Genomic DNA, 72,089 nt, shown 5'->3' with positions numbered 1-72,089 from the left:
AGCCATATGACTCAATTGTTTGCCAGTTAAAGCCACACATCTTGAAATGAAAGTAAATTTATGTATAAATAAGAAACATATTTTATCTATGCCAGTTAGAATATATCTTATGGTTACAAGGTAGAAATCTGTCTTTGTTGCGCTTTAAAACTTAAAAATAATCGCGTTTGTTGAAATGGACGTATACGTCTGGAAATTCTACTTTCAGTTTTAAAAGCGGTACCATTTCAAAAAATAATAAAGTACTTGCTAACTAGGCTATAGATTTAATTTTAACTTATAATACCAATTAAAATATATCTGAAGGTTACAAGGTAGAAATCCATCTTTTTGCGCCTTAAAAATTAAAAATAATTGCGTTTGTCGGAATGAACGTATACATATAGAAATCCTACATTCGGTTTTAAAATTATTTTTTTTTTATAAATTACTTGCTTACTAGGCTAAAGATTAATGACAATTTTGCACACTTTCAAATTGCATCTTTATGTATTGATAAACATGTATTTCATTTCAAGGTGTGTGGCTTTAATTGGAGAAAAAGAATAAATTGAATTGTTCACTTGTCCAATTGACCGAACAGAATACTTTTTTTACTTGTGCAGACCAATAATTTGGTTGTCGAGGACCATTGGGCTAATATTATTGTCAAGACATGTACATATCATATAACAGCATGAATAAAATAAAAAAAATTGAAAACTAAAAATTGTGCTTATAAAAGAGCTTACATAAGAGACTAATTCTCAGATAATAATAAGCGTAAAAATGTAACCAATAATGAGATAAAGTATTAGACAAATTCTCATGGTAGAAATTGCCAAGGCGTAGAGTATATGTTGTCCAAAGATATTGTTTAGATCTTCCCAAATGACACCAAGTACTGGTTCTACCCAAAAAACCGACTCAAGAGCATTTCAATAAGCCTTAAGCTTTCAGCGCAATCAGGCTTAAATAAATAGGTTAAACTAAATGCTCATTACCTGGGGCCATCTCTTCAGAGAAAACCACACATTGCGCCTGGGCGGCCTGTACACAGTGCAGCAGGGATTTCTCCATCAGGTTGAAGTTGATCAATGCCCCTATGGCCCCTATCTTTGCCAGCTCCATTCAGTAGAACACCAGGTCAGGGAAGTTCTCCATCACCAGGGCGACCACATGACCTTGACTCGTTAAAAAGTTTGCAATGGCATTGGTGAGAAGATCGACTTCCTTAAAAAATTTATTTGATGAGGGTAAATTTGTTCATGTACAAAAACAAAAATGGGACCGATTGCTCAAAACGGTATCAGCAACATGATTTCTCAGGCCAATAGGTTTTAATTTTTTAGATCAAGTTATTTATATGACTTAATTGTTAATCCTTTTCATTTAATAATTATAAACACGTATATTTGCTTGAAAAGTTTGAAAATGTTGGATAATAACATTTCTTTAAATAATTGATTTTATTTAGGTCTGAAGTTAACAGACTTTTTTGTTTTGAGCAACCGGGGGCCCTGGTGTGAAAAACATATTGCTTTCATTTAGGCTTCAAGTTGTTTACTTAATTGTTTCATTTTCATGCCAATCTGAAGAATATATATTTTGTGGAAATCTTGTTCTCTTTTATTTATCACCTGCATGCAGCTCATGATTAATCGCTTAACCCTTTTCAACATAGATACATATTTTGTGTAGCCCTATAGAGACTTAAATTTCATAAAAGACCTTTCTTTTCTTGCTTAAGTTTTAAAGGCTTCATTTCCAAGCCTAAGGTACTGATGAGCAGCAAACAGCATCAAACCTGAACACACTGCGTGTTACTCCCAGAATGTTCTGGTTTAAAGCTGTTTGCATTATCCATTTAGACTTTGCTTCTGAGTGGACAGGTTTAAATACTATTACATTAAGGGCGGAGTTCAGTTAAGGCAACAACATATTTTTGACATACCATGATTGCACTTTCTTTTTGATAAATTAGATAAATAAGCCACAAATAATAAGAATACGGTAGTATAATCAAACTGTGTACTGTTTTAGTCGGTAAAATTTAAAGTAAATAACAAGTAAAAATGTCAACGACAGAAATCTTCACACATCAACGTTTATTTGAATGATTTTCAAACTCAATACATGGCATCTAGTGTTGTTGTTTTTTCACTATGTTGTGAATGGGATTTAAGACAAAAACTTTAAGTTGGGGAAAATTACAGCGTTTTGACTAAAATTGGGAAATAAGTGTTGTTGTTGTTTTCAAGATAAGAGTGTTTTCAATATTACAATTCTCCCTATTGGTGCAAAAAGGTACCATGTCCCATTAAATTTTAATTACGCATGGTGCCTTTTTGCACCAATTGGGCGATATTTGAAAACGTTAACTTATCTCTAGCAATAATTATTTTATTTTTTTCTCTTTTTAGAGAGATTTTACATAAAAAAATGAAACCTTCAATTGGGAATGTTTAGGCCCCATTATAAACTTTTTCCATTGGGAATAAGGCAGTTAAATAATTTCTCTTATTAACTTGCATTGCTTGTAACTGAAAAAGCATAACTGCTAGAGGGGTGAAATTTTACAAACAAATTGTGTGAATGCTGTTATCTCTTGAATTTTTGTCAGAAAATAATCATGTTATAGCCTGAATATTTGTTTTATAGTCTAAAATCAAATATAATATCTTTCAATAAATGTCTATGTTAAGCACAGAACATGGTGTACTGGTCGCGAACTCATATCTTTAAATTATATCTTTCATGCCCTTCAATAAAACACAAGATTCTTAACCCTTTCCTGCTCAGAATCAAAGTGAAAATGGCTATGTGCAAACAGCATAAAACCAGAACAGCCTGTGAGTAACTCGCAGTTTGTTCATGTTGTATGCTGTTTGCTGCTTATCAGTATCTAAGGGTTGGAAATGAAGCCTTTAACACTTGAATAAGAAAGGTCTTTGATTATATTTAACTTTCAAAGAGACTACACATGTGTAAAATATGTATCTTAGTGATAAAGGGTTAAAGAAAATATGCAGAAACAAACAATAAGCTGCATATTCAGTACCTCTTTAATGCATAATGCTACAAAATATTTTAAAAAGTACTGAAATTTCCCAGTATTCAAACACTCACAATAGCACAAGTGATAAAAGTTGAATAGCCGCACTTGACATCTCCATCAATTTTCTGAAGAACCATTTTATGTTTAATGACATTTGTAAACAAGAACTGCTAGTAAGTCATAAATATGCATACAAATCTCAGCTTTGAGAGAACTACCTGGTTGACATGTCACCTGCAAGAACGGTCTAGTATTGATTGTTTGAAACAGCGCCCAGCGTAACTTTAGTAGACTGTGTTGTTGGAGTAAGAAGGGTTTGGAAAATTAATTATCAATATTGTTATTTTATAGCCAATTACACTATGAACAAGACATAAATTTAAAGACCAAGTGGAATTTGTAAAGCCTTGGGTTCGGGCTAAGCCTTTATGTTTTTTGCTCAGATGTGTGAAAAAGTCCTCGCACAAAAACTGCTGGTACATTTTATTCTGATTAAGTTATGTACCGGTACCTTCAGGGTTAACAATTCAAAATTATCCTTCAAGATACACTTACCTGAAAAGTCCATTTCTTGTCTTCAAAAATGAATCAGATCTTTTTGGGGTATTTCTTCACCGTTTCTTGAAAGAGTTTGGGGATGCTGTGTCCAATGCGGTTGTATTTGTTCACACTCCATTTCAGGGTCAACAGTACTCGCAGTGCTCTGTTAAATAGAGGAATGAATGTTCTGTATTTCCATTAATGACCAAAAGAAATACATGAGCTGAGCTCTGGTCAAACAGGTCAGTTTAGCCAATCATGGCAGACAATTTCAGCTTAAACAGTATCCTTTTGTTTAAAGGAAGTCTCTTTAAGCCAAAATCCAGTTCAGGCAGAAAGTTTGGACTGCACAGGCAAATCTAGGAACACACTGTATGCAAATGCATTACGCCCTGTTTTACCAGAGCACAGTTTAAATGTCAATCTTAAAGATATCTGCAAACATTTGCATAGTTCATTGTAATCAACTTCACCTCAAGTCATACACAGTGTTCCCAAAACATTTATTTTCCCGAGTTGTATGCACTTCCTAGTGCAACTATCATTTTCACAATCATATCAAGATTTGTTTTTAGTTATAACTAAGTGGTGAAAACACACTGTAATATTAATTTTCACGATATCTGCAAACATTTGCATAGTTCCTTGTAATTACAAATGTAACTTAAATTGAGTCAAAAACAGTGTTCCCACAAAATGTATTTTCCTGCGTTGCATGCACTCCCTTGCAACTATCATTTTCAAAATCATAAATAGATTTGTTTTTGTTTTCATAAATAAGAGGGGCAAACTAAACTACTGTTTAAGTGAATATCATACCTTCTTGATAGATGAATTATGTAAAATATTATGTATACACTTCCAAAAAATCTAAAATCAACAATAAACCGTCTAGGCAGAAACTTAATGACAACCCTGATGCTTAAGTTACAATTATAGTTCCACAGTCAAGTGGTTCCAAAAAGCTCTCTAAGACACCTTTAAGGTGCCATTCAGAACCCTATACAGAGACTTACAAAAATCCCAATTGCCAAAAATAAATCGCATAACGAAGGAAAAGAATCAGCTTGTTTCCATATTTGTATTTCCGGCAAGTTAACAAATAAAAGTAATTAGTGGTGTTTAAAAACAAGCACCTTGAATGATGAATTCATGTTACATAAAACAGCCTTTTGAATCAATCAGACCATTTCCATATTTATTTTCTATCTATATTACCAGCAAAGTTTGTATTTATTAACTTAAAATAAGTGCGCGTTTCTGTTAATAAAATGAGTCACAATAATCAGAACTACAAATAATTAAACAATCAGCATCCGTTGCTGTAAGTTGTCAAAGTATGGCTTGTAGAAACACTTAAACTGTTGGTCATCGTCAACCTTTGTCAGTGTCAAACATAGTCTTGGCTAGATGTGCATCTGTCAGGATCTCTGTTTATTGACCTATTAAAAGTCTCTGATGAAAAGCATCTGTCCTTAATAAGATTTAGAACACAACACTTCATCAAAAAAGGCACGTGAAAGAATATTTTAATGTGTTTGTGCAATTAATTACAAAGCAATTATAATCAGTTGTTCACCTAGAATTTTACTTCACTGATTCCCAGGACTCGCATATTTGAAAACTACGAGTCCCTGGGAAAATCTACAAGTCCCAAACTAAATGAATGAGTCCTGTAAACAATGAAACTGAAGAAAATAGCACTAAGATAAGTCATTATTAACATTGAAATCATGAAGTAAATGAACAAGTGACTGAAATTTTGACAATGGTAGGTCCTCCTTAATCAGCCATACAAGAGTCTTAAACAGGACTTCTATGGATTTATCTTGTTCAGAAGAGCCCTTTTGCGATGCAGCAGCCAGGGTTTGTGTCATTTGGGGTAAAACACGTATAGCATTTACATGATCTGCATGGGTGACTGACATAGGGATATCAGACTTTTTTAAAACGTTCAAGCAAATATGTCATATTATATATCATTTTAAAGGTATTTTTATTTGCAGTATAATGCTTTTTATTTCAGTCAGATTGGACCATGTATAAGAGAGTTATAAGCTTTTGAAGAAAAAAATACGTCGCATATTTCTGACAAAGTCCGATAGCATTCCATACCTTACCATTTTAGGCAAAATATCACAAATTACAGATTAACTTGATAGCTTTTAAACAATTATGTATACATTTTAAATATAACTTCTTTAAAAAATCACTAAAAAGCTGCATTTAAGCTGGAAAGAATATGATTTGTGTCGTTTGACGTGTTAATAACGACGTCATGAGCACTTGAGCTTAAAATTTGTAAAACATGTTGTTTGCTGTTTGTATTGCATTTTGTGTTTAAAATATATTACATCTTAGTATCAGATTGTTTGTTTTGTTGAATCTGATTAAAATTTATTAAAAATGATTACTTTATAGTTGATTCCGAGTAGTATGACCTGTATCCTATCATCGACTGATATAAGAACTTCCTGTTGAACTGATATAAAAGAATATAATAGGCAGTGTTATATCAGGCAGATATATATGCAGCGGTATGATAAAATTTGATTGCGGTACACAATACTTATTATGGATTTTAGTCAGTCAAATTAAATGTATCGACGATTTCCTGGGCTGACATGAATCGATTTACTGAATGAGCAATGTCATGATATAAACGTAAACATGCAATGGTCCATCACATATATGACTTCAATCTAAATCCATGCTAATTTATATTAAAATGTGTATGCATTTATGTGATACATGCGAACAAAGGTACATGTATTCAATGAAGTGTCAGATGTGCAGTAAAATCAGTTAATGCAACAATAAGGTGTGTTTATTTCGACCGATTGTATACCTGATTGCAGATAATTTAGTTTCACTAAGCTTTCGTGTTTTTTATTAACGCCTTTAGCAGGGTCAATCCCTGTGTTTTATTGATTAAGTGTTGAATCATTTGATTCCATTGCTGTGAACAATTTCGTGATTTATGTTCAATAATTGTTTACTTGCCAATACGAATTGGCATAGCCGATTGTCCCGCGCAACTGCTGTTGTAAATATATTATACCAACATGTCCATTTAATAAATCGAAAAAGAGGCTCGGTAGTCAAAAATCTACGACATTGATAAATATAGTTCACTAATTGAAATGATTATATATATTCTTGGAATATGCTGATATAAAGAAATGTACAGTTTGTATTTGTATACGTATCGTTTATTTTAGAATTGTTGCTCATGTTTAGAGTTGATAAATATATTTTGTACTAACTATATATTTATAGATAAGTTTAATGGCTAGGGGATGTTTCCCATATGTAATGTAACAGTAAAAAACATACAATTATATGTGTTTTATTGAATTTTAAAGTCAACATTTTTTAAAAACAAGTTCATAATCTGCCTTTATGAATCATGTACTTGAAAAATATTCAACAAATAAACATGCCCTTTTTGAGTTAAACATGTTTTGTTTAATATTTCTTGCACTAATCTGTAAATGTACAGATTGATAATCTGTAAATTCACAGATAATCTGTCAAAAGGACACTTTCTTAGAGTTAGACATGTAATACAGGCTGTATATAGGTTTATCATAAAATAAAAATCTCGCTTCGTTAAATAAACACATAAATTTGCTAAAGAAATGAACTTTTGCAGGGTCGAACAAATATGCGACAACTTGCCGTACGGATAGGGTCACCATATTAAAAGCGGGTGAGCAAAAATGAGCGCGTCTTTTGATTACATTTTTAAACACATTTGGGTTGATAAAAGATCAAATTAATGTACTATATAACTTCTATGCACTTCTACAGACTTACAACAATTTGAGAAGCTTCCAAATATTATTTACTTTCGTCAAGTGACAAATTTTAGAATTTTTGCAAAAGTCAACAACATGTGGTATCAATGAAAAGAGCATGATCTCCCCTGCAAATATGCATATTCGGCTTGAAAATATATGTAGATCTTGGCCAATGACAAACACTTTTACACTCCCACTGATCACATGATTTTCAAAATGGCCGCTCCCATGGACATTTTTTTCCAAACGTCGGTCAACTTTACGAGCAGTTTGCAGAAAGTGTTCGCTGTATTAGAGCATTTAAATATGAAAAATAGGCATTTCAATCTTTCTTTTACATCAGTGTTGAATTTCAAGAAAATTCCTTTCATTTTAATTTATTTACGAACTGTTTTATAAACCTCATATTAACATTGTGTCAGAAGGTAAAGCCAGTATAGCGACAATCATCAACGTCGCTAACTGACATGTCGCAACAAAGTTGTGTTTTGGTAGTGTTTTAACCATACTGCCTATAATACTCGAAAGAGTGGTTTGCAGTATACAGAGATAGATAGATACTGTTTAACAACTGTTCTCTTCACACATAAAGCAGTACATAAAATTGTCTTGTTCGTCAGTTTTATCGACAAACCTTTATAGCCACGAGTCCATGGTGAGCCATTTAGGCAAAAACACGTGTTCTTTTGCTGACTTGAAGCCTGACTCCCGCTATTAGCGACCACCACATATTTTTAATCACCATAATCAATGGCAAAGTATACATTTTCTTAAATAATTAGTGAATACTCATCAGAAAATATACACTTTTTACACTATATGTAAACGAGTAAATGTTTAAATGTAGAATAAAAATGCAAAATTCAGGGGAGGTAATTAATGGATATACATTTTTGAAAGAAAATCTAACTCCACATTAAAAAGTACTATATATTTGTTTATATGACAGAATAATAGATTGCATTAATATATTTTACATATATTAAACATTTCACACAGAGAAGGAAACCCGATTGGCTGCAACAGTGATGTATACGAGTTTTTTAGAACTTCCCCCTCCTGGATTGCACGCTGTAACGAATTGAAATGCACATTTTTTATGATAATAATGCAAAATACTGTGTCTTTTTTGCAAAAAATACCTTATTAAGAAAATGTAATGTAATAATTTAATAATTTAAAGTGCATAATTGTTTTATGAGTATTTAATTTATTATACCTGCACAATGTAACGTCATGACACGAAAGTTCATTTATATGACATTTTATGACAAACCATTTTATCAAATGGTTATATATGTACAAAAAAAAGCACATGCTTATCAGGGAAGACGCTTTCCGCTTTTATTGTATTTTTCGTTTAAAGATCTCTCCTCTTAACAAAAATCCAGTTTTGGTAGAAATTGTCGTGCCTGATGAACCTTTGCGGACTCCACAGGCTAATCTGGGAGGACACTTTATGCACATGCATAAAGCTCATTTTCCCAGATTGAGGCTCATATAAAAAAAATAAACAATAACATTGTGTACATAATTCGAAAATAGAGACTGTGAAAATACTAATGTATATAATATACACTAAATATATCAATAATACCTCATTTGTCTACACTGTTTTGTAAGACACCGATCACCATAGGATGGAATATAAAAATAATAATCCTGAAATAGAGATTAAATTAAATAATACATGGTTTTACTTTATCCCACAGTACTGCTGCATTAATTATGGTGACAAATATTGAAAATGAAATTAACATTCAATACGTTTCGATTCATTAAAATACAATTTAAATGCAACTAGAAATGGCGCGGCAAAGGCCGACGCGTATCCCAACGCCGCATGTTTGACCCAGGGGCGCCCTAGGGTTGGTAATGGGGTCATGCGTAGTTGAGATTGACCGTATTGTCATAAGAGAAGTTCAGTATCAATTAGAAGTGAATCGGTGTAGAAATGAAGAAATTATAGTAAAAGGCAATTTTGGGTGGGCGTTGCCTATGTGGGCGGGGCGCCCCAGGGTTGGTAATGGGGCCATGCATAGTTGAGATTGACTGTATTGTAATAAGAGAGGTTCAGTATCAATTTGAAGTAAATCGGTATAGAAATAAGGAAATTATAGTAAAAGGCAATTTTGGGTGGGCGTGGCCTATGTGGGCGGGACGCCCCGGGGTTGGTTATGGGGCCATGCATAGTTGAGATTAACCATATTGTCATAAGAGAGGTTCAGTATCAATTTGAAGTGAATCGGTGTAGAAATGAAGAAGTTATAGTAAAAGGCAATTTTGGATGGGCGTGGCCTTTGTGGGCGGGGCGCCTCAGGGTAGGTAATGGGGCCATGCTTAGCTGAGATTGACCATATTTTCATAAGAGGGGTTCAGTATCAATTTGTAGTGAATCGGTGTAGAAATGAAGAAATTATAGTAAAAGGCAATATGGGTTGGGCGTGGCCTATGTCGGCGGGGCGCCCCAGGGTTGGTAATGTGGCCATGTATAGTTGAGATTGACCTTATTGTCATTAGAGAGGTCCAGTATCAATTTGAAGACAATCGGTGTAGAAATGAAGAAATTATGGTAAAATAACCTTAAAAAAATCAGTAAAAATCCCTGACCCGGCCCAAACCCAACCCCAATAACTTTTGACCTAGGGGTCAGATCAAAATTCCAAATAGTGCAGGGTCGCTCATATGCTCATAGCTACCATGTGTGCAAGTTTCAAGGTTCTAGTGCTAAAAGTTTAGGAGGAGATAGTGGCCAGGACGGACGGACAGACGGACGGACGGCGGAGATAATCACAATATCCATAAGCTTTTCAAAAAGCGTGGGGATAAAGACAATTGTGTTTGGGTGTGGCTTATTATGGGCGGGGCGCCCCAGGGTTGGTAATGGGGCCATACATAGTTTAGATTGACCGTATTGTCATAAGAGATGTTCAGTGTCAACTTAAAGTAATTTGGTGTAGAAATGAAGAAATTATAGAAATAGGCAATTTTGGGTGGGCGTGGCCTATGTGGCCGGGGTTCCCCAGGGTTGGTAATGGGGCCATTCACAGTTGAGATTGACCGTATTGTCATAAGATAGGCTCAGGATCAATTTGAAGTAAATCGGTGCAGAAATGAAGAAGTTAATGTAAAATAACATAAAAAATGAGTGAAAATCTCTGACCCGGCCCCGCCCCGCCCCAATCCCATAACTTTTGACTCAGGGGTCAGATCAAAATTCCATCAGTGTCACCGTCGCACATATGCTCATAGCTACCATGTATGTCAGTTTTAAGGTTCTAGTGCTAATAGTGAAGGAGGAGCAGGTGGCCAGGACGGACGAACGGACGGACGGTCAGACGCACATCATCACAATATCCCCACTTTTTCTCCGAAAATCGTGGGGATAATTAACATATCTTATATGCTATATTTAATCAAATTACGTTAGAAAAGAAATAAAACGCATCGCAAAAAGTATGCGTTGTCGGCAGGATTCGAACCCGCGCGGGAAAATCCCAAAAGATTTCAAGTCTAACGCCTTAACCACTCGGCCACGGCAACGTTACACTGGCTTTTCAATCTTCGAAGAAATCGCGGGAAATCATTATGGGTGCGCTACCTTAAAATTTGCAATTTAACAAGAATACATGTAACAATTCAGTTTTAACTGCAAATAATGCATTACTAAAAAGTTGCGGGTAGAAAACAACTTATATATGCTCAACAACTTTAAGTGTTCTAGTTTTTCATGTTTGTTTTTTTTTATCAAAATGTATTCATGTTTTCAAAACCTATTGCAATACCAGTTAACAGTAGAGCAGAAAATAGATATCATGGTTAGCATACGTACACAGACATTTGTAATTTTAAACTAAACAAAATGATATGTAACATTAAAGTTATTTCTATTTTAGTAACATTTCAATAGGTATAACATATCTTCTATTTAGCTTGCATGACGATTAAGCTGAACGGAATTCACTGAGGAGGGATATCATGTTTAGTCTATTTGAGGCGTGTCAACCCTAACCAAGTTCATCTCTTTGTTTTATCAATGACAGGAACAATGAAACACTGATTGTTTTTTATGCTAAACCAATTGTAGAACAATGTGCTTATACGCTTATGGCTGCCTTTTGTATGCTGACATTTCTTTTTAATTTGAATTTCAAACTACAAAGTCATTTAAAGTGACACACTGGTACCTTCAATGAATATGTAAAGCTATACTTGTTAAACAATAGATAATATTTTGAACCAATAATGCATTGACAATTTAGATAGACAATATAATTTCATGTGTTAAGCTATTGAGCGGAAACAATATTTTTACTGCAGTAATTTTGAATTGCAAAACAAACACCATGTGCAATGCAAAGTGCCAATGTAATAGCATAAATATATATCTCAATTTATTGGGCTAAAACCAGTTGTGTATTATTCATTACACTTATCATATAGACCTTGAATCCAGCCATCAAACCATTATCAAGTTATTATAATTTATTAACCATGATATTAAGTTTCACATTTTCAATGGTCACTTTTTAATAAATTAGCTCTTTTTGTTGCATTCAACTGAGTAATTGAGCTGAAACCGTTTTACAAGAAAGGATCTTAACAGATCCCAGAATTCATATCTAGATATATGTATGTGATATCGGGAAACTATCCTGATTACCGTAGAGATCAGCAATATCTCGTAGAGATCAGCAATATCTGCCTACATGTCGTATTTGTATATTCTTTTACCAAAGTTAATTTATAAATAATATGTTATGTGCAATAATATTGCTTTTAATGAATGTATAACAATTAAATTTCTAAAATCCGCAAAAAACAGATAAAAACATGTTTCCGCAATATAACACATTGAAACAGTTGGTGACGGTTTCTAAAAGCATATGCATATATTCAACATAATGAGTACCATAAGCGTTTTTAAATGTGTTGTAATACAAACACTTTGTGTAAATAAAATGTGTAATCTGATTAAGGTTATAATTGTGTTCGCGTACAATGTTATTATTGTTGTCAATTAAATTACTAGAACCCAAATTAATTTATTTTACAGGTGTCTGGTATACTGTATAGCAAATCTGCAAATTGCGTAATTTACCTAAAATGATTTACTCTATGTATTGGATCTCCAGAGGAAGGATATTATTAAAACTTCATACATTTACTCTTTTATTAAATATTTCGGCAAAGGCCTTCTTCAGTAAACGATTATAAAGACAACTTTACATAGCGTTTTCTTCTGTCGATCATAATGGAAGTAAATACAAAAATATAAATAAATGACGTAACATTATCCGACGTGAACTTGACGTTACGCGCCAATACTCGGAAGTCGCTACACATTATGAATTGTACGCTGTGTATATATTATTATATAGATAGTGTACACATATACCCATACATACACACATACATACATATATACATATATACACATACATATACATACATACACACATACATAGATATATACACATATACATATATACACATATATACATAAACACATATATACATATACACACATACATATACACATACATACATACACATATACATATACATATATACATATACACATATACATGTTCACAATATACATATACATAATACATATAATGTTTATAAAATAAACATAAATATTATTATTTATTATAAGCATTATATGCTGTCTATTAATGATGCCGACTGGAACACACTGTCTTTTACATTACATCCGAACGGTTTCATAGTTTTTAGTCTCTTTATCCACAATGCTTCTCTAATTACACGTTCTTGGCGTCAAGCGATATTTAGCGTCTCCAGGACCGAGAAGTACATATTGTCATCGCAGTGGCTCGAATCGAAGTGGGTAGTGATGGGCTTTTCTTTATGCAGGCGGACGTCTCGCAAGTGTTCACTCATGCGTTCTCGGATTTGCCTCACCGTCTCCCAAACATAAACAACACACTCGCACTTGTTGCATCCTATACCGTATATCACGTTTCTCGTGCGACAAGTAACATTTTTGCACGTGCTGTAAGTAATTTTGCCGTCTGTGTTTTGAATGTCACTTGTTGTCAGTTTGTTTCAGCACATGCAGTTTGCCTCACATATGTGTGTGATGAAGGTAGCCTTGCTTGTCTTGTTGTGTACCAGGGTATCTGAGAGGTTTCTGTCCCTACGGTATGCTACTAAAGGCGGTTTACTGAAAACCTCGCGCATCCTGTCCGATCAATATAGCACGTTTAAATGTGTGTGTACAATGCTGTGTACGTTGGGAACAAGACTGGAAAACGTGACTACAAGAGGAACTCTGTCGTTTTGCATTTGTTTTTTTTGACATGCATAATTGAGATTGACCGTATTGTCATAAGAGAGGTTCGGTATCAATTTGAAGACAATCGGTGCAGTAATGAAGAAATAATAGTATAATAACCTTAAAACATGAGTAAAAATCTCTGACCCGGCCCCACCCCAACCCCCATAACTTTTGACCAAGGGGTCAGATCAAAATTCCAAATAGTGCAGGGTCGCTCATATGCTCATAGCTACCATGTGTGTAAGTTTCAAGTTTCTAGTGCTAATAGTGTAGGAGGATATAGTGGCCAGGACGGACGGACAGACGGACGGCAGCGGAGATAACCACAATATCCCCACGCTTTTCAAAAAGCGTGGGGATAAAGACAATTTTGGGTGCGTGTGGCCTATTATGGGCGGGGCGCCCCAGGGTTGGTAATGGGGCCATACATAGTTTAGATTGACCGTATTGTCATAAGAGATGTTCCGTATCAATTTGAAGTGAATCGGCGTAGAAATGAAATATTATAGTAAAAGGCAATTTTGGGTGGGCGTGGCCTATGTGGGCGGAGTGCCTTAGGGTTGTTAATGGGGTCATGCATAGCTGAGATTGACCGTATTGTCATAAGAGTGGTTCAGTATCAATTTGAAGTGAATCCGTGTAGAAACGAAGAAATAATAGTAAAAGGCAATTTTGGTTGGGCGTGGCCTATGTGGGCGGGGCGCCCCAGGGTTGGTAATGGGGCCATGCATAGTTGAGATTGACCGTATTTTCATAAGAGCGGCTCAGTATCAATTTGAAGTTAATCGGTGCAGAAATGAAGAAGTTTATGTAAAATAACTTAAACAAGGGCTGTTTGTTAAACATGCATGCCCCCATATGGGCTCTCCGTTGTAGTGAGAGCCATTGTGTGAATATGTTTTTTGTCACTGTGACCTTGACCTTTGACCTAGTGACCTGAAAATCAATAGGGGTCATCTGCCAGTCATGATCAATGTACTTATGAAGTTTCATGATCCTAGCCATAAGCATTCTTGAGTTATCATCCGGACACCATTTTACTATTTCGGGTCACCGTTACCTTGACCTTTGACCTAGTGACCTGAAAATCAAAGGGGTCATCTGCGAGTCATGATCATTCTACCTATCAAGTTTCATGATCCTAGGAATAAGCGTTCTTCAGTTATCATCCGGAAACCATTTTACTATTTCGGGTCATCGTGACCTTGACCTTTGACCTAGTGACCTGAAAATCAATAGGGGTCATCTGCGAGTCATGATCAATCTACCTATCAAGTTTCATGATCCTAGGCCTAAGCGTTCTTGAGTTATCATCCGGAAACCATTTTACTATTTCGGATCACTGTGACCTTGACCTTTGACCTAGTGACCTCAAAATCAATAGGGGCCATCTGCGAGTCCTGATCAATCTACCTATCAAGTTTCATGATCCTAGGCCTAAGCGTTCTTGAGTTATCATCCGGAAACCATTTTAATATTTCGGGTCACTGTGACCTTGACCTTTGACCTAGTGACCTGAAAATCAACAGGGGTCATCTGCGAGTTATGATCAATCTACCTATTAAGTTTCATGATCCTAGGTCTAAGCGTTCTTGAGTTATCATCCGGAAACCATTTTACTATTTCGGGTCACCATGACCTTGTCCTTTGACCTAGTGACCTCAAAATCAATAGGGGTCATCTGCGAATCATGATCAATGTACCTATGAAGTTTCATGATCCTAGGCCCAAGCGTTCTTGAGTTATCGTCTGACAACCACCTGGTGGACGGACCGACAGACCGACAGACCGACATGAGCAAAGCAATATACCCCCTCTTCTTCGAAGGGGGGCATAAAAATGAGTGAAAATCTCTGAACCGGCCCCGCCAAACCCCCATAACGTTTAATCAAAATTCCATCACTGTCACCGTCGCACATATGCCCATAGCTACCATGTATGTGAGTTTCAAGGTTCTAGTGCTAATAGTGTAGGAGGAGCAGGTGGCCAGGACGGACGGACGGACAAACGCACATCTCCACAATATCCCCACTTTTTCTCCGAAAAACGTGGGGATAATGATAGAGATGAAATATGTATAAGCAATACTATATGATTACCAAATGCATGTATTTGCAAACAATGCCATTGAAAAACAACCATAACCTTATTTTGCATTTTTTTACAAATTGAACTGTTAGGCCAGCATTTTTTTTATTTGTTTTACGGGAAATTTTTCAAACAAAATTGAGTCGGGGGGGGGGGGATAAATAAAAATAAAAATAAAATCATGAAAAGTGAGCAGTCTAGCAAAAAAATAAAAATAAAACTGTCTAAACTGATTTTTTTTTTATTTTTGAAAATAAAAAAATGTATTATACTATATTGCTTCAATAGAGACCATTAACCACGCCAGGTGTGTAGTGTATTATAGTGATCGTTAAACTTTTGTTGAGTGTTAAACATATGTATGTTTATAACAAATATAGCATGCATTTGACTTAAATAAAAAAGAATTGAAAACTTTTTATATTGTTTAATAGCTTTAAATAGCAACCGACTTTGTAACTTTCATCCATGGGTGGAATATGCACACTAAAAATACTATTTCATATGCAACAGACTTGCTTTATTTCATGATAATGTGTATCAATCATGAGAAAAAAATGAGCCACATAACAGGAAATTAGACCTTAGGGCAATTGCGACCATTTTGGCTCCTAAAGAGCAGTCTAATCAGGATCCAAACTGTTCAACATAATTGTCATTCAGTCAGTACTTCTAAAGATGTTAAGCGAATACTTTGGATCCGGATCAGACTGTGCTTGGATTGATCTTGATTCAAACTTTGTGTAGTGAAAGTTCAAGTACATAAAATGTGAATATTTTATTTAAGAAACCGTGAGTTATAGACTTATAAAACGCGTGCTGCATTTCATTTTATATTCAAAGAGAGTTATAGTGTTTAAATATGTAAAGTAAACACAAGAGGCATGACTACAATATTTGGTGTGTAACATCGTTATGAGGTTCTCTTTGAAGTTTGTACAAATCATGCAGAAAATTTGCCCTCCCTAGGGGTTACTGTTTTGCTTATAAATATAAATAATAGAATCATTCTCTGAAACCGCAAGGCCCTTTGGTTTGTTGCGTTGCATGCCAACCAAATAGTGGTTCTTTGCTAAGTTTCCTCAAAGCATGTCTCTGTGGTCAAAACTGTTTGCGCTTCAAGGGTCAACTGATTTATATAGATTAATGTCTTTGATAATCCCTAACAACACAGACACCGCAAGGGTCAGGGGTTCAATATTTGGTGTGTAACATGCTAGTGTTTTCTTCTTCTAGGTGTGATAAAATCATAAATTTGGAGTAAAAAATAACCCGTCCTTGTTTCACATGCTTACTATTTACTTATTTAATAAAGAGTTAAACAATATTATTCTCTCAAAACGCATGGGTTAGGTGTTAATTATTTTGTATGTGACATTGTATGGCGGTAATCTTCGTAGGTTTTGTATCATGTCCATTGGCTTAACATTAGCCCCAACAAAATATTGAGGTAAAAGACATCATATACCTAGAAACCTAGATTTATTTGATTGAACATTTTCTTAAGTAAAAGCTGTATAAGGTATTAAATAGCAAATGTAGCAAGGATTTAAATTGTTCTAGTATAATTACTGTGCTGACTGTATATAGCTTAATCGCAAGATTAATTATATATAGAACACAACTTTTGTACTACGTAATTGTATATTTTAAAATAGTATTTTATTTTTAAAAAATCGTAAAAGACTCACAGTATTGTCAAAATAAAATGGTGTAAACTTTTGCACATATTATTTTGTTCCTCTCTTATTCACAGTTTAAGTTCAAATGAAAATTTCTATGGAATGTGTTGTCTGTATTATTTTAAGGAGAAACAGCAATAACATGTTTTGGATATATAATGAACAGAGCGAGCTATATAAACGTGAAGATAATAATAACCCTTGGAGCAAATACATAGAGCCGATTGAGCACCAGGGCCCTTGCTACACTTTGGGGGATTGGGGCCGGGGCCCTTAGAGGGGGGAAGTCACGTCGTTTTCGGCGAAAAGGGGAATTTTACAAGATCTTTTCACCAATCATTCAACACTTAATATTGCTCTATTTTAATGTAATTTACATAAATATACATTTAATCAAAGGTTTATAGCAAGATATCAGCTGGCAACATAGGTATAAAAGTAAAAAAAATAAAAAAAAATTTGTTTAGGAGATGGGAATTTTTAGGTGAAATAGGGGAAAACAGTATACTATTTTAAGATGGGAATGGGGCCGAATTTCAGCCCCAAACACGGCCAAACGAGGGCCCTGAGCACATTTATCAACAGAGCCTGGATGTGATAAATTTATTTGCGTTCCTTGCAGTACAAATCTTGCAGTATGAAAACATTATTTACAGTTGATAGAACAACATATTTCGGCTAAATAATAACTCATTTTTGAAAAATAATGTCAAGAAAAATAAATAAAACTTTCTTGTGACTTTGACGGACATACGAACATCTGAACCCAATGTTATTTTCTTCAGAAGCTGTGGTGCATACCTTTTTCTAAATAAAGAATATATATGGGTGGGTGGGGAATGGGATTATTGATGCAAGTACCTGTAGTTCAGTCCTCATGTTCATTATAAAGAAACGTAAAGTAGTACTTCTTGGACATTTTCGGGATGTTGATTTTTATCTATAAAAATATTACAGGATACGCATTTTAATAAATACGCATATTTATTAAACCTATCAAAAACTTTTTAACACAACAAAATTTATCGATGGTGACACCTCTGCATCTGCTGCAAAAACTCATTATTATTTTGAATTTCGTATCACATAATATGGGCATTATGTCAACAATGGTGTTCTGAAGATTATCTTTTCTAATTGAAATTGTTTCTGCTCCGTTTTTAATTAATTTGATTTTAAAATATGCTGCATTTGTCTCGTTGATGTTAATGTCCGCCATTTCGTAAATGCAATATGAAAATAATTTGTTAAATACTCACCGATTGGCTAATAGCGTGTGGTATTGGCTGCAATAGCCAATGAAAATCGCTGACGCATTACCAGTCGAATAGGCACAACGAAACAACCCGTATTATAAACAAATTTCGAACAACACTTTCGGCAATCTGCGCAATTTTTTTTTCTAGTTTTGGATAAAATACTAGGTCTGCGGGTGAAATGTAAATAAAAAAAACGAAAGTGACTTTTATTTTTATTTGTATTTGTCGAAAAATAGGGTCGGTCGCTCCCGTAAAACAGATAATAAAAAAATGCTGGCCTTAGTTTAACGTTTGTTGATGATAGATAGAAAGAATGAAAAAGGCATTTATATCATGTGAATGTGAAAAATGTTTATCCATTTCAGTGCTTAATTGCTCCAATGAGACCACAATATTGATGTTATTGCTGTGTGTTGATGAAAATGAAGTGAACATTGATGTAGTCTTATAACGTGGATGATGGCTTACAATCTGCAATCTGCTACTCCTTCCATTGACATTCTATGTAAAAAGTAAAATATAAACCTCAAAGCACAGACATTTGAAAACGTATGACAAACAGACAGACGTACAGACAGAAATGCAATCACTAGATGCCCACCTTCGGGTGCATAAAAATTTAGTCCTGTTAAAAATCACTTGACACTTTTTAACATGTTTACCTTCACCATGACTTACAAAATATGCTAATGGTGACTGGGACCATTCAACTTTCTTACCACATTCCTCCAGAGGTGGCTGTGTTTCTTTGTCAGATGGCGGAAAAAATTCGTCCGAATCTGAAATCTTTATTTAAAAAATGTATTATAACATTGTAATAAATGTATTAAAACACATGTATTGATTTATAGTTATTAGATATTTTATTTAATATACAAACAAGTTATTGTTTCATGTCAAACACAAACAAGTCAATGTGTTAAATAATTTCCTTTCATCTAAAATATGCCATATTTATGTATTAATGTTATCATTGTTATGATCAAATCAATATCTTATTTGCTCATTTAATTAAATTTAAATATCTTATATCTTTTAAAGAATATAAAATAAGTATACCTTCTAAAAATATATATTACATAAATTGTATAGCTTTTAAAAACATAGCACTTATACAAATTGTTAAACTATTTATAAAACGATTTTCTCAAATAATCCTTGCTTTCCCCTTGCTTGCCAGTGTATGTACCTCTATCACTGCATCACTGCCATCAGTTCCTTCAGAATCATACTCATACAGGTCTTCACTCATAGTTCATGATACTTGCCAAAATAACGAAAGCACCCCATTAGAATCACTCTTTTCGTGAATGTCGAGCCTTTTTGTCATTAAGAACACAAACGCGTCGCTAGTTCTTAAGAGTGCTCTCCCTTTGTTGTTTTTTCGAAAACATCAATTTCATTTGTTCGACAGATTACTGTGCCCGATCAAAACAATCAATATGAACCGAAACTGTAAACTTTTAAACAGGAGTATGGAAACATCACAGTTAACTTCGGAACAAAGAATGCACACGAGCAGAAACTTGTTTCAATCTGCAAGTTAAACATGATTTTTTTCAATCGTACAGTTTCCCCTGAAAGTCTTCGAAAATTAAGCATTTTGATGTAAGGCCTTCTTGTCCCCAGACTTTTTCAACCCTCAATATTGCGAATTAATCTTATAAAATAGCCTATTACATGCATCCGATTCCTATACAAATATATATTTTCCTTTGAGTCTGGCTACAAATTAAAGCTGTTTTCCATCATACACTGTAATCACTTAAACACGCAAGTGTTTTGTTTTACTTTATCAAGTGTACTTATACACAAGCTGCACATTGCAATAAATTCAAGTTAAACTTTACAAATTTATTCAGTTATAAACTGACAGTTCGGTCAGGTGAATTTTTGTCCGGACAGGCTTACTTTACCATCAGCCTGTCCGGTTGACAGGCACTTTTGGGACTTTTCAGGAAGCCTGCAAATCGTAAAATTTTGTTTCGTAATAAAAAAGTTATATTCAACTGTTATCCTTAATGTTTACACAAAAACAAGTTCAGTGGTTTCAAACAAATAAAAAAAACGTACAAAGGTGTAAGTATTATATTATATTATTAAACAAACCAATAAGCTTCCCAAGTGTTACAGCCAAGTTGTTGTTGTTGTTTGTTTACAATGTAACAGTTACTTCCCTTGTTGTATTTTACGAGGTAATCATAAAATAACAAACATAACATATACGCGCAAAATATTTCAGATGTTTATTTTTTTATTATGTAAAGTATACATTTTTCTTCTAAATAAAACCATTAAATACTTAGAATTCTTAATATAACAAATAAATAATTTAAAATGAAAACTTACCATAAAAAATCGGCAAAGAAATCAACGCGATCGCGAAATATGTTGGTCAAAATCTTCAAGTTTGTTCAGCGTTGTATTAAATCCATGTACTTTTTATTTGCTAAAAATACGTTTTCAACGAGTAAATGCCGCGTTTTTATGGCAACCTACAGTGGGGTCGGTTTTCGTGAATATACAAAAACTTATCTCACCTGAATTAGTTAGGTGCTGTGGTTGCTACCGCTAGGTTTAGGGCTATTAGCATTCGAGATTTCCTTGTCCGTGATTGTTTCAGAGACCTCATGTTCGCCAGAATCGCTGTGCCAATGGTGACGAAGCGTCTGTTGTGTTTATCTAATTTGATGACTTACTTTGGTGGCATATTTTATTAAACCTAACAGATACGAAATGATCATCCGGGCTCTTTAAAAACAATCTCGACGAAGCCTTTGTAAAACGAATTCATTAATTGGTTACCTACAAACGTCCGTGGGGTTAATAGCCAATAAAAACGTTGTTTGTAGAATGACTTCCGCATGACAGATACGGGCGTTGTAAAAATAGCGTTTCGTGGGGATTTGTAATTCGGACAAATACCACTTGAATTTGAATGCGTCACCTAGGGCGCGCGTACTTTGGACCAATGAGTTTTTTTCGATCTTAATGCGTCAAAGACACAGGACTTGCACCTAGATTCAATACCACAAATTCCCTATTAATATTGAAGATTTCACCACGCGAACGTTTCGAATGTTTCTGAAGCTTATTTTTCCCATCTGGGCCAGTGCCAGTTGCTAGTGCTTTTCCTTATACCATTGTAGTTGCAACTGATAACGGCTTTTTCATGTAAACTTGCCACTATAACCTAGGCGACACTTTAATCATTAACATTTACATCATAAACTATTTTCACGCATAAATTAACACAAACAGATGAGATCGCAAATATATGATTATCACTGACGCAAATTAGAACAACTTAATATGTGATATGGTTTGCTCACTTATTTTAATAATGATATTAGGTGGATTAAAATCGATTTATAGACGTTTGTGAGACATTTATTAACATAAATAGGTATCTGAAAGAATGTTGAGCGGTATGTATGTACTCATAAAAGCGCAAAGCATTCAATTAGAATTACCGTAATTACTATAAGTTTTCGAACATTCACATTTTCAGACACCCTCCAAATGCACTAGCATCATTTAAACATTTGGGAATTGAAGATGGTCTAGAATTAAAGGATATACGTGTAATCACTATTTAACTGAGATGTATTAGAAATTATTGATAAACGGTAAAATGGTTATAAATGGTTATAAATCAAATGTCAATCGGTTAATTGTTTACCATCGTCCTTTTTGAAACATTTCCAGGTTTACAGTAATATGCTAGAGATAACACGTCTTTCATTGTGAATAGGTTTAAATACCGCACGAATTTATCAGTAGACGCACGATATTAACCTTTAAATTTTAGACAGGCTGTTTAACTTTAAAGTAAGTGCTTATTATATACGTATCGAAGTTAAAACTTGTACAGTATCCATCCAGTGCCATATAATTGTATTTGCTAGAGTAAGATGCCAAATAGCATATATAAACCTAGTACTTCACAGACAGTCGACGATCAGAAACGTTCGTCGGATCAGACGATGGTAGGCACCTGACTAACACATATCTAAGACGATTTGTTGCCCGTTTTTAATATGGATATCAATAAGGTATAACTGTTAAGTGATACAGAAAGTGTTTTCATGAAACATCAAATTAAGCATAATAACTAGATACTGTGATGAGTTTGTCAGCATTTATAAGCATTCATATCATTCATTTTATTACAAATAAGTCTTCTGGAAATATATTGATAGCATATCTATTATATTGTGTTATTAATTAGTTGAATTCATATTGGCCTTGTTATTGAGCTGAAGACAGCCGTATTGGCCTGAGGCCCGCGTTAAGTAAATGTTACAAAGTACTGCTACTTGATGGTCGTTACTAAATAAAGATAATAACGAGCATGAGAATGTGCTCCAATATATATTTTGCATCTCGTCTATATTGATAACCGGAGTTGTGGTCCTTTTTTATAAAAAATCTATTTATGAAATAGTTATCGCCCGTTGCTCATTTAATATTGATGCTAAAGGGCTGAATGTAACGTTACTTACATATTGAGCAGTATGTGAAGTTGTGAACATGTGCACCTCAATAACTTGTTATATTATTTTGTACACAACTAGAGCAATGGTCCCCTTTGAACAAAAAACAATCACCTTTTTGAAACTGTTTTGCGCGTAACACAAAACGTATCGCTGCTAGAGGGCTGACAATTTAAAACAAACTATTCATTTGCACACCTTTATAGATCAGTTTAGTATGTTCTGACATAACTGGAAAAGTTTCAGACAAAAAAAAAACACACTGAATGTAGCGTCATGCTACGGACACATTTGTATTATTTTATATATCGTTACCAAAAGTATTAATGTGCTATCACAACCTTATTAGTATATCTCAAGACTTAGAAACACGTTCCCACGAAGTAGTTACTATTGCCCAATTCTAAGATAGCTTACTCATAGAGTGAGTTAGTAAGTCGGGGTTACGAGTGAGAAAATCATCGGAACGAAATATTAACTCGTTGGGAAATACATAGCTTACTCAATGGAAATACTTACTTACGCGTGGAAACAGATACTCATTTTTTTTAATACATAACCAACCAATTAAAATTTTGTTTTTAATGCGTTTTTCAAAATGGATGATATAAGTGGGTCTTTTTTTTCGGACGACATTAATCATACTTATTGTTCTGAAAAGATGTTTGAATTAAAAAGTTCATTATTATTCCACGATTAAGTAAGTTTTCCAAAGAGTAAGCTATTTCGTTCCTACGAGTTATTAAGTTGTTCCCACATCTTCGCCGTTACCACGACATTCTAAGTGGTTTGAAAGCTAATTCTTTTGAGTGTACGACATAAATGATAATAGCATACAAATGTCTTGTGAATTCCTCCGTACAGATTTGTGTGCAAAATATGTATAACGAGTACACAGGGATTATCACATATGGCAATCGATCCTAAAGACCTTTAAGTAAGATAACAGGGGATATTCCATGATACCAGATACGCTCGGCTCCAGATACTATAGGACACTTCGTACTTTTATTGCCAGATGTGAAACTTATAGAATGTAACATCTCTGTTAAATGTATCATTTAACATTGAAATACGAGATATTCGGTTATGGTTGAGCGAGTGATTGAACTTTTGACCCGTATTGCTGGTGCAAGTGTTTCCACCCTCTTGCGAACAGTATTGTTTGCGTATGTGTATTCATTTAATAATTAAATATTAGTATCGCTCTCATTCGGAATCAAACAACGGCCTTTTTAATTGATTTTTGTGTACGGAATCCTTTGAATCTTTGATTTGGCCTTAGTTACGCTCGATTGGTCATTGTCGGCACGGGTACTACTTACATGTACCCCGGGTACGGTAAATATACTAAAACGTACCCGGGCGATATTAGACAGTACCCAAGTTTTATTCCCGCCCAAAATCCGATGTGGTAAAACGCGCTATCGATTACCGTAATTCCGAATCAAACTTCAATTAAAAATATCTGCATAAACATATTTTTTTAGTAGGAGTCTCGATAATAAAGAGGCAATTTAACAGACAATTGACATACATATGAACATAATTAATTAAAAAATATAGTCGACAACGACCGATTTAGCGTTAAAATTCTCGGGTACGTCTTAGTATATTTACCGTACCCGGGGTACATGTAAGTATACTTAAGTGTACCCACGGTACACGTAAGTAGTACCCGAGCCGACAATGACCAATCGAGCCTTAATAACTATATCGTGTACGGACAAAGAGTTCGTTTTCTTGACATAATACTAAAGAAAACCCACATGAAGTCACGTGAACACAAATTAAAAACATTCACATAAATCACTTACTAATCTCAGGTAACATTAACATAGATTAATTGAACACAACAACATGCTCATAACTTACGAAGTTTCAGTTTTAGCTTTTATTTCCACGTTAGTGCCCTCAATAATTGCCCGTGTGCGTATTACACTTGCAATACAGAATTTAGAGTTAACAGTTAAACGACTTGCATGTAGCATAAAGCGGCTTGTTAAGAAAATGGACGATAACGAAAATACACGATACAAATAACAGTTTAAATGAGAATTTTTTTAATAGCGAATCAACATCACTGAAATATATTTCATATTTAAATCAACACCAAATGAACATAACAGTACATGGCATGCTGAATCATGAAACAATTGTTGAAGCTTACACCGCTTCATACTTGAAATCTGATAATTGTACGTGAAACTGTTAGGTAACACAAGTGTAAATACCAGCTTGAGATATTGATTAACTAACTACACGAAGGAAATACAACATACACAATATAGTTTAAATGATAATTTTTCAATAACCAATGAACAATACTGAAATATACTTCATATGCAAATTAACACTAAATGAATATAAATAACAGTACATGACATGCTGAATAATGAAACATTTCTTGAAGCTTACAACCCGCTACATACTTAAAATCTGATAATTGTGCGTGAAAATGTTAGCTATCTCAATGTCATTTATTATGTTGAGATATTGAATGACTGGCAACAAGAAGTACACATATCTGTGAATATAAAACTGTTAAATGTTTGGCTATGAGAAAATAAACAAACATTTATTCAAACTTTCATATGAACTAGTTTTAAGTATTTGATATTAATTTTTATAAATAACCTGAATGTACGCTTATGGCTTATGAAATACGTTTAGTAACATATCAAACATACAAAACATAATTCCATACTCGTGAAAAAGCTCGAATTGTAATATAATTCATATAAATGAAATACATTTACTAATTCATGTACATTAAAACGCACATTTCCAAACACGTACACATTTTAATTAAGAGTCGTTTATGCGTTTGGAATATTGTGGGTTTGTATTTACCCATTTATGCCTAGCGTCTAGAAAAAAGGCATTGGCATTATGCGGCGTCTCATCAGGGTCTGCGCTGTTTGCTTAAAGGAATTTCTGTAAGAAATATACTAAATATATAAATAAATATACTAGACATCCCTAATTTTGGAAATAAATTGATCCAATGTAGAAGGATGGAAGATTCCTCTAGGCATAAATGGGTTAAGATTTGTATTCAATAATTCGAATGTTAATCGTAGGTATAAGCCATGACATTGATCACGTGAATCTATACACTCGCAGATATGGATTTACGGATCCATTTCCACCAATCATAGCAATTTTGTCAAACGTGTTATTGAAACATAACCCAAGCGGATATTCTGTTTCTTTCCCTAAAGGGAGAGACCTGATATGTTGTCCACAAGGACTGATTTGATGTATGGTAAGACGATAGGATGTCACATACACATTACCACAAGGATCAACGGCAATTTGACGTATGCCAAATAGATCTCGGTGCTTATATTCAAATACTTTCTCTCCATTTAAGTTCAATGCCATTAATGTTTTCTTCAAACCATTTGAAATTATTATCACAAGATTATGCAAATTAAAATTACAAAAACTTACTACCGATCCTGCACACTCTTTTATTTCTGAGCTTGAACTGATTTCACGAAGCAACGTTCCATCATTATTAATAATGTCGATCTTCCTCTTGTCATTTGACATACATATGTACTGGTTTAGTGTGGCATTTCTAGTAACATGGAAATACGGGATTCTTGTTTTCAGTTCTGTAATAACGTGCACATTTCCATAACGTAATTGTGCAAATGCAATTTTGCAAGCATATGGCAATGTGATAACCATGTCCATTGGACCTGTCTTAGAAACTGACCAAGGAGAAACGTCACAAATGAATTTTGATAATACAAAATTACTATCTTCCTCAATCACTAGTAACGCTTTTACGTTGTGTAAAGCTATCACGATGTTCTTATCTATCCATATACATGAATACGGGTCGGGACGTTTTTCCTTGTCAAACAAGGGTATAGTACTTAAATCTTTAGTACATTGAAGCTGTAAAATTCGCTCCGTGTATGGCTTATATTGACTATTATCAGTATCGGAGCCTGTCTCGCTTACATCACATGTGGCGTTTTCAATCCGCAAGGAATTCTTCACTTCTATCAATAAACTATCGAAAGAGGTATCCTCAACACATTTAAAGCTAGATTTGCTTCTACTTTTCTCCAATTCAAATATGGCTGATTTCATACGGCATACCGAATCCTTTTCAAGACGGCGCTGAAGGAGAACAACGTGTTCATTCGTTCCAAATTTCTCAACGAGTTCAAAATAAGTTGACTGCTGTTTAATGTCATTCAAAAACTGACGTGCCTTATCGTTGTTTGTTTTGATTTTTTCTCCTATGACTTTTTTCTTATCAGCAAAACATGATAGCACTTCATTCTCAAGTTGTGCGTATATGTCTAAGAGTTTCTGCTTAATGGTTTGGAGTGAAGCCAACGCTTGATTTTCTATTTCAAAAACCAATTCTTCGTGATTGCGCTCATGTTCTAAAAGACGCTCACCTTGCTGTTGAAAGTCATGCAAAACTGTCTTCAATCCGGAACAATCCACTTTTATATCATTCAAAATATCAGAAAGTACCTTTACTTCCTCGCACTTTCTGTGATCAGCCATAGCACACTTATTACAGCAGGTCATATCGTGGTCTTTACACAGGTATACCACTTCTTCCTTTTCGTGATTCGGGAATGCAAGCAAGCTCTTCAGAAGTTCCTTTATCTCCTGTGGAGGTACATCCGCAATGTCACACAACGTGTGGTGCTTGGAAACCTTTATCTTTACATGATCCTGTTTACACTGACCACAAAGTGGTTCATCACATTCTTTGCCATACACAACGCCCTCTATTTCGGCTTTCTCCTCCAAACAAGGGCCGCATAAGTATTGTTTGACAGACATGTTTAGGAAATTCTGACAAATTCACCTCCGAATATTTATATTCTAAATCGAAAGTAGGGGCAAATACCTGGCATGTGCATACTCATCCGTATATTGATCGACTGTGCCACTTACTGTGTTACAGAACAAAGATAACAACCTTTTGAATCAAGTATAGCTTTTAGTTCATCTGATATAATACGAACATACCATGTTATGCGCACGTTTGCACATCACAATCCACAGTCGATTACAGGTATATGTTGTGTTCTTATTATTCTTGAGCATAACATCAATCTTTTCACACTGTGGTTCTTCACAGTCTCTGCAATACACATATCCCTATATTGCGGCTTTCTCCTCCAAAAATGAGCAATATGAATATGTTTTACAGACAAGTTCACACGCAGTTAAACAAAATCGCCTACGCGTATTTATATTCTAAATCGAAAGTAGGGAAAATACCAAGCGTGTACACACTTGCATGAGAACCACTTGGTTGCTTTGTCAAACAGTTGTGATCCACTTTAGTGTCAATACAGAGTGCAATCGATAAACCCGTTAAGAATACGAAGGTATTCAATGGCGTAAACCACTCTGTTGTGGAGTGCCTATTTACCTAATTCTGAACTTGGACGAACAATGTATTTAGTGTATGGTGGCATATAACTTACTACAGCATGTCACATTTTCATGATTCGTACAGGCTGTCAATATTTTCAGAAGGTCTTGTATCTCCTAGGGAGGTACATCCGCAAACCCACATTAGTTGTAGGCCTTTAAAGCCTTCGTTCGCACATGCTCGTGTTCACATTTATTACAAAGTGGTTCCGCACAATCACTGCAGTACACAACTCCATTTTCTCTATGTTTTCAAAAAAACATTGCCCAAATAAATGTTTGGTGGCAGACATTTTCGCGATTTATCAACTACGTGTTTTGATACTCTAAATGGAAACTAGGGAAAAAACAACTACCATGCATGTTCAAACCCGTTTCAGTATCGGAACAAAACTGATAACAAATTCGCACGTTCGCCAATGCTTTAAACCTTGAATCTCCATGCAGAGTTGTCGTTCCATGTTGTAATGTAACTGTCGTGCAAGATTGATAAACTTGAACAATGTCAATATAGAAGAATACTAAAATCGATATATAAATGATTATTTTTAATCACCAGCATAATCGTGCTTATAAGAATCTTAATTTACATCATTATTTTCATTATCATCATAATCTTAATCAGCTATAATAGGTCATTGCTATCATTAACGTCGATTTAAGTGCATTATTAACTAAGTTTAATTATGTATATACCACTTACACAATACAAAATACATGAATATCCAATAAATGTGTGATATGTAAACATAGCTTGCTATTGTTCACAATAAACACCAATCAAACAAGACGTGTTTGTGAAACACTATGTCCCCCATATATTTGACCTTTTACCTTGAAGGATGACCTTGACCTTTCACCACTTAAAATGTGCAGCTCCATGCATATGAGAAGTTGTTAGAAGTTATAGTATAAATGTATATTAAATGATCGATTTTGACCCATATATTTGACCTTTGACCTTGAAGGATGACCTTGACCTTTCACAACTCAAAACGTGTAGCTCCACGAGATACACGTGCATGCCAAATATCAAGTTGCTATCTTCAATATTGCAAAACGAAGTTATAGTGTATATTAAATGAGCGATTTTGACTAATGTATTTTACCTTTGACCTTGAAGGATAACCTTGACCTTGGCCTTTAACCACTCAAAATGTGCAGCTTTATGAGATACGCATGCATGCCATATAGGAAGTTGCTATCTTTAATATTGCAAAAGTAATGGCAAAAGTTTGACGCAAGCCAACAAACAAACCAACAAACCAACAGACAGGGCAACAACAATATGTCCCCCAGTATAGATTGAGGGACATAAAAGGATTACTCAACGTCTTAACAATTCTTTCACCAGGTGTATTGGTTGTGGAAAACAACAATCATAGATACATAGTAAGTTGTCTTATTCTTTATTTTTCAACACGATGTTAGCATTATCAAGCCCGAGCTCCAAAACATATTAAATTCTAAACTCGAAATGAATATGGGATGTTACATCAGTTTCATTTTAATGTAGAGACTCTTAAATAATTCCTCTAAATTATTCGCATGTGTTGAATGTCGGAAGGAAATTCGGAGTTTAGTAATTATTGTTAACATTACCGTGAATGGTGGAAATCTTAATCGTAACCGGGTTTCGGTCACGTCTTTTACGTATATTATGATTTAAATTGCAAAAAAAGTCCAAAATTATGAACACCAAAATATTAGTGACAAGTAATGTGTGTGTAAGAGAGGCCATACGGTGACCGTCTATTTTCTTTTACGATCATGTTTCTATGTTCAGTGTTTATTTTCAGTCACAAAAGGCCTTTACAACGTGGGAAATAGCTTGTGATTAGTAAACACAAACAATAGATATGCCTCTCTTTCCTATTCGATCGGCCTGAAAGCAGAAGCAAGCAACTTGTGCTTGGCCTACTTCTACTTAACATGCTAATTGTGAAAATGTCGCATTTCCTGTCAAAATAATATTCATCCTATTGCGTTCTTGTTCTCAGTGTTTTAAACAGTACCTGCAATTCGTGACAATCTTCCATTCAATAATTTAGCGTAATGAAATACAACGAATATCGGACAACGCTATTGTCGTGAGGGTTTTCAATTGTATCAATATATTGGTACTCTGACCTAACTTTAACACATTAAATATTCGCATACCAATTAAAAATGGACCGTTGTCTCTAACGCGGTAAAGCGAACGTGGAAGCTTAACTCGAATGTGAATTGTTCACCGTGGCATCATGTGACTTTAGTTGCGGTTACAGAGTTTTGAATAGTGCCAACTATCTTTGTTATACTATTCTTGTCGATGCTTTTTCTAGGCAACTTGTTACTTGTTGTAGGGATTCGCGAATCTTTTTATTTATTGTATTTTTGTGACACTTTTCAACGCATATTTGGTCACGTAGTGCATCTGGTTCTACCAGTTTTTATTGACAACGTACCTAGGATATCAACCGTCAGTGCATTTCATATCACATATTTGTATGCATGGATGCAATTGTTTTTCTATCGAGTAAATTTACTAACGCTATTAATATATTAGAATATTGAAAAGTATTTAGATATTTACAATAAAGAAAAAGTAGAGACAATCTAATAAGTTTAAAATTTATTCTATGATTCCTAACAAATACAATACCATTTATAGTTCAAACATATTTAGTAAATATATATGCAATAATTTGGAAATTAAAATCAGCTACGATATATCATGTCAGGTAATCAATTTCATTGGACAAGTATTATTTAACATAATACATATCACAATTATTTTATCATCACAATAGGGAAAACTAATCATAACATGACTTATTCAAACATCAAATTTCAACAAAAAATGATGTATTGTTTCCCGAAAGTAAGAAAACCATAAACTTATATTTAAGCTAGTTCCAGACAAATGTGATATACATGGAAGATTTGACAATTACTGAGAAAACATTGTGATGAATAATATTTGTTAAATCAACAGTTTGAGCAGTAAAAACTAACAAGATATAGATTTATATATATATATATATATATATATATATATATATATATATATATATATATATATATATATATATATATATATATTTATATCGTGTTAGTTTTTTCAACAGTTTGAGCAGTAAAGAAAAAACTAACATGATATAAATTTATATATAAATACATGCTGCAGGTTTACGCTAGTCTTAAGCAACAGTCAATGAATGACTAAATGCAAAAGTTGATGTTTTTAAATGGATAATTATCATGCAAAATATGTTTTAACATGTTGCAATATTCAAGGGAAAACTCACATGACAAAACAATGCAATACATTGGAACATTGTTGCACCCCTACATGTATACAAACATCGATTAACTGTTATAAATATTTAATGTGACTCACCTAATTACAAACAAAACTCAGTAACATTACGATAATACAAATATAGTAATATAACCGTTCGCGTTTCGGTTGCATAAATAAATAAACAAACTCAATGAACAAATTAATAAATACCTAAAGAGTACCCTATAGAATTAATCAAACAAAACAAATGTAATCATGAAAGAATGTGTGTGCTTCTTACATGTACAATGAAAAGGCCGATTATAACTAACTTTATTAAACCAGCATAAAGTATTTCGTATCTATGCAGGTCATCATTGAGTTAACAAATAGAGAATTAATAAATAAAACCTCAAAATAACAATTCAAATGTGAAAAAGTGTTGTGCAGGCAGAAACTGCCCATAAAACATACGTATTTAAACCATAAGCTTGTGCGGTATGTTTAACATGATAATACAGTGTTCCATTTAATGAAGATAATTAGTTAACAGAGCGATGACTTTAATGTTTGCTTTGTTTATTAAGCTACAATGCATGACATGACTATGGTAACTATAACTTTACAAAAATATTTTAAACATTTAAGCAAAAATACAAACAATTATATTTGACCTCACACATGAAGAGCTCAATCATGAAGCCTCCTCTATGGCAAAGATAAAATAAAATAAGGTGATGACTCATTCAAAAGTATAAATTTGTTTCATGTAATATCGTTATTTACCCATGTGTCCGCAAAATCTCTGGTAAAAGCTCACAAATTAATATTTCAAAACCTGATCTTCTGCTTACATATATCACTGTAAATATCTAGAGTTAAAGGTTCATATTGGCCGGTTCTGTTATTCATGTAAAACAGTCGATCTTCAGTTTTGTGTGGGTTAAAGCCTTCTGTTTGAAGGGTTGTCTTCTTAAGCTTGTGTGTACCTAAAACAAAAAAGCTTTAAATAATCATTTACTTTAATGGCTTACAAATGAATCAGATTGTGTAAATACAAAAGAAATATGTATGATCGAAACAACTTACATGTCTGACTATTATTTCCCAGGGCTCATTTTATAAAAGAACAAAGTAAACAAAAAGACAATCAAAAGTCTTAATTTCTGTTACTCAAACTGGGAATTTCTGCTGCACTTGATTTAATTAAAAATACATTAAATTATAACATTACAAATCCACCAAAATATTAAAACTTCAAAGTAGATAACAATAGAATGATATTTATAAGCTAATGACAAAAAATTAATTAAAGTTAAATTTATATTCTGGTCTTAATGCTCAAATCTTAATACATTTTAAACAATACATTTTAAACTCTTGACAAAAACTATTAACTAAAACACGCAAAATCCACAAACCTGTTGTGTCTGCAGCCTTTGCCATAAGACGAATAAACAAGGGTCTTGAGTACGGGGGTAGTTTCTCCTGTAAGGCTTTGCACAGTTGTACGAGATTGATCTTGTGTTCTGGATCTACTATGGCCGCCATACCTGCACGACCTTCAGCACCTGTTGAAAACAAATCTAGGTCAAAAGTCACACTTGCAACTGTTATATTCTTTTTATAGCGAGCTCGCTGAGCCGCCGTAGGCGGCTCGAGTAGCTCGCATTACATTAACACGTGTATTGGACTGTAGATTTTGAAAAGTTTGGTATCTGCGCGCGCAATGGAACCGGATATCCGGAATATCCGAAACCGGAACTGGAAATGTTCGAAGTAAATAACCAGCGTCTCCTGATTGATCATAATGATAAAATAGAAAAAAGATCAAATTTATGGCTTTTAAATATTTTAAAATTCTTCTCTGTATTTATTGTAACTATATTACGAATAAAGCATCAACATTATTTGTGTAAAACATTTGTCTTCATTCAGGGACTTCCCCGTTCGATGACGTCATCACCAAATTTATCCAAGTAACGAATGACGTCACCATTTTGTGTGTACATACCAAGTGTCAACACCGACCGCTACTTGCATTTTAATTAAATATGACGACAAAACAAGTAAGTGCTATTATTTATTGGAAGATTGCCATTGAGGAACAAACACACGATTGGTTCTGCATGTACTCAGGTACCAAACTTTTTCAAACAACAACCTGCACAGTCAAATACTCGATTTCATAATCATTTCATATAGTGTTTTTTTCACTGTCTAAGTCATGCATTACATTTAAATTAAAAGGTGGTTAATCACAATTGAGTATCATTTCAACATGACAAAACTTTATTATCTCATCAAAAATTATATATCAGTTGTTATATTCTAGATATCTATTCTCTTCTATTGAAAAAAATACAAGAATTTAGCTTAATTTTTATGCTTCACAAAATGGCATGATTCAAACAAATATTGCTACCTTTGACAATATCTCATAGTGAGGGACAGTGCTTTTATTGACATCTAAGCAAACCTTTTTGGTAAAGAACATTCTTAATTAATTATTTGATAAATACTACAAATAGTGCAATGCTTATAGATACTATAAAATGTGATTGATTCAAGCAATCAAAAGATGTGCTCAAATGTGATTAACCATATTTAAAACATAAATTCAAATAAGATATAAATAACTTTGAGGTGGGCGACGTGACAGTCGCTACTTTTAGTACGGTGGCTGACTTGACAGTCTCTACCTTGAGTATGGTGGGTGACGTGATAGTCGCTACTTTGAGTATAATGGGTGACGTGACCAAACCGACGGTAACCAAAATGACTTTTAAACAGTAGTTAGAAATATACAAATTAATTTAATCCTATTATTTTGGTACTTAGAAAAATATATACTTACAAGTGTAAAATTATTAAAGTGTTATATCAATGGGATTAAATAACATGTTTTGGTGGGTGACATAATTATCGCTGACCTACCTTGCATTTATTCCTCAATTATGGTAATTTGAAATTACTTTGACTTTAAATGCTCAAAAAGGAAAATAAAACAAATATGCTGCCTGGCCCTTGTGAAGTACAGTATGCAACGTGAAGAAAACATTGCTGATGTCAGTAAAAATAATAATTGAGAAGGTAGCAACAGTTGGCTGTTCTAAATTTTTACATTGTATGTGCTAGTTGATTGTTTAGTGTTTTAAGGAGGTAATGCCAAGGACATACATACTAGATTAATATAGATGTCCTTGGTATATACAAATCTTTGTTTGCTGCACAATTTGTTTATAGTTTCATGTGTTACGCAACTTTCACCTTCGATATATCTTCTCTTCAGGTATACATAATTATCCCAGTGTAGGTCACTTTATGGTTTAGATGATTACTTTTTAAAATATTAAAGTTATTTAGTTACTGTTGCTCTTATCCGCAGTTGGTATTGGAACCAGATATATTTTACCAGATTTGTGAAAAATAAAGTGATTTTATCTCAACTATACACAGTCGGCAAATTAATAAGCACCATTTTTACAAACAGAAGGTTTTATGGGCTTTTCAAACATTAACTCGTGTGAGCTTTTGAACTGACAATATTATGTTCTAAATCATAACAGAATATCAATTAAATGTAATTTTGTAAAATTATCCTAAGCAAGGTAATCATGATTTTATACAGCATTGCAGTTTACCTATATATTTTTCAAAAAGGTCAGATAGCTTAATTGGAAGAGCAACCCAGGCCAATATCATATGATCAATATCATCAGATGGCTCATGGGTGGATTTGGGTTCAAACACCGATCTGACCGTTGTAGTTAAACCTGTGGTTGCAAGGCTGGCAACTGATAAGTGTGACAATCTGTTTTTGGCGGGGTTTGGGGCTAAAAGTTCTGTTCATCAGGTCACATTAAACCCTTTAATATGGCCTGTTTGTTGTTTAATTTCTGATCAACACAAGGGCTGTTTGTAAAACATGCATGCCCCCCATATGGGCTCTCCGTTGTAGTGACAGCCATTGTGTGAATATGTTTTTTGTCACTGTGACCTTGACCTTTGACCTTGTGACCTGCAAATCAATAGGGGTCGACCTTGACCTTTGACGTAGTGACCTAAAAATCAATAGGGGTCATCTGCGAGTCATGATCAATGTACCTTTGAAATTTCATGATCCTAGCCATAAGCGTTCTTGAGTTATCATCCGGAAACCATTTGACTATTTCGGGTCACCGTGACCTTTACCTTTGACCTAGTGGCCTTATAATCAATAGGGGTCATCTGCGAGTTCTGATCAATCTACCTATCAAGTTTCATGATCCTATGCCTAAGTGTTCTTGAGTTATCATCCGGAAACCATGTACTATTTTGGGTCACCGTGACCTTGACCTTTGACCTGAAAATCAATAGGGGTCATCTGCGAGTCATGATCAATGTACCTATTAAGTTTAATGATTTTAGGCATAAGCGTTCTTCAGTCATCATCCAGAAACCATTTTACTATTTCAGGTCACCAAGCCTTTGACCTTGTGACCTAAAAATCAATAGGGGTCATCTGCGAGTCATGATCAATGTACCTATGAAATTTCATGATCCTAGCCATAAGCGTTCTTGAGTTATCATCCGGAAACCATTTTACTATTTCGGGTCACCGTGACCTTTACCTTTGACCTAGTGGCCTTATAATCAATAGGGGTCATCTGCGAGTTCTGATCAATCTACCTATCAAGTTTCATGATCCTAGGCCTAAGTGTTCTTGAGTTATCATCCGGAAACCATGTACTATTTTGGGTCACCGTGACCTTTACCTTTGACCTGAAAATCAATAGGGGTCATCTGCGAGTCATGATCAATGTACCTATAAAGTTTAATGATTCTAGGCATAAGCGTTCTTCAGTCATCATCCAGAAACCATTTTACTATTTCAGGTCACCAAGCCTTTGACCTTGTGACCTCAAAATCAATAGGGGTCATCTGCGAGTCATGATCAATGTACCTATACAGTTTCATGATCGTAGCCATAAGCGTTCTTGAGTTATCATCCGGAAACCATTTTACTATTTCAGGTCACTGTCACCTTGACCTTTGATATAGTGACCTGAAAATCAATAGGGGTCAACTGCGAGTCATGATCAATCTAACTATCAAGTTTCATGATCCTAGGCATAAGCGTTCTAGAGATATCATCCGGAAACCATTTTACTATTTCGGATCACCGTGACCTTGACCTTTGACCTACTGACCTGAAAATCAATAGGGGTCATCTGCCAGTCATTATCAATCTACATATGAAGTTTCATGATCCTAGCCATAAGCGTTCTTGAGTTATCATCCGGAAACCATTTTACTATTTCGGGTCACCGTGACCTTGACCTTTGACCTAGTGACATGAAAATCAATAAGAGTCATCTGCGAGTCCTGGTCAATCTACCTATCAAGTTTCATGATCCTAGGCATAAGCGTTCTTGAGTTATCATCTGGAAACCATTTTACTATTTCGAGTCACCGTGACCTTTGACCTAGTGACCTCAAAATCAATAGGGGTCATCTGTGAGTCATGATCAATGTACCTATGAAGTTTCATGATCCTAGGCCCAAGCGTTCTGCCAAGCCATCCGGAAACCACCTGGTGGACGGACCGACAGACCGACAGACATGTGCAAAGCAATATACCCCCTCTTCTTCGAAGGGGGACATAATAATAATTAAAAGTTAATTTCCTTACTTTTTTTACCAGTGCCTATATTATTACCAGTCTTTATGAACTCCATGTTCTTCTGTTAGGAAGTGCCTATATATATATATATATAATAATAATTTTATTTAAAGTGATATTAAGGGCATCAAACAGTATAAAGGTGTCTATCGCAACTGTTGTTTATTTTTTATGTTTTCACTTCATATAAACTTATATTTGTTAATGCAGCATCAACATAATAAAACAATATCCCGGAAAGAGAAAAATAATCCATTTGAATATCCACCGTATTTTCGTTTTGACAACTGACGACAGAAATGATTCAATGTACGATGTGAGTCTTAATGTAGTTTTCTTGCAGTTTCGTTCATACGTCACAAAACACAATTTTGTTTTACGGATCATTTCGGCTTAGAGGATTGGGTGAGTCATGTAAAATATCAAAAGAATATAATTGTTTAATAAACAACTGGAAGCAAGATGAGTTATAGATAATTGGTCAGTTACCACATTTTAACTTATTCTTTTGACCTGTTAATTCTTTTCAGCTCAAGTCAACAGTGAAAAATGCCCATAATATCACTTTAAATATAATTTTTATTTAAGTTTTTTGTTATTTTTTTTTTCTATTAAACATTAATCGAGCTCGCTTTGAGGCTTTGCCTTATTTCATATTAACTCCCTTTTCTAGTGGAATATGTACCTATCAAGAGGCAGAAAATGTTGCAATCAGGAAATATTTCAGTAAAGAGTTAATAAATAAATATGACTTGGATTTTGTAATTGTGTTATTATCCATAGCCATGCAATATATTAATGATTTACCATACATGATTATGGGAAAAGAAATTTCTTCCAGACCTTTTGATCTATGTAGATCTACATCCACATAGAAGCTGCCTTCAAGACTAGCTATGCTGAGTCAATGTCATCTCATTTATTGGTTACTGTACCTGTCACTTCCACTCCGTAGACGACAGCATCACTCAGCCCGATGATCTTGCTGATGGTGGTCTCCACTTCAAACGTGGAGACGTTCGCACCGCGCCACCGGAACGTGTCTCCTGTGCGGTCTCTGAATGTCATGTAACCGTACTCATCAATGATCAATACATCACCTGAAAATGGTTAATATGTGAAATATACTTAGACATTTTACAGAAATCAAGAAATGCATAACCTGAAAATGGTTAATATTTACAATATACAGGATATTGGATAAAAATAATTATTGGCTTTATTTAGGAATTAGGAAATGTATCACCCTAAAATGATAAATATCTGAAATATACTAAGGAAATATACAGGAATCTGGAAAAAGTATTTATTTTATTAAATATCTTCAACAACCAATTTGTACATATTTTTGTATTATGCCAAAATGCACTTAAAAGCAGAAATTTATGTTCAAAGGTTTCACCTAAAAAACGTATCAAATTATTTGAATTCGCACATATTTTGGTATTATCCAGACAAAAAATCTAAAGCAGAAATTAATTTTCACAAGTTTCCTTCTACAAAACACATTAAAACATTTGATTAATCTTAAAGGGGCCTTTTCACAGATTTTGGCATGTTTTGAAGAGTGTCATTAAATGCTTTATATTGATAAATGTAAACATTAAATTTTAAAAGCTTCAGTAAAAAATTAAAAAATAAAAATTAAAAAAAGAAAAAAAGTAGCCCATAGCAGGGCTTTAACCAGTGACCCCTGGAATCCTGAAGTAAAAACGCATAAGCCAACTGAGCTATCCTGCCAAGCATACATAAGATGCGTATTTTATACGTTATATAAGCAATCTTCGTTGTTAAACAAATTTTAACGACAATAACAGAACTCTCCAAATTATTCAATCGTTTTGCGTTGCAACGCTTTATAATTTTTAGCTTTTTAAATCGTCAAAAGATGCTTATAATGGCTATATTAGACCATTGCAAATGTTTAGTAATACTGTTTCCTCACAAATAGCATAACTAAACCGAAAATTTGCGAATCTAAAACAACTTTTTTCAATTTTGTCAATTTACCAAACCATGAAAAGATCCCTTTAAATGTAAGATCAATAATAAATAAGTAAGTAGGTAAAATGGAGCTCTATGAGCATATGTGCCCTATACAATATTGAAAACTGCCACAATACAAGAAAGGAAGGTTATCATCTTAGGATTTGTAATAATTATGTCACCAGTGGACGTTTACGTGTACATATTGCCTCTACAATATCCTAAACTGCCAGCATACCAGTAAGGAAAGCCATGTCTCCCTTCTTAAACACATTCATGGCCACCTTCTTATCAGTGGCTTCCTTATTCACATAGCCATCAAACTGTCTCAGGGGGTCACCTGCAACTATCTTTCCAACCAACTCTCCGGGTTCACCTTCAAATTAAAGCTGTGTTATAGTTATATATAAAAGACCTATTATTTTTTGTCAACTAAATAAAATGTATTACCCAATAGCAAGAATATCGTTAAAAGTTTACAAAAAGCACCTTTCAAGGGTGCAACATATATTTATATATATATATATATATCAGCTGGCTTAGACACTATATTCTGCAAAATACATTGTTTATTAAACTTACATAAAACAAGTTCTGATCTGTTTCTATTAATTAGGAAAATGTTGACAACAGTATATTATACACGGAACATTGCACTTGTATACTGTTCTCAGAGCTTGTATTAGTCTTGATCATTGTGTAAAGTATCAAACTCTGCAAGTACAATACGTAATTATCATACCAAAACATAGCCCATCTTAATAAGCAATATATTGTAACGCAGAGTAATTAACTCATTTTTTTTAATGACGTTGTTTATACTTATTATAAATGTTAACAAACACAAAAAAAAGGTTTTAATCCTCAATGTAATTGTATGTTCTTTTCATGATTCAATTTTAGAAGCAAGAAGACTACATTTTGCAAACATATTACAAAAGATGGCCTATAAATAACATCAAAATATTGAATGAACTACACCAAACGTATGGTAGTTGGTATAGTAGGTAACCTATTAGTACTACACCAAAATATGGTATTATATAGTGTGATTTATAATCACATGTGCATCAAAATAAATAACACTTTATATGTACATAAAAAAAGAATATTACAAATTAGCAAAATCAGTCTAAAATATTGAAACTGGTATGTTTTTTTACCTGGTTTTGCCCGCACACAGACTCCATTTCTGTCCCTCATGATGTTATTGTCCTCGTCGACTTTTATCAAGGTCACTGGGTACATGAATGGAGCAATCATGGAGGTGAAACCACAGGCCCCAATGGTGTTGTCAATATTGACTGGAAATCAAATCATATACAATGTCTATTTGGTGTAAATGCAGAAATATAACTATTTATGGTTTTCAATTTTACCAATATGAAAAGTATACAAAAGTTATAGTTAGTGAATATATAATTTGTTTTCATTTTTATAACTATTTATACTCTCTGAATTTACAATTTATACATACTGTGATCTATTCATACTGACTGTTTTGACAGTTTATACTCATTAATATTAAAACCTATATGCACCACTGTACTGATGTTACAATTTACACTCACTGATGTTGCGATTCTCACATCACTGATATTGCAATTAAATAATCACTGATGTTAAATTCATGCATCACCGATATAACAATTTATACTGACTGACGTTACAGTGTGTACATCAATGATATTACAATGTATACTCAACGATGTTTCAATGTGTACTCACAATCCACACCTCACTGATGTTATAATCAAAACCTCCCTTACAATCTATACTTCAATGATTTTACAATCTATAATACACCGATGTTACAATCTATACCTCATTGATGTTACAATCTATACCTCACTGATGTTACAATCTATACCTAACTGATGTTATAATCTAAGCCTCACTGATGTTACAATATCTAGCTCACTGATGTTACAATGTAAACCTCACTTATGTTATAATCAATACCTCACTGATGTGACAATCTAAACCTACCTGATGTTACAATCTAAACCTCACTGATGTTACAATCTATACCTAACTGATGCTACAATCTAAACCTCACTTATGTTACAATCTATAGCTCACTGATGTTACAGTCTATACCTAACTGATGCTACAATATATACCCCACTGATGTTACAATCTAAACATCATTGATGTTACAATCTATAGCTCACTGATGTTACAATCTATACCTATCTGATGCTACAATATGTACCTCACTGCAATCTTTGCCACACTGATGTTACAATCTATACTTTACTGATGTTACAATCTATACCTCACTGATATTACAATCTATACTTCGCTGATTTTACAATCTACGCCTAACTGATGTTACAAGCTATACTTATTTGATGTTACAATCTATAGCTCACTGATGTTACAATCTATACCTAATGATGTTACAATCTATACCTCACTTACTTTACAATCTTCGCCAAACTGATGTTACTATCTATACTTAACTGATGTTACAATCTATAGCTAACTGATGTTATAATATATACCTCACTAATATTACAATGTGTACACTGATACCTTCCTGATGTTTCAATGCATACATCACTCATACTACCATTTATACTCACTGACATTACAATTTCCTTCAGTGGCACCATAAAACTCGCCAATAATTTTCACACCAAATCTCGTCTGGAAATCACTCCACAATCCTGGCTGAAGCCCATTTCCAAACATGACTCGTACGCGATGCTGATTCTCGGTTGTTCGGAACGGCTGAGCCATCAAGTAACGACATATCTCACCAATGTATTGTGCTGCCTGTAATGAAGAAATCATTGACAAATGTTTAATGTGATAAAAAAGTGGTGAAATTCTCAAATGAATTACAGTTTTAAGACTTAAACAGTTGTCTTCAGGCTTATTAGTTTATTTTAAATAATATTTTAACATCTTCAAGTATTGTTCACACAAAAACTGAGTTCTGATTAGATCTTGTGACCAATCGTGAATATCCTTGTAAGCATTTGTAAATGCAAAACATTTTTTTTGTGGTAAACATGTTATTGTTCATCATACTTCTACTTTTATCAATGTATAGCTGTACAAAATATGCCAAAATTTAGCTTAAACATTAATCAAATATATTAAGGGCCCTCTTCACTAAATCTTTTGTCGACTGAGGAACTAACAAATACTTTGACTCGCAAGATCAGGGAAAACATGAAAATTGTGGCCTTCATGGCCAATACATATCAAGTTCAAATGTGTAATTATCAGGCAAATAAATTGGAATTGGAATGGAAATAGTCATAAGTTTCCAAGGCTATTTTTTTTTGCTGATTTTATAGCCATAAGTTTAGTCATGTTCCTAATGGCAAAGCATATTTCCCTTTTCCCAAGTCCAGTCCGAAAATTGCCAATTGATGGTGTTACTTTATTTAAGATGTTTAAAAAAGAGCTTGGAAGTGCAGAATTAAGGCATTTTGACGTTGTAGTATAAATTTTACAGACATGTTTATGATTAGAATTATCTTATTAAAATAACTTGAATCAATAAGTAGTCAAATGTTAAAAATCAACCAAAGAAAACTTTTCCAAATAAAAGTAAATTCACTCTCAAAACTTCAGTATACATGTAGGTAATAAATCCCCAAAAGTGACCAGTGGTTTTGACCATGGGTTAAGGACTTTATGACTGGGACACCTCATCATATTCATATAAGTACTTCAAGTCTTATTGAGCCTTGCTTTTGGAAAACAGAGCTTAATGCGTGGGAGTAAGTGTCTCCAATATTAGGATGTGCTACTGCACAGGCTCATCAGGGACAATACTTTCCGTTTTTATGTAATTTGAAGTCCTTCTAAACAAAAATCCAGTTCAGTCAGAGAGTGTTGTTCCTGATAAGCCTCTGCGGACTGCACAATTCAATCATGGATGATACTTTACGCCCCAGCATAAAGCCCAGATTTTCAATGTCTAGGCTCATATGGCTACTGCAAATTTTATTAATACCTGTAAACTTGGTTATAGGTGCAGTCGGGGTGTAGGTTGGACTCTTCTCCAGCAGGGGATCCAGACTGACAGCACCGACCACTGGGCACTGCCCACTCCCCATGTAATACAGGTTGCAGGACTTGAGAAGATCTCTGGATATGTCAGCAAAGGCTAAAAGTAGCAAGAAATGAATAAAGAAATAACAAGGCTATTGTCAAGCAATATGGTCCCCTACCGGCTCAATCATTGTCAGAAATTCAACCATTGTCAGAATTTTTTTTGGTTGCCATAGTAACCAGAATTTTTGACGTAAGAACAAAATAAAATTATGTGCATAATGTTCATATTGTCATCTATCCATGATTCAAGTTTCATGAAAAAATATTAAGAACTTTTAAAGTTATCGCAGGATCCAGAAAACCACCATTTTCAGCAGTATTTCGAGTCTACTTGTTGATATAGCAACCAATATTTTTGACGTAGGAACAAAATGATGTGACGTGCATAATGTCCATATTTCCATCTATCCATGTTTCAAGTTTCATAAAAAATATTGAGAACTTTAAAAGTTATCGTAGGATCCAGAAATGTGTGACTGACTGACTGACAGACTGACAGACAGACTGACATAGCGCAAACCATAAGTCCCCTCTGGTGAAACCGGTAGGGGACTAATTAAACTAAATACTTATTACCTGACGCCATCTCCTCAGAGAAGACCACACATTGCGCCTGTGCAGCCTGTACACAGTGCAGCAGGGACCTCTCCCTCAGGTTGAATTTGATCACGGCACCTATGGCCCCTATCTTTGCCAGCCCCATTCAGTAGAACACCAGGTCAGGGCGGTTCTCCATCACCAGGGCGACCACATGACCTTGCCGTATGCCAGACTCGTAAAAGAAGTTGGCAATTGCATAGGTAAGAAGATCGACTTCCAAAAAATAATTAAGGTTTAATTTGTTTGTGTACAAAAACAAAAATGGGAAAGGTTGCTCAAAACTGTAACAGGTACATAAGCTAAAAGCCTTTAATTTTTTGGGTCAAGTTATTTATGTGAGTTTATTGTTAACCCTTTTATATTATGTGTTAATTATAAACAAATGTGTTTGTTTGAATAGAATAGTTTGAAAATGTTTGATAATAACGGAAAAATCATTAATGCTAGAGGGCTGAAACTTTACAAACATATTTAAACTATTTTAAGATGTGCATCTCCATATCTTGGATCAGGTGTTTTCTACCCAATTGGAGATAAATATAATTGCAATTGTCTGTCTGCCCTAAGGTTATTTTGTTAACTTCAGCTATTAATATTAGGTGTAGCTTGATTAAAATGTCACAGCTAAATTTTCATCGGTCTGTAAAAGGTTTTGCTCATAAAAATGCAAACAATGTTTTATTTGTATAATATGTTCATTTGTAAAATATGTGTGGACTCTGAATCTTGGGAATTCTTGTCAGCAAACAAGCATGTTATAGCCTGAATATTTGTTTTATAGTCTAAAATCAAATATCATTTCTTTCAATAAATGTCTATGTTAAGCACAGAACATGGTGTACTGGTCGCCATCTCATATTTTTAAATTATATATTTCATGCCCTTCAATAAAACACAAGAGTCTCAACCCTTTCCTGCTCAGAAGCAAAGTGAAAATGGCTACATGTATGTGCAAACAGCATAAAACCAGAACAGCCTGCAAGTAACTCACAGTTTGTTCAGGTTTTATGCTGTTTGCTGCTCATCAGTATCTTAGGGTTGGAAATGAAGCCTTTATAACTTGAATAAGAAAGGTCTTTGATTATATTTAACTTTCTAAGAGACTACACATGTGTAAAATACGTATCTTATTGATAAAGGGTTAAAGAAAATATGCAGAAACAAACAATAAGCTGCATATTCATAACCTCTTTAATGCATAATGCTACAAAATATTTTAAAAAGTACTGAAATTTCCCAGTTTCCAAACACTCACAATAACACAAGTGACAAAAGTTGAATAGCCGCACTGTAAATCTCCATCAATTTTCTGAAGAACCATTTTATGTGTTAATGGCATTTGTAAACAAGAACTGCTAGTAAGTCATTAATCTGCATACAAATCTCAGCTTTGAGAGAACTGCCTGGCTGACATGTTATCTGCAAGAACGGTCTAGTATTGATTTTTTGAAACAGTGCCCAGCGTAACTTTAGTAGACTGTGTTGTTTGAGTAAGAAGGGTTTGGAACATTAATTATCAATATTGTAATTTTAAAGCCAATAACACTATGAACAAGACAAATTTAAAGACCAAGTGGAATTTGTAAAGCCTTTGGCTCGGGCTGAGCCTTTTTGTTTTTTACTCAGATGTGTGAAAAAGTCCTTGCACAAGAACTGCTGGTACATTTAATTCTGATTAAGTTATGTACCGGTACCTTCAGGGTTAACAATTTAAAAACATCCTTCAAGATACACTTACCTGAAAAGTCCATTTCTTGTCCTCAAAAATAAAACAGATCTTTTTGGGGTATTTCTTCACCGTTTATTGGAAGAGTTTGGGGATGCTGTGTCCAATGCGGTTGTATTTCTTCACACTCCATTTCAGGGTCAACAGTACTCGCAGTGCTCTGTTAAGGTAACGCACCTCTAATGGGCACATATCCAAATATAATCTAATTAATTATTTTCTTAATCAGCATCATTTCACTGAACTACATGCAAATTTGTAGGTAGGCTTTCCATGCTTTTTTAAAAAATATACCGATTTTTTCAAAACCACCCCCACGCTCGGCTTTTGTCCAGTTTATTTTTACCCCTGGGGTATATAAAAGTTCCATAATTCATTCAAATTTCCAAATATTGGCATGCAGTTGGTGTGTACAGATGCTGTAAAGTTGTTTAAAGTTTAAACAAGATGAAATAAGTATTCTTTTACAGACATTTATTTTTTACAAATTTTTATCTATGGAAGAGCGCCATGAAATGTAAGTGATTTCAGCCAAGTAAAAATTGGGTCGGTTAAAAACAAAGTGTCATAAAATTCTAAATAGTATCATTTAAGTCATATTTTAAACATAGTTTTTTTATAGAAACACTATATACAGCAAAAATACCAAGAAATAGACAGATTTACCGTTTACTTTTTAAAATAAAAATAAAAATGCAACATGCATGGTTCGTATTTTCAACAGTAAATCACCCAATTTCGCCATAACGTTGTTTTAATTTTAATAATTGAAGAATGTGCATAAGAATTGCAACATATTTAACAATAAATATAACTTATATTCCATATTAAAGCAAATTACGTTTGAAAATAAATAAAACGCGTCGCAAAAAAGTATACGTCGTCGGCAGGACTCGAACCTGCGCGGGAATATCCCAAAAGATTTCTAGTCTATCGCCTTAACCACTAGGCTACGGCACCTAATAGTAAGCTCTTCAACCTTCGAAGAAATCGCGGGAAATCATTAGAGGTGCGCTACCTTAAATAGAGGGATGAATGTTCTGTATCTTCATTAATGACCAAAAGAAATACATGAGCTGAGCTCTGGTAAAACAGGTCAGTTAAGCCAATCATGGCAGACAATTTCAGCTTAAACAGTATCCTTTTGTTTAAAGGAAGTCTCTTTAAGTCAAAAGCCAGTTCAGGCAGAAAGTTTGGACTGCACAGGCTAATCCGGGAAGACACTGTATGCAAATGCATTAAGCCCTGTTTTACCAGAGCGCAGTTTAAATGTTAATGTCAATCTTAACGATATCTGCAAACATTTGCATAGTGTATTGTAATCAACTTCACCTCAAGTCATACACAGTGTTCCCAAAACATTTATTTTCCTGAGTTGTATGCACTTCCTAGTGCAACTATCATTTTCACAATCATAATTATATAGATATGTTTTTAGTTATAACTTAGTGGTGCAAACTCACTGTAATGTCAATCTTCACGATATCTGCAAACATTTGCATATTTCCTTGTAATTACAAATGTAACTTTAATTGAGTCAAAAACAGCGTTTCCAAAAAAATTATTTCCTGCGTTGTATGCACTCCCTTGCAACTATCATTTTCAAAATCAAAAATAGATTTGTTCTTGTTTTCATAAATAAGAGGGGCAACCTAAAAGTACTGTTTAAGTGAACATACCTTCTAGATAGATGAATTATGTAAAATATTATGTATACACTTCCACAAAATCTAAAATAAAAAATAAACCGTCCAGGCAGAATATTAATGACAACCCTGATGCTTAAGTTACAATTATAGTTCCACAGTCAAGTGGTTCCAAAAAGCTCTCTAAGACACCTTTAAGGTAACATTCAGAACCCTATACAGAAACTTACAAAAATCCCAATTAACAAAAATAAATCCCATAACAAAGAAAAAAAATCAGCTTGTTTCCATATTTGTATTACCGGCAAGTTAACAAATAAAAGTAATTAGTTGTGTTTGAAAACAAGCACCTTGAATGATTTATTCATGTTACCTAAAACAGCCTTTTGAATCAATCAGACCATTTCCATTTTTATTTTCTATCTATATTACCAGCAAATTTGTATTTATTAACTTAAAATAAGTGCGCGTTTCTGTTAATAAAATGAGTCACAATAATCAGAACTACAAATAATTAAACAATCAGCCTCAGTGCTGTAAGTTGTCAAAGTATGGCTTGTAGAAACACTTAAACTATTGGTCATCGTCAACCTTTGTCAGTGTCAAACATAGTCCTGGCAAGATGTGCATCTGTCAGGATCTCTGTTTATTGACCAATTAAAAGTCTCTGATGAAAAGCATCTGTCCTTAATAAGATTTAGAACAGAACACTTCACCAAAAAAGGCATGTGAAAGAATAGTTTAATGTGTTTGTGCAATTAATTACAAAGCAATTAAAATCAGTTATTAATCTGGTATTTTACTTCAATGAGTCCCACGACTCGCATATTTGAAAACTACGAGTCCCTGGGAAAATCTACGAGTCCCAAACTAAATTAATGAGTACTGTAAACAATGAAACTGAAGAAAAAAGCACTAAATAAGTCATTATCAACATTGAAATCATTAAGTAAATGAACAAGTGACTGACATTTTGACAATGGTAGGTCCTCCTTAATGAGCCATTCAAGAGTCTTAAACAGGACATCTATGGCTTCATCTTGTTCAGAAGAGCCCTTTTGCGATGGCACAGCCAGGGTTTGTGTCATTTGGGGGTAAAACACGTATAGCATTTACATGATCTGCATGGGTGACTGACATAGGGATATCGGACTTTTTATAAAAGTTCAAGCAAATATGTCATATTATATATCATTTTAAAGGTATTATAATTTGCAGTACAATGCTTTTTATTTCAGTCAGATTGGACCATGTATAAGAGAGTTATTAGCTTTAAAAAAAAATGTCGCATATTTCTGACAAAGTCAGACTGCATTCCATACTTTACCATTTTAGGCAAAATATCACAAATAACAGATTAACCGGATAGCTTTTCAACATACATGTATACATTTTTAATATAACTTCTTTTAAAAAATCACTAAAAAGCTGCATTTTAGCTGGAAAGAATATGATTTGTGTCGTTTGACGTGTTAATAATGACATCATGAGCACTTGCGCTTAATATTTGTAAAACATGTTGTTTGCTGTTTGTGTTGCATTTTGTGATTAAAATATATAAAATCTTAGTATCAAATTGTTTGTTTTGTTGAATCTGATTAAGATTTATTAAAAATGATTACTTTATAGTTGATTCCGAGTAGTATGACCTGTCTCCTATCATCGACTGATATAAGAACTTCTTGTTGAACTGATATAAATAGAGAATACTAGGTTAGCGTTGAATACAGAGAAGTTTATGTTGCGAGGCTTTGAACGCCGGAAGCGCGAGCCTTGGCGAGCGCTTTCGGTGTTCGAGCCGAGCAACATAAACTTCTCTGTATTCAACGCTAATCCTAGTATTCTATTTATCCCATTTGATTTTTTCAACGTGACATTTAACATATATAGATCTAATAACCTTAACAATAATTTTAATTCAGTCATAAAAGCGCTTAAAATCTAACAAATGTAACCATGCGTAGTGATATACATGTATTTGTTCTGGTACGCAAAATAGTCTTTAAAAAATTAACACACAAACTGTAAAACAAGTAAAAATATCACCATATGCCTACATTCAATTTTACGCAGTTTGCGAATTTTAATACATAACGACCGCGAAAAGATGATTTTACTTTACTATAATTCATTTTATTTTCGAAAGAAAATGATCAAATTCCAATATGGCGGCGATTGCTCCTGACAAAATGCTGTCGATGTCAACATTTATGTACACCATCGACGACCTAGTTCTGGCTACCATAACTTTAAATGTCACTTTTTATGATTTTTGACTGGCGCGACTTTGTACAGGTCTGTCAATACTAAATAAACTGTACGCTGAAGTTTCTTTAGCTATCGACGACCTTGACAATTTTGACGAGTAAACAGACCATTGCAGCGACTGACACTTCAGTTGACAAAATATACAGGGCAATACGTTTTCCGACTTCGAACGACGAATTTAAGGACGCGCAGAACGTGTTTTTTATATAATGTTATAGGTATGCCGTGTGTGATCCGATGCATCAATTGCGCCCATGTTAAAATCATTTCCCCGAGAACAGGGAACGACAAAAGTACAAACAAAAATCAAAACACGTAAGACTAAGAACTAGTATCTTACCTTTAATTATCCTTTAAAATCCATCTATTAATTCATTTAACTCAATAATTGACGATATTGCATCTAGGGTCTTTAATTATTATTTTAGCATACTTAAATAAAGACCCTTATGCCATTCTATCACTTAATTCAAATGAGTTTATGAACGCGATTAACTTTCTTCTTCGTCACACGCTACGTCATACATTACTGCTGTTCAAATGAACCGGAGCAGTTTATCTAATAATAGCCGTTGGTAAATTCGGTTGCATTTGCAGATTTCTGCATACAAACATAATTATGTTTAAACTTGCACAATGTTTTATTTATCTATGGTAAATGACCTTATTGTACGAAAAAATAATTTAATACATAAATACACAAAGAATGGAAAACATTCCAGTACACAACAGATAAATGAGTAGAAAATACCCGTGTACAAAATGGGACGTTCCCAATTCCAGTGTGGTGCTATTTTTACCATCTTATACTTTACACAACTCTATGCCTAACGTGAATTAAATAGGAAAGCAAACATAGCAGATTATTCATGAACTGTGCGATATGTGTATGGCTTGTTGTACATTCTTAATATTTAAGTTAAATGTCAAAAGTAGATCTATATGCTTTGGTTATAAACAATGCACATTACACGAAATAAGTCAAATGTGATCAATTGACAATTCAGATTTGTCGACATACAGTACATGAAGAAAACATGTGAAATAAGTCGCGTTTATAATAAATCGTCAAAGAAAATGGGGAAAATGACGCAATAAGTATGTCATTTTATGACGCCATCAATCAGCTGATTCATTATACGGATGGCGAAAAATTATGTCATATGACTAGATTTAAAGGTTGAAGGTCGTATAATTTTGAAGCTTAAGTTTTGTCGACTTTGTTTCTTATGAAAAAGCATTCAGTGGTAAATTAAATATAAATAAAAAGAATAACAAAACAAAAATCGTGTAATTTTATATTTTATTTCAACATTTCTTTTGGTGAATGTGTCATATATATTTTTTTCTGCAAAGTATGCACATTTTCTTCTAATGGGTGACCTTAAAATTCGATCAATGAACCAAACAATATCGACTAATTTTAGCGCATATCGCATGACGTCATTTAAAAAGTAGTCCGTGCACGCGACAGGTATATTCCACAGTGTTGAATACAAGCAAGTATATTCCACAACGTGTTATACCGTCAATGTCGCGGTGAAAATGGGATAAAAGAATATAATAGGCAGTGTTATATCAGGCAGATATATATGCAGCGGTATGATAAAATTTGATTGCTGTACAGAATACTTATTATGGATTTTATTCAATCAACATTAAATGCATCGACGATTTCCTGGGCTGACATGAATCGATTTACTAAATGAGCAATGTCATGATATAAACGTTAACATGCAATGGTCCATCACATCTGAGTTAGACATGTAATACAGGCTGTATATAGGTTTATCATAAAATAAAAATCTCGCTGCGTTAAATGAACACATAAATTTGCTGAAGAAATGAACTTTTGCAGGGTCGAGAAAATATGTGACAACTTGCCGTACGGATAGGGTCACCAGATTAAAAGCGGGTGAGCAAAAAATGAGCGCGTCTTTTCATTACATTTTAAACACATTTGGGATTATAAAAGATCAAATTAATGTACTATATAACTTCTATGCACTTCTACAGACTTACAACTACTGGAGAAGCTTCCAAATATTGTCTATTTTCGTCAAATGACAAATTTTTGAATTTTTGCAAAAGTCAACAACATGTGGTATCAATGAAAAGAGCATGATCTCCCCTGCAAATATGCATACTGACTTGAAAATATATGTAGATCTTGGCCAATGACAAACACTTTTACATTCCCACTGATCACATGATTTTCAAAATGGCCGCTCCCATGGACATTTTTTCCAAACGTCGGTCAACTTAACGAGCATTTTGCAGAAAGTGTTCGCTGTATTAGAGCATTTAAATATGAATAATAGGCATTTCAATCTTTCTTTTACATCAGTGTTGAATTTCAAGAAAATTCCTTTCATTTTAATTTATTTACGAACTGTTTTATAAACCTCATATTTACATTGCGTCAAAAGGTAAAGCCGGTATAGCCGCAATCATCCACGTCGCTAACTGACACGTCGCAACAAAGTTGTGTTTTGGTAGTGTTTTAACCACACTGCCTATAATACTCGAAAGAGTGGTTGGCAGTATACAGAGATAGATAGAAAGATACTGTTTTTACAACTGTTCTCTTCACACATAGAGCAGTACATAAAATTGTCTTGTTCGTCAGTTTTATCGACAAACCTTTATAGCCACGAGTCCATGGTGAGCCATTTAGGCAAAAACACGTGTTCTTTTGCTGATTTGAAGCCTGACTCCCGCTAGTAGCAACCACCACATATTTTTAATGTCACCATAATCAATGGCAAATTATACATTTTCTTAAATAATTAGTGAATACTCATCAGAAAATATACACTTTGTACCCTATATGTAAAAGAGTAAATGTTTAAATATAGAATAAAAATGCACACTTCAGGGGAGGTTATAATATGGATATACATTTTTGAAAGAAAATCTAACCCCACATTGAAAAGTACTATATATTTGTTTATATGACAGAATTAAAGATTGCATTAACATATTTTACATATATTAAACATTTCACAAAGAGAAGGAAACCCGGTTGGCTGCAACAGTGCTGTATACGAGTTATTTAGAACTTCCCCCTCCTGGATTGCACGCTGTAATGAATTGAAATGCACATTTTTTTATGATAATAATAAAAAATACTATGTCTTTTTTGCAAAAAATACCTCATTAAGAAAATATTATGTAATAATATAATAATTTAAAGTGCCTAAATGTGTTATGAGTATTTAATTTATTATACCTGCACAGTGTAATTTCATGACATGAAAGTTCATTTATATGACATTTTATGACAAACCATATTTTCAAATGATGATATAATATGTACAATAAATAGCACATGCTAATCAGGGAAGACGCTTTCCGCTTTTTTTTCGTTTAAAGATCTGTCCCCTTAACAAAAATCCAGTTTTGGTAGACATTGTCGTGCCTGATGAGCCTTTGCGGATTCCACAGGTTAATCTGGGAGGACAAGTTATGCACATGCCTAAAGCTCATTTTCCCAGATTACGGCTCATATAAAAAAATAATAATAACATTGTGTAAATAATTCGAAAATAGGGACTGTGAAAATACTAATGTAAATAATATACACTAAATATATCACTATCAATAATACCTCATTAGTCTACACTGTTTTCTAAGTCTCCGATCACCATAGGATGGAATATAAAAATTATAATCCTGAAATAGAGATAAAAATTAAATAATACATTTTTTTACTTTATCCCACAGTACTGCTGCATTAATTATGATGACAAATATTGAAAACGAAATAAACATTTAATTCCTTTCGATTCATTAAAATACAATTTAAATGCAACTAGAAATGACGCGGAAGAGGCCGACGCGTATCCCCACGCCGCATGTTTGACCCAGGGGCGCCCTAGGGTTGGTAATGGGGCCATGCATAGTTGAGATTGACCGTATTGTCATAAGAGAAGTTCAGTATCAATTAGAAGTGAATCGGTGTAGAAATGAAGAAATTATAGTAAAAGGCAATTTTGAGTGGGCGTTGCCTATGTGGGCGGGGCGCCCCAGGGTTGGTAATGGGGCCATGCATAGTTGAGATTGACTGCATTGTAATAGGAGAGGTTCAGTATCAATTTGAAGTGCATCGGTGTAGAAATAAGGAAATTATAGTAAAAGGCAATTTTGGGTTGGCCTGGCCTATGTAGGTGCGGTGCCCCAGGGTAGGTAATGGGGCCATGCATAGTTGAGATTGACCGTATTGTCATAAGAGAGGTTCAGTATCAATTTGAAGACAATCGGTGCAGAAATGAAGAAATTATAGTATAATAACCTTAAAAAATGAGTGAAAGTCTCTGACCCGGCCCCACCCCAACCCCCATAACTTTTGACCGAGGGGCCAGATCAAAATTCCAAATAGTGCAGGGTCGCTCATATGCTCATAGCTACCATGTGTTTAAGTTTCAAGGTTCTAGTGCTAATAGTGTAGGAGGATATAGTGGCCAGGACGGACGGACGGACAGACGGACAGACGGACGGCAGCGGAGATAACCACAATATCCCCAAGCTTTTCAAAAATCGTGGGGATAAAGACAATTTTGGGTACGTGTGGCCTATTATGGGCGGGGCGCCCCAGGGTTGAAAATGGGGCCATACATAGTTTAGATTGACCGTATTGTCATAAGAGAAGTTCAGTATCAATTTGAAGTAAATCGGTGTAGAAATGAAGAAATTATAGTAAAAGAAAATTTTGGGTGGGCGTGGCCTATGTGGGCGGGTTGCACTAGGGTTGGTAATGGGGCCATGCATAGCTAAGATTGACCGTATTGTCATAAGAGTGGTTCAGTATCAATTTGAAGTGAATCCGGGTAGAAATAGAGAAATTATAGTAAAAGGCAATTTTGGGTGGGCGTGGCCTATGTGGGCGGAGCGCCCCAGGGTTGGTAATGGGGCCATGCATAATTGAGATTGACTGTATTGTCATAAGAGAGGCTCAGTATCAATTTGAAGTAAATCTGTGCAGAAATGAAGAAGTTAATGTAAAATAACATAAAAAAATGAGTGAAAATCTCTGAACCGGCCCCGCCCCAAACCCCATAACTTTTGACCCAGGATTCAGATCAAAATTCCGCACATATGCTCATAGCTACCATGTATGTAAGTTTCAAGGTTCTAGTGCTAATAGTGTAGGAGGAGCAGGTGGCCAGGACGGACGGACGGACAAACGCACATCACCACAATATCCCCACTTTTTCTCCGAAAAACGTGGGGATAATGATAGAGATAAAATATGTATAAGCAATACTAAATGATTACCAAATGCATGTATTTGCAATCAATGACATTGAAAAACAACCATAACCTTATTTTACATTATTTAACAAATTGAACTGTTAGGCCTGCATTTTTTTATTTGTTTTACGGGAAAGTTTTCAAAAAATTGAGTCAGGGGGGATAAATAAAAATAAAAATAAAATCGTGAAAAGTGAGCAGTCTAGCAAAATAATAATAATAAAACTCTCTAAACTGATAAAAAAATTATTTGTGAAAATTTAAAATTAAGTCAATTTAACCTTACGTATAGTTGCATTAACCTTTAAGTGTTTAATATATCTTATTACACTGTTGTAGAAGCTTTTTATAATAATAGTAAACATATTTTTATATATATTTATACGAAAAAGTACCTTTCGCATGTATTATACTATATTGCTTCAATAGAGATCATTAACCACGCCAGGTGTGTAGTGTATTATAGTGATCGTTAAACTTTTGATGAGTATTAAGCATATGTATGTCTATAACAAATATAGCATGCATTTGACTTAAATAAAAAAGAATTGAACACTTTTTAAATTGTTTAATAGCTTTAAGTAACAACCAACTTTGTAACTTTCATCCATGGGTGGAATATGCACACTAAAAAATACTATTTCATATGCAACAAACTTGCTTCATATCATGATAATTTGTATCAATCATGAGAAAAAATGAGCCACATAACAGGAAATTAGACCTTAGGGCGATTGCGACCATTTTGGTTCCAAAAGAGCAGTCTGATCAGGATCCAAACTGTTCAACATAATTGTCATTCAGTCAGTACTTCTAAAGATGATAAGCGAACACTTTGGATCCTGATCAGACTGCGCTTGAATTGATCTTGATCCAAATTTTGTGTAGTGAAAGTTCTAGTACATAAAATGTGAATATTTTATTTAAGAAACCGTGAGTTATAGACTTATAAAAACACGTGCTGCATTTCATTTTATATTCAGAGAGAGTTATAGTGTTTATATATGTAAAGTGAACACAAGAGGCATGACTACAATATTTGGTGTGTAACATCGTTATGAGGTTCTCTTTGAAGTTTGTTCAAATCATGCAGAAAATTTGCCCTCCCTAGGGGTTACTGTTTTGCTTATAAATATAAATAACATAATCATCATCTGAAACCGCAAGACCCATTGGTTTGTTACGTTGCATGCCAACCATATAGTGGTTCTTTTGCTAAGTTTCCTCAAAGCATGTCTCCGTGGTCAAAACTGTTTGCGCTTCAGGGGTCAACTGATTTATATAGATTAATGTATTTGATAATCCCTAACAACACAGAAACCGCAAGGGTCAGGGGTTCAATATTTGGTGTGAAACATGTTAGTGTTTTCTTCTTATAGGTGTGATCAAATCATACATTTGGAGTAAAAAATAACCGTCCTTGTTTCACATGCTTAATATTTACTTATATAATAAAGAGTTAAACAATATTATTCTCTCAAAACGCATGGGTTAGGTGATAATTATTTTGTTTGTGACATTGTATGGCGGTAGTCTTCGTAGGTTTTGTATCATGTCCATTGGCTTCACATTAGCCCCAACAAAATATTGAGGTAAAAGACACAATATACCTAGAAACCTTTATTTTTTCAATTGAACATTTTCTTAAGTGAAAGCCGTATAAAGAATTAAATAGCACATGTAGCAAGGATTTAAATTGTTATAGTAGAATAACTGTGCTGACTGTATAAAGCTTACTCGCAAGATATATTATATATAGAACACAACTTTTGTACTACGTAACTGTATATTTTAAAATAGTATTTTATTTTAAAAATTACGTAAAAGACTCACAGTATTGTCGAATTAAAATGGTGTAAACTTTTGCACATATTATTTTGTTCCTCTCTTATTCGATGTTTAAGTTCAAATGAAAATTTCTATGGAATGTGTTGTCTGTATTATTTTAAGGAGAAACAGCAATAACATGTTTTGGATATAAAATAAACAGAGAGAGCTATATAAATGTGAAGATAATAATAACCCTTGGAACATATACATAGAGCCGATTGAGCACCAGGGCCCTTGCTACACTTTTGGGGATTGGGGCCGGGGCCCTTAGAGGGGGGAATTTCACGTCGTTTTCGGCGAAAAGGGGAATTTTACAAGATCTTTTCACCAATCATTCAACACTTAATATTGCTCTATTTTATTGTAATTTACATAAATATACATTTAATAAAAGGTTTATAGCAAGATACCAGCTGGCAACATAGGTATAAAAGTAATAAAAAAAAATTTGTTTAGGAGGGGGGAATTTTTAGGTGAAATAAGGAAAAAAAAGTATACTATTTTAAGGTGGGAATGGCGCCGAATTTCAGCCCCAAAAACGGCCAAACGAGGGCACTGAGCACGTTTATCAACAGATCCTGAGGTGTGATAAATTTATTTTCATTCCTTGCAGTGCAATTCTTGCAGTATGAAAACATTATTTACAGTTGATAGAACATTATATTTCGGCTTAATAATAACTCATTTTTGAAAAATAATGTCAAGAAAAATAAATTAAACTTTCTTGTGACTTTGACGGACATACGAACATCGGAACCCAGTGTTATTTTCTTCAGAAGCTGTGTTGCATTTTTTTTCTAAATAAATAATATATATGGGTGGGTGGGGAATGGGATTATTGATGCAAGTACCTGTGGTTCAGTCCTCATGTTCATAATAAAGAAACGTAAAGTAGTACTTCTTGGACATTTTCGGGATGTTGATTTTTATCTATAAAAATATTACAGGATATGCATTTTAATAAATATGAATATTTCTTAAACCTACCCAAAACTTTTTAACACACCAAAAGTTATCGATGGTGACACCTCTGCATCATCTGCAAAAACTCATTATTATTTTGAATTTTGTATCACATAATATGGGAATGATGTCAACAATGGTGTTCTGAAGATTATCTTTTCTAATTGAAATTGTTTCTGCTCCGTTTTTAATTAATTTGATTTTAAAATATGCTACATTTGTCTCGTTGATGTTAATGTCCGCCATTCCGGAAATGCAATATGAAAATCATTTGTTTAATACTCACTATAGCTAATAGCGTGTGGGTTTGGCTGCAATAGCCAATGAAAATCGCTGACGCTTTACAAGTCGAATTGGGACAACGACACAACCCGTATTATAAACAAATTTTTGAACAACACTTTCGGCAATCTGCGCAATTTCTTTTCTAGTTTTGGATAAAATACTAGGTCTGCAGGTGAAATGTAAATAATAAAAAAACGAAAGTGACTTTTATTTTTTATTTGTATTTGTCGAAAAATAGGGTCGGTCGCTCCCGTAAAACAGATAATAAAAAAATGCTGGCCTTAGTTTATTGTTTGTTGATGATAGATAGAAAGAATGAAAAAGCCATTTATATCATGTGAATGTGAAAAATGTGCATTTCAGTGCTTAATTGCTCCAATGAGACCACAATACTGATGTTATTGCTGTGTGTTGATAAAAAATGAAGTGAACATTGATGTAGTCTTATAACTTGGATGATGGCTTACAATCTGCAATCTGCTACTCCTTCCATTGACATTCTATGTAAAAAGTAAAATATAACCTCAAAGCACAGACATTTGAAAAAGTATGACGGACAGACAGACATACAGACAGAAATGCAATCACCAGATGCCCACCTTCGGAGGCATAAAAAAGTAGTCCTGTTAAAAATCACTTGACACTTTTTAACATGTTTACCTTCACCATGACTTACAAAATATCCTAATGGTGACTGGGACCATTCAACTTCCTGACCACATTCCTCCAGAGGTGGCTGTGTTTCTTTGTCAGATGGCGGCAAAGTTTCGTCCGAATCTGAAATCGTAATTTCAAAAAAGTATTATAACATTGTAATAAATGTATTAAAACACATGTATTTATTAATAGGTATTACATATTTAATTTAATATACAAACAAGCTATTGTTTCATGTCAAACACAAACGAGTCAATGTGTTAAATAATTTCCTTTAATCTTAAATAATGCCACATTTATGTATTAATGTTATCATTGTTATGATCAAATCAATATCTTATTTGCTCGTTTAATTAAATTAATAATCTTATATCTTTTAAAGAATATAAAAGAAATATACCTTTCAAAAATATATATTACATAAATTGTATTGCTTTTAAAACATAGCACTTATACAAATTTTTAAACAATTTATAAAACGATTTTCTCAAATAATCCTTGCTTTCCCCTTGCTTGCCAGTGTATGTACCTCTATACCTGCATCACTGCCATCAGTTCCTTCAGAACCATTCTCATACAGGTCTTCACTCATAGTTCATTAGTGACTGTGTAATCTATAAAATATACAAAATTTCAATCAATAGGTACGACTAACTGTATCAATGTTATTTTCAATAATTATGTAAAATAAATGAAATTTGGTACGAATGAAGTTTGGTACAAATCCAGGCCTCCTGAAAAGGCCAGACCGCAAGTCTTGTCTGCCAAAATTCTTTACGGTCCGGCGAAGTTTCTAATATCGCCGGTCCTTGTGACAGGCCAAAGAAAATATGACTAAATACCGAAAAGTCTGATACTTGCCAAAAGAACGAAAACACCCAATTAGAATCACTCTTTTTGTGAATGTCGAGCCTTTTTGCCATTAAGAACACAAACGCGTCACTAGTTCTTAAAAGTGCTCTCCCTTTGTTGTTTTTTCGAAAACATCAATTTCATTTGTTCGACATATTACTGTGCCATATCAAAACAATCAATATGAAGCGAAACTGTAAACTTTTAAAAAGGATTATTAAAACATCACAGTTAACTTCGGAACAAAGAATGCACACGAGCAGAAACTTGTTTCAATCTGCGAGTTAAATATGATTCTTTTCAATCGTACAGTTCCCCTGAAAGCCTTCGAAAATTAAGCATTTTGATGTAAGGCCTTCTTGTCCCCAGACTTTTTCAACCCTCAATATTGCGAATTAATCTTATAAAATATCCAATTACATGCATCCGATCCCTTTACAAATATATATTTTCCGTTGAGTCTGGCTACAATTTAAAGCTGTTTTCCATCATACACTGTAATCACTTAAACACGCAAGTGTTTTGTTTTACTTTATAAAGTGTACTTATACACAAGCTGCACATTGCAATAAATACGAGTTAATTTATTCAGTTATAAACTGACAGTTCGGTCAGGTGAATTTTTGTCCGCACAGGCTTACTTTTCCAACAGCCTGTCCGGTTGACAGGCACTTTTTAGGACTTTTCAGGAAGCCTGCAAATCGTAAAATTTTGTTTCGTAATAAAACAGTTATATTCAATTGTTATCCTTAATGTTTACACAAAATCAAGTTCAATGGGTTCAAACAAATAAAAAAACATACACAGGTGTTAGTATTATAATTATATTATTAAACAAACCAAAAAGCTTCTCAGGTGTTACAGCCAAGTTGTTGTTGTTGTTTGTTTACAATGTAGCAGTTACTTCCTTTGTTGTATTTTACCAAGTAATTATAAAATAACAAACATAACATATACGCGCAAAATATTTTAGATTTTTATTTTTTATTATGTAAAGCATACATTTTTCTTCTAAATAAAACCATTAAATATCAAGAATTCGTAATATAACAAATAAATAATTTAAAATGAAAACTTACCATAAAAAATCGGCAAAGAAATCAACGCGATCGCGAAATATGTTGGTCAAATTCTTCAAGTTTGTTCATCGTTGTAATAAATCCATGTACTTTTTATTTGCTAAAAATACGTTTTCAACGAGTAATTGACGCGTATTTTGGCAACCTACAGTGGGGTCGGTTTTCGTGAATATACAAAAAACTTAGTTCCCTTGAATAAGGTAGGTGCGGTGGTTGCTACCGCTAGGTTTAGGGCTATTAGCATTCGATATTTTCTTGTCCGTGATTGTTTCTGAGACCTCATGTTCGCCAGAATCGCTGCGCAAATGTCTGTTGCAAGCGTCTGTTGTGTTTATCTAATTTGATGACTTACTTTGGTGGCATATTTTATTAAACCTAACAGATACGAAATTCTTCTTCTTCGTTATTTTTTATCGAGTGCACGGGGATTGTCTCCCATATGGCCATCGCCCCCAGAAAGACGTGTTAGATGGTTACGGGGGATAGTGCAAGATACAGGAGACACCCCGTTCCAGAGGTGACCCTGGGTCTTTTAGTGCCCGGTGTATAGCACCTAGTACACTGCACCTCGGTTTAACGTCTCATGCGAAAGACGAATTAGTAGGTTAGGTGCAGCGGGGGATCGAACCAGCGATCTCTGGATTGTGAAGCCAGTGTGTTACCACTAGACCACGGATCCGCAACAGATACGAAATTGTTTTTGTTGTTTTGTTTGTTATCGAGTGCACCGGGATTGTCTCCCATATGGCCATCGCCCCCAAAAAGACGTGTTAGTTGGTTACGGGGGATAGTGCAAGATACAGAAGACACCCCGTTCCAGAGGTGAACCATGGTTCTTTTTAGTGCCCGGTGTATAGCACCTAGTACACTGCACCTCGGTTTAACGTCTCATGCGAAAGACGAGTTAGTAGGTTAGGTGCAGCGGGGGATCGAACCAGCGATCTCTGGATTGTGAAGCCAGTGTGTTACCACTAGACCACGGATCCGCTACTGAGATACGAAATGATCATCCGGGTTCTTTAAAAACAATCTCGACGAAGCCTTTGTAGAACGAATTAATTAATTGGTTACCTACAAACGTCCGTGGGGTTAATAGCCAATTAAAACGTTGTTTGTAGAATGACTTCCGCATGACAGATGCGGGCGTTGTAAAAATAGTGTTTCGTGAGAATTTGTAATTCGGACAAATACCACTTGACTTTGAATGCGTCACCTAGGACGCGCGTACTTCGGACCGATGATTTTTTTTCCCGATCTTAATGCGTCAAAGACGCAGAACGCGCACATAGATTAAGTACCACAAATTCCCTATTAATTTTGAAGATTTCACCACGCGAATGTTTCGAATGTTTCTGAAGCTTATTTTTCCCAACTAGGCCAGTGCCAGTTGCTAGTGCTTTTCCTTATAACGTTGTAGTTGCAACTGATTACAGCTTTTTCATGTAAACTTGCCACTATAATCTAGGCGACACTTTAATCATTAACATTAAGAACATAAACTATTTTCACGCATAAATAAACACAAAAAGATGAGATCGCAAATATATGATTATCACTGACGCAAATTAAAACAACTTAATATGTGATATGGTTTGCTCACTTATTTTAATAATGATATTGGGTGGATTAAACTCGAATTTATAGACGTTGGTGAGACATTTAATAACATAAATAAGTATCTGGAAGAATGTTGAGCGGTACGTATGTACTTATAACAGCTCAAAGCATTCAATTAGAATTACCGTAATTACTATAAGTTTTCGGACATTCACATTTTCAGACACCCTCCAAATGCACTAGCATCATTTGAACATTTGAGAATTGAAGACGGTCTTGAATTAAAGGATATACGTGTAATCATTATTTAACTGAGATGTATTATAAATTATTGATAAACGGTAACATGGTTATAAATTAAATGTCAATCGGTTAATTGTTTGCCATCGTCCTTTTTTGAAACATTCCCCGGTTTACAGTAATTTGCTAGAGATTACACGTCTTTCATTATTAATAGGTTTGAATACCGCACGAATTTAGCAGTAGACGCACGATATTAACCTTTACATTTTAGACAGGCTGTTTAACTTTAAAGTAAGTGCTTATTATATACGTATCGAAGTTAAAACTTGTTCAGTATCCATCCAGTGCCATATAATTGCATTTGCTCGAGTAAGATGCCATATAGCATATATAAGCCTAGTACTTCACAGACTGTCGACGATCAGAAACGTTCGTCGGATCAGACGATGGGAGGCACCTGCCTAACACATATCTATGACGATTTGTTGTCCGTTTTCTATATGGATATCAATATGGTATAACTGTTAAGTGATACAGAAAGTGTTATCATGAAACATCAAATTAAGCATAATAACTAGATACTGTGATGAGTTTGTCAGCATTTATAAGCATTCGTATCATTCATTTTATTACATATAAGTCTTCTGGAAATATATTGATAGCATATCTATTATATTATGTTATTAATTAGTTGAATTCATATTGGCCTTGTTATTGAGCTGAAGACAGCCGTATTGGCCTGAGGCCCGCGTTACGTAAACGTAAAAAAGTACTGCTACTTAATAGTCGTTACTAAATAAAGATAATAACGAGCATGAGAATGTGCTCCAATATATATTTTGCATCTCATCGATATTGATAACCGGAGATGTGGACCTTTATTTTTTTTATATATTTTTAGGAAATAGTTATCGCCCGTTGCTCATAAAATATTGTTGCTAAAGGGCTGAATGTAACGTTACTAACATATTAAGCAGTATGTGAAGTGATGAACATGTGCACCTCAATAACTTGTTATATTATTTTGTACACAACTAGAGCAATGGTCCCCTTTGAACAAACAATCACCTTTTTAAAACTGTTTTGCGCGTAACACAAAACGTATCGCTGTTAGAAGACTGACACTTTAAAACAAACTATTCATTTGCACACCTTTATAGATCAGTTCAGTATGTTCCGACCTAACTGGAAGAGTTTCAGAAAAAAACCTGAATGTAGCGTCATGCTACGGACACATTTGTATTATTGTATATATCGTTACCAAAATTATTAATATGTTATCACAACTTAATTAGTATATCTCAAGACTTAGAAACACGTTCCCACGAAGAAGTTACTATTGCCCGATTCTAAGATAGCTTACTCATGGAGTTAGTTAGTAAGTCGGGGTTACGAGTGAGAAAATCATTGGTACGAAATATTTACTCGTTGGGAAAGACATAGCTAACTCAATGGAAATACTGATTTACGCATGGAAATAGAATCTTATTTTTTTAAATACATAACCAACCAATTAAAATTGTGTTTTTAATGCGTTTTTCAAAATAGATGATACAAGTGGTTCTCTTTTTTTCGGACGACATTAATCAAACATTTGTTCTGAAAAGTTGTTTGAATTAAAAAGTTCATTATTATTCCACGATTAAGTAAGTTTTTCCAAAGAGTAAGCTATTTCGTTCCTACGAGTTAATAAGTTGTTCCCACATCTTCACCGTAACCACGACATTCTAAGTGGTTTCAAAGCTATTTTTTGGAGTGTACGACATAAATGATAATAGCATACAAATGTCTTGCGAATACCTCCGTACAGAATTGTGTGCAAAATATGTATAACGAGTACGCAGGGATTATCACATATGGCAATCGATCTAAAAGACCTTTAAGTAAGATTACAGGGGATATTCCATGATACCAGATACGTTCGGCTCCAGATACTATAGGACACTGCGTATTTTTATTGCCAGGTGTGAAACGTATAGAATATTACATCTCTGTTAAATGTCTCATTTAACATTGAAATACGAGATATTCGGTTATGGTTGAGCGAGTGATTGAACTTTCGACCCGTATTGCTGGTGCAAGTGTTTCCACCCGCTTGCGAACAGTATTGTTTGCGTATGTGTATTCATTTAATAATTAAATATTAGTATAGCTCTCATTCGGAATCAGACAACGGCCTTTTTAATTGATTTTTGTGTACGGAATCCTTTGAATCTTTGATTTGGCCTTAATTACTATATCGTGTACGGACAAAGAGTCTTAATAACTATATCGTGTACGGACAAAGAGCCTTAATAACTATATCGTGTACGGACAAAGAGTTCGTTTTCTTGACGTAATACTAAAGAAAACCCACATGAAGTCACATGAACACAAAATAAAAACATTCACATAAAACCACTTACTAATATCAGATAACATTAACATAGATTAATTGAACACAACAACATGCTCATAACTTACGTAGTTTCAGTTTTAGCTTTTATTTCCACGTAAGTGCCCTAAACAATTTTCCGTGTGCGTATTACACTTGCAATACAGAATTAAGAGTTAACAGTTAAACGACTTGCATGTAGCATAAAGCGGCTTGTTAAGAAAATTGACGATAACGAAAATACACGATACAAATAACAGTTTAAATGATAATTTTTATAATAACGAATCAACATCACTGAAATATATTTCATATTTAAATCAACACTAAATGAACATAACAGTACATGGCATGCTAAATTCATGAAACAATTGTTGAAGCTTACACCGCTTCATACTTGAAATCTGATAATTGTGCGTGAAAACGTTAGGTTACTCAAGTTTATACACCAGCTTGAGATATTGATTGACTTACTACACGAAGGAAATACAACATACACAATATAGTTTAAATGATAATTTTTCAATAACCAATGAACAATACTGAAATATACTTCATATGCAAATTGACGCTAAATGAATATAAATACAGTACATGACATGCTGAATAATGAAACATTTCTTGAAGCTTACACCCCGCTACATACTTAAAATCTGATAATTGTGCGTGAAAATGTTAGCTATCTCAATGTCATTCATTATGTTGAGATATAGAATGACTGGCAACGAAAAGTGCACATATCTGTAAATATAAAACTGTTATACAATAGAAAATAAACAAACATTTATTCGAACTTTATTCAAACTTTCATATTAACTAGTTTTTAGTATTTTATATTAACTTTTATAAATAACCTGAATGCACGCTTATGAAATACGTGTAGTAACATATCAAACATACAAAACATAATTCCATACTCGTGAAAAAGCTCGAATTTGTAATATAATTCATATAAATGAAATACATTCACTAATTCAGATATATTAAAACCCACATTTCCAAACACGTACACATTTTAATTGACAGTCGTTTATGCGTGTGAAATATTGTGGGTTTGTATTAACCCATTTATGCCTAGCGTCTAGAAAAAAGGCATTGGTATTATGTGGCGTCTCATCAGGGTCCGCGCTGTTTGCTTAAAGGAATTTCTGTAAGAAATATGCTAAGTATGTAAATAAATATACTAGACATCCCTAATTTGGTTATAAATTGATCCAATGTAGAAGGATGGGAGAGTCCACTAGGCACAAATGGGTAAAGATTTGTATTTAATAAATCGATTGTTAATCGTAGGTTAAAGCCATGACATTGATCACGTGAATCTATACACTCGCAGATATGGATTTACGGATTCATCTACACAACTCATAGCAATTTTATCAAACGTGTTATACGAAACATAACCCAAACGGATATTTTGTTTCTTTCTCTTAAGGGAGAGACCTGATATGTTTTCCAGAAGGACTGATTTGATGCATGCTAAGACAATAGGTTGTCAAATACACATTACCACGAGGATCCACGGCGATTTGACATGGGCCAGCTTGATCTTGGTCCTTATATAAACTTACTACCGATAGTGCACACTCTGAGCTTAAACTGATTTCACGAAGCAACATTCCGTTATTATGAAGAATGTCGATCTGCCCCTTGCTATTTGACTTACAGATGTACTTACATAAACGCGGCTCTTGTTTTAAGTTTTGTTACAACGTGTACATTTCCATAGCGTAGTTGAGCAAATGCAATTTTGTGAGCACGTGGCATACTAATAACCATGTCTATCGGACCTCTCCTAGAAACTGACGAAGACTAAGATTGACATTTGAATTTGGATAAAACATTGCTGTCTTCCTTAATCACGAGTGACGCATTATCTGCACGTAGATATATTACGACGTACTTATCTATCCATTTGCATGAGACAGAGTTTGGGAAACTAATTTTGTCGAATATGGGTTAAATTGTAAAATCTTTAGTAGATTGAAGCTTTGGAATTCGCTCCGTATATGGCTTATACTGACTGTTGTCGATATAGGAGCCTGTTTCGCTTACATCACAAGTGGAGTTTTCAATTTGCTAGGAATTCTTCATTTCTATCAGTAAACTATCCAAAGAGGTATCCTCAACACATTGAAAGCTAGATTTGCTTTTGCTCTTCTCCAATTCACATGCATTTGATTTCAGACGACTAACCGAATCCTGTTAAAGGCGGCGCTGCAGGAGAAAAACGTGCTCATAAGTTCCAAATTGTTCAACGTTTTCAAAATAAGGTGACTGTTTTTGACGTCATTCAAACACTGACTTGATTTTTCGTATTTGTTTCTTTTTATCAGCAATAGCAGATAACCCGTTATTCCCAATTTGTTCGTAGATGTCTAAGAGTCTCTGTTTTAAAGTTTGAAGTGACGACAACGCTTTACTTTCTATTTCGGATACCAATTCTTCATAGTTGTGTTCATGTTCTAAAAGGCTCTCGCCTTGCTGTTGCAAGTCATGTAACACTTTCTTCAATCCGGTACTATCCAATGTTATATCATGCAAAATATCAGTCAATACCTTCACCTCCCCACACTTTCTGTGATCAGCCAAAGAACCCCTTCTGTTTCATGATTCGGACATGCTATCAAGGTCTTCAGAAGTTCTTTTATCTCCTGGGGAGGTGCATTTGCAAGGTCACACAACTTGTGTTGATTCGAAGCCTTTATCCTTGCATGATCCTGTTTACACTGAACACAAAGTGGTGCCTCACACTCTTTTCAATACACAACGCCCTCTATTTCACCTTTCTCATCAAAACAGGGACCGCATAAGTATTTTTGACAGACATTTTTCGTTCACTTTAAACAAAACCACCTCCACGTATGTATATGATAAATCGGAAGTAGGAAGGCGTATACATACGTTTCAGTATATTGATCGACTTTGACCATTACTGTTTAAATAACGAGCAAAATCAAAGTAAACCTCCAGCAGAGAAAGATAATTACCTCTTGAACTATTTAGATCTTGTATATTGGTTATTTCCCATTTTATAATGATTGCGTATGCATTGTGTTATACATGTATAGTTATTGTATGCGCATTGGTTTACATACCAATTGAAACGCAATAACAGCCAAATCTGTTTATTGTGAACGTTATCTTATTAGAATGTTGTATTTGGTTTATAAATCTCAACGTTTAATATTCGCCTACTTCAAACAACTCAAAGATATCAACGAGGGAAGTGAATGTCAATATACGAAGAATCCGATAATTTTTATAAGTTTCATACTTTTAAATTAGTTTTTGCAATGATATTATCATTGGTACGTTTTACACAGATACTCATATGTTTGTTCTCACATGTTTGAGAAACAAACATTTTTCCCATGAAGGAAATGGTACAGACTAATGTGGATTTCCCAACGTAACCATTTCTTGTGTTCAATAATTGGTATTCGGCCAGAATACAAAACGTTTAAATCAAGCTCTAACTTCGATAAGTTATTCTTATATCAGTTAATCATCTATTCAACATAATATAAACATCAAATCACATTAACAAGTGGCAAAGACCATCACATACTGCACAATACATAACTATATCAACATAACGTCACCTATCAAAAGCAAATATATTTATTTTATAGCCTGAGTCGCCCGCATGGAATATGTGAATTCAAACCCTGAACCACCAATGTCGTTCGTTAAACATACACAGCACATAATTATTTGTTATTAAATGAAAGCGGTTACGTGTCATACGTAAACAACGACAACCATGTGTTTGTAGTCTGCTATTCATGACGTTTGCATTGTTATATACGTGATTTAAATTGTATATTTAGCAGTCCCATTCATAGAATTCAAATACTGTGTACTTAACACCGTAACATTTTTTAAATTAATATGACGCCTCAAAAATGTCGACACGTATCAAAATGTAAGCAATGCAAAGGCGGAACCATCTATGCAAGTTAGATTTGATGTGACGATGCACGTTAGTCAGGCGTTTTGTGGTCAACTACTAATGAAGAGAATTGTATAATTATCAAAGCTCTTACTTAATGATTCCTAATTCACATGCTTTGAACACTACAAGGCAAGATCCTCTCACACAACACAGCATGATGTCTTGATTGGACATCAATCCCATCACTTGTATAAGTCGTTCAAAAATCTGAAAATGGTCTGGCGGACATCTCTTCTTGGAGTTCAAAGAAAACTGAGTTCTATATAGTTTGAATTTAGTTTTAAAATAAGCATCAATTTCACTTTTTTCTAAAAATGAACAAATTTCTACATATCCTTCTTGTACAAACGAGCATGAAGAATTAAATGGAACTTGTGATATCCACTTTTTGACTGAAGTGCTTACAAAAACGTCTCGAATACTCTAAATTATTGCGTTGAACATTGAACATTAGCCCATAATTTCGGCCGTACTTACAGTTGTTGGAATCACATTGACTGCATTCGTAAGCTAATGGATGCCACACAGAAGACTGTCAGCAAATGGAGTACTACGTCTGAAGCAGATATGCGTTTTGGACTGTTGTTGGTGACAAGTGTTGCCCAACTATGTCGAAATAATTACATAATTAACATCTTGGGTAGTTCTGTCGTTTCGTAGAAGACAGTTTATACTAGCTTTAGCGACATTCACAAATACAACTTTTTATATATATACGGTGTATACTCCTAAAAATACATCAGCAATGCTCCCAATGTAACACACACACACGCAAAGAATGTACAACATTTAACTAAGATTACCAGGCTAAAATGCATTTGGTCGTGTATGATATTTAAATCAGCAGCTGTCCTATATTAATTTATGAGAACGTATATATTAACCAACACAGCCTTGCTTTTCTGCCGATGAAATGAAATAATGTTTCCAAGACTGTCACATCTCGCATGTGAATTATAATCGCATTCTTCTCATTATACGACAATGATGTTCGCAAGAAAATAGCATCTCGCATAGCTGACACGCATATGTTTATGCTAAATATTGTTCACAAAATATATGTTACGAACATGACCAAACAGGTAGCTTCTTTTATTACCACTACTCTTACTTGCATGGTAAGCGGCATTTGCTATAGCAAACTAAAGGCTTTGAATGTTTATAAGTGTTCACGCTACAGATGTATTTAAGTGCACTGCGCTGATTACGCAGTTGGAATCATACTGATAGCTTTTTTTAAGGTATATCTCACTCCAGACTTCGAGGAGCTCATTTTGTTACAAAAGTCATGCATTGTTCATGTATTATGAACTTAGTAAAGTTTAGGAAAAATAGCCATTGGCGAACGCAGAAAAAAATGATTTTCGGAATAAACGCAAAGAGGGAACAGACGTTGCTTTTTTTTACCAAGCAATTGTTTTTGTTTACACTGATTTTTTCTAGTGTATATCGCCATTTGATGAGTATGTTTAATTTCAGAACATTACATATTCAGAAGTTATGAGCTGAGCCTAATATTATTAATTTTCCTATACAAATTTGGGTAAAAAACGTGTGGATCTATGTTACCACTTAAGATTTATAAACTTCTCATTATTACAATTACAATGCACGGCCTTTGGTTATTTAACCAAAATAACAAACGTGTGCATGTACATTATGGTGATTACTTTAATAAACTATATACAATAAACACATTACAACACGTGCATTTTTGGATAAGACACTGCCTTAATAAACATAGTAGTTAAAGTGGTAGCAGTATAGGTAGCTGGAGCAGCAGAACAGTAGTATAATCAGCAGCAACAACAGTGACGGCAGTATTATTATAAGTAGTAGTATACATTGTTGTTGTTATTGTTTTTGAGGTAGTAGCTGCTGTTGTTGTTTTAGAAGTAATTGTTTAAGAAGCATTAATGAATCGAGATAAGTGTAATAGATCTATTTTGGAATTTGGAATTTAAAATATAGATCGCTATTTAAAATCGCCAATATAGATTTTCTGTATTTTGAACAAAGTGGCAGAAATAAAATGTACAATAATTTACTTAAAGCCATACACTTTGTCATTGACTTTGAAATGAAATCCATGTTAATCAATACATAAAGATGCAATTTAAAAGTGTGCACAATTGCCATTACATCTATAGCATAGTTAGCAAGTAATGCATTATTTATCAAACGGTACCGTATTTAAAACCGAAAGTAGGATTTCTAGACGCATACGTCCATCCATTTCGACAAACGCGATTATTTTTAAGTTTTAAAGCACAAAAAGACGGATTTCTACCTTGTAACCACCACATATATTCTAACTGGCATAGATAAAATTCAATATTTAGCATGGTTAGTAAGTAATATATTATTTGTTAAACGGTACCGCTTTTAAAACCGAAAGTAGGATTTCTAGACGCATACGTCCATTTCGACAAACGCGATTTTGTTAAGTTTTAAAGCGCACAAAAGACGGATTTCTACCTAGAAACCACCAGATATATTCTCATTAGCATAGATATAATATGTTTCTTATTATGACCCCTTCGAAGAAGAGGGGGTATATTGCTTTGCTCATGTCGGTCAGTCGGTCCGTCTGTCGGTCGGTCCGTCTACCAGATGGTTTCCGGATGATAACTCAAGAGCGCTTAGGCCTAGGATCATGAAACTTCATAGGTACATTGATCATGACCAACAGATGACCCCTATAGATTTTCAGGTCACTATGTCAAAGGTGACTCGAAACAGTAAAATGGTTTCCGGATGATAACTCAAGAATGCTTACGCCTAGGATCATGAAACTTCAAAGGTACATTGATGATGACTGGCAGATGACCCCTATTAATGTTCAGGTCACTAGGTCAAGGTCAAGGTCACAGTGACTCGAAATAGTAAAATGGTTTCTGGATGATAACTCAAGAATGCTTACGCTTAGGATGATAAAACTTCATAGGTACATTGATCATGACTTGTAGATGACCCCTTTTAATTTTCAGGTCACTAGGTCAAAGGTCAAGGTCACAGTGACTCGAAACAGTAAAATGGTTTCCTGATGATAACTCAAGAATAATTAGGCCTAGGATCATGAAATTTAATAGGTACATTGATCATGACTGGCAGATGATACCTTTTGATTTTCAGGTCACTAGGTCAAAGGTCAAGATCACAGTGACAAAAA

The 72,089-nt window shown here is 34.1% G+C and overlaps 1 protein-coding gene and 1 non-coding gene across 2 annotated transcripts; both read right to left on the bottom strand.

Moving 5' to 3' along the window:
- Window positions 1-10,841: 10,841 nt before the first annotated feature.
- Trnas-uga (transfer RNA serine (anticodon UGA)) lies at window positions 10,842-10,923 on the bottom strand. The gene has a single exon. It is a non-coding gene; the product is annotated as a tRNA-Ser (tRNA).
- Window positions 10,924-32,310: 21,387 nt separating this feature from the next.
- Window positions 32,311-59,446, bottom strand: LOC127840013 (long-chain fatty acid transport protein 1-like). Its single transcript, XM_052368401.1, has 12 exons — window positions 59,392-59,446; window positions 58,858-58,974; window positions 47,416-47,438; window positions 45,965-46,018; window positions 44,203-44,314; window positions 43,526-43,678; window positions 42,138-42,326; window positions 40,713-40,853; window positions 39,788-39,925; window positions 38,499-38,663; window positions 33,320-33,469; window positions 32,311-32,887 (listed from the first exon to the last, which is right to left on the bottom strand). The coding sequence occupies exons 1-12, from the start codon at window positions 59,444-59,446 to the stop codon at window positions 32,730-32,732; spliced, it is 1,455 nt and encodes a 484-aa protein (XP_052224361.1). The 3' UTR covers window positions 32,311-32,729.
- Between the last annotated feature and the right edge of the window lie 12,643 nt (window positions 59,447-72,089).

Source organism: Dreissena polymorpha, chromosome 7, assembly GCF_020536995.1.
Source record: "Dreissena polymorpha isolate Duluth1 chromosome 7, UMN_Dpol_1.0, whole genome shotgun sequence".
Classification (NCBI taxonomy): domain Eukaryota; kingdom Metazoa; phylum Mollusca; class Bivalvia; order Myida; family Dreissenidae; genus Dreissena; species Dreissena polymorpha.
The sequence above is the reverse complement of the archived record's forward strand: the minus strand, read 5'-3'. Positions and strand labels throughout refer to the sequence as shown.

What these genes read in the sequence shown, in the direction of transcription:
- LOC127840013 (XM_052368401.1), bottom strand. Translation starts at nt 59,446, where the DNA reads ATGAGTGAAGACCTGTATGAGAATGGTTCTGAAGGAACTGATGGCAGT. An exon ending in TGAAGGAAATTGTAATGTCA is followed by an intron (nt 40,854 to 42,137) that starts GTGAGTATAAAT and finishes TTTGATTTCCAG; the next exon opens with TCAATATTGACAACACCATT. An exon ending in CTACGGAGTGGAAGTGACAG is followed by an intron (nt 33,470 to 38,498) that starts GTACAGTAACCA and finishes TGTTTTCAACAG; the next exon opens with GTGCTGAAGGTCGTGCAGGT.